The 72089-nt window shown below is 40.7% G+C and overlaps 1 protein-coding gene and 1 pseudogene across 6 annotated transcripts; both read right to left on the bottom strand.

Annotated features, from left to right (window-relative positions):
* Positions 1 to 10059: 10059 nt before the first annotated feature.
* Positions 10060 to 18486, bottom strand: LOC102996525 (60S ribosomal protein L31-like; annotated as a pseudogene).
* A 6221-nt stretch (positions 18487 to 24707) lies between these two features.
* Positions 24708 to 60788, bottom strand: DDX6 (DEAD-box helicase 6). 6 transcript variants are annotated; one of them, XM_024131201.3, is made up of 14 exons: positions 60693 to 60788; positions 56934 to 57408; positions 53992 to 54055; positions 52930 to 53034; positions 42838 to 42967; positions 41771 to 41917; positions 40539 to 40633; positions 38975 to 39097; positions 38355 to 38483; positions 36799 to 36915; positions 33452 to 33515; positions 30915 to 31016; positions 30229 to 30435; positions 24708 to 28999 (listed from the first exon to the last, which is right to left on the bottom strand). In XM_024131201.3, exons 2-13 carry the CDS (start codon positions 57131 to 57133, stop codon positions 30260 to 30262), a joined length of 1452 nt encoding a protein of 483 aa, XP_023986969.1. In that variant the 5' UTR covers positions 57134 to 57408; positions 60693 to 60788; the 3' UTR covers positions 24708 to 28999; positions 30229 to 30259. The 6 variants fall into 6 exon arrangements, with proteins under 6 accessions (XP_023986969.1, XP_023986970.1, XP_023986975.1 ...); XM_024131202.2 differs by lacking the exon at positions 60693 to 60788 and adding an exon at positions 60197 to 60276; XM_024131207.1 differs by lacking the exon at positions 60693 to 60788 and adding an exon at positions 60197 to 60276 and having other exon boundaries at positions 30253 to 30435.
* Positions 60789 to 72089: the final 11301 nt, after the last annotated feature.

Here is a 72089-nt window from a genome sequence, read left to right as displayed (position 1 = left end):
TTTATATGTGGAATCTAAAAACAAAAACAAAAACCTCACTGTGAGATCATGGAAAATTTATATATTGATCTCTGCCCCCAGTTCTTGGCACATGGCTCCTAAAACCTTTGTAATTTCCTAAGTGATAGAAGCACTAGAAGCATCTTTTGTTCTATTGAAGTGCCTCTGAATGGGTTCCTGGAGGCTCCTCAATGGGGGTTGGTCATCAGAAAGACCAATCAGTGATTAGAAGCTTGGAATTTTCAGCCCCACCATCATGCTCCAGAAAGAAGACAGGGGCTGGAAATGAAGTTAATAGTTGATCATTCCTACATGAGTATTCCTCCATAAAATCCCAATAGTAGGGGACTTGGAGAGCTTCCAGTTGGTGAACACACTGGGAGGTTCTTTAGCAAATTAATTAAACCCAAGGGGGGGGGTTATTGGAACCTCATATCTATAGCCAGTTGGTTGGAAGCACTTGCCTCTGAAGTGTGTGTGTATGTTTGTGTGTGTGTGTGTGTGTGTGTGTATGTGTGTGTGTGGGGGGCAGTCTTGTGGGACTGAGGCCTTAACATGCGGGATCTGATGAGGGGCAGTGAGCAGAATGAGTGAAAGGTATAAAAAAGTACGAACTTCCAGTTATAAAATAAATAAGTCATGGGGATGTAATGTATAGCACAGTGACTATAGTTAATAATACTGTATATCTGAAAGTTGCTAAGAGTGTAAATCTTAAAAGTTCTCATCACAAGAAAAAGAAATTGTAACTATGAGTGGTGATGAGCATTAACTAGACTTATTGTGATGATCATTTCCCAATATATACATATATTGATTCATTATGTTGTATACCTGAAATTAATATAAGGCTATAGGTCAGTTATATCTCAGTGGGAAAAAAACAGGATCCTTGTTACATTTTATCCAAAGCTTTAGGCAATTGTTGTAGGAGTGTTTTTGGTATTTTCAGAAACAGAAGTCTAAATTTTTTTTTTACTCCATTGTCTATCATTCCATTTTTAAAAAGTAATGAAAAATATTAATTTCATTTACTGATATTCTTCTTCTCTTTAAAAATAACTCCTTACATGTTCATTGTAGGAAATTTAGAAACATGTAAATAAACAAAATGAAAATATGCTATAATACTTCCATCTTGAGGCAATGTTTTGGCATTTGTTCTTTCAGGCTTTTTTCTAAGCAGATATCAAGATCTCATTACTTTATAGTCTGCTTTTTTTTTTCATGTAACAACACGTGACGTGTGTTAGTTTTCTACTGCTATGTAATAAATCACCACAAAGTTCGTGGCTTAAAACAACACACATTATCTCATAGTTTCTGTAAGTCATAAGTTTGGACACAGCTTACCCGGGTTCTCTGTTTCAGGTGTTGGCTGGGGCTGTGGTCTCATCAGAGGCTCAACTGGAGAAACATTCCCTTCTAAGCTTCCTCAGGTTGTTGGCTTATGGTTGTAGGGTCCCCATTTTTTGCTGGTTGTCAGCCGGGTGGCACTCAGCTCCTCGAGAGTCCTGGTAGTCCTTGCCACATAGCCCTTTCACAACATGGAAGCTTCAAAACCAGCACTAGAGAGAGAGTCTCCAACCCTGAGATGGCCTAGACCCTCTTTTGAAGGCTTTCAACTGGTTTGGTCAGGCCCATCCATCCACGATAACTTCCCTTTGGACTACTTCAAAATCAACTGATTTGGGACCTTAATTACATCTGCAAAATCCCTTCACCTTTGTCACATTCTATTGGCTACAAGCAAGTCACAGGACCTACTCAAGGGGAGCGGATTACACAGGGTGCGAGCATCAGGGGGTAGGAATCATGAGGCCCACCCTAGGGTCTGTCCACCACAATGTGTTTATCTTTCCATGTCATTATGTATTCTACTTCCAAGTAATGTTAACAGCCTCGCCACATTCTATTATATGGATGTACCATAACTTATTCAACCAATGCTTTATCACCAGACACTTAATAAGCATAAACATTTAAGTTCATTCTTTTTTTTTTTTAATAACAAACAATGCTAGAGAGAACGCCTTTGTACTGATATCATTATAAACAGTAGTATTATTTCCTCAGAATAAATTCCTCGACATGGAATCGGAGGGTCAAAGAATTCACAAAAGGTTAGGCTTTTGATACAAATGAACTCACCTTCTGTATAGCAGAGGACAATTCCCATGCTGTAAAGTGAAGCAGCAGTGGTTAGTGGTGGTAATGGCCTTGGTGAGGTACTCGTTCTCACTTGAAAGTCAAATAATGCCCATGCTCTGGAAAGTGTGTGCTTGTGGTTGCACGACCTGCCCCGTAGAAGCTGGGGAAGGGTTTGGGTCTACGGTCTCACACTTTCTTGTGTCTTGATTGTGGGCAAAGCTGAGACTGAGAGCTCTTGGTGGCAACAGCTGCAGCTGCGCCACTGTCCCCAGCACAGTTCACATCTGCCCGAGGCCCCTGGTTTGTCTGTATTCATCCAGAACGCATGTGACTTCCAGTGGTGTGAGCTGACCTGTAAGGTGCCCCAAAGAGCATTCCACCTGTTCCAGAGAGGAGCCCAAATATAATACCTTCCCAGCAGGCTGGGTCCCCAGGTTTTGTGGGGCCTGAAGCTTAAACAATTTGTAGTCCTTTAAGAAAAAGAATCAAATTATGAATACAAAGCTAAGTGCAGAGCTGTTGAGGGGCCTTGGGGTAACATGTCATTGACTTGGCAGGAAATCCACCGGTGCTCACCACGACTAGGTTTGCCCTGCCTAGAGTCCAGTTTTGTTTATTTCCAAACATCTTAAATGAGATATGTTTCTTTCTTGCCTTTTGTAGGTGTATTAAAATTTAAGAATTGAGCAGGACTTCAATAAAATAGTCATTTGGAGCAAAATTTCTCTAGTTTAACCCTTCTCTACTCAAATCACTAACATGCATGGCAGGAACACAAAAGTTTTTCAAACCCCACTAGCCTTGTTTGCAGTGTGGAGTCTGGTGTGATGGGGAGGGTGATGGGGCAGTGGGAGGGGAGAGGGATTCTTCTAGCATTTATTGAGCCTGTACCAATCACTGTTCTAGGTGATTACATTGTCTCATTTCACCCTTTTTCTGCCATGGTGCAGACACTCCTACGGGGCTCAGAGCAGCTCCTATTTAAAGGGAAGAGATGCCAGGACACCACAAGTTGAAGTTCAACCATGAAGCTGTTAGCAGAGAAATTTTGGCATAAAACCCACTGCACCAGTCAGTCTCCCAACAGGAAACAGATGGCACCTTCAAAATAGGATAATTTGAGGAGGATTTATTTACAAAAAAAGACATGGGTGTCAGGGAACCACAAGGATAGGGCAGTAACCCAAGTTTAGCAGCAGCCAAGAATTGCCATCATGAGGCTGGAAGGAAGATTGGGGAGAATAGCTGCTGGCATCCACAGGGAGAGAGTTGTGCCTCAAGGCCACGGGGAGAGAAGACATGGTCATTGGTTGAGGAACACAGCCAGCTCACAGAGAGGAAATAAATAACCTGACCTCAGCTCCTCTCTCTCTCTCTCTCTGATCTCCTGTGGGGCTCCACCAGGACACTCAAGACACAGGATGTGGACCACACAGATCAGCCTCCTGGGCCAGAGGCAATGTCAGGGGGTGGGTAGGGGGTTCTGGATGAGCAAACAAAAGGTAAATGTCACAGGCCACCCTTTTGGCCCTTAGCATCCACTCTAGACCTTTGTTCATGGGAAACGCTTGTCTCTCCAACACAAGGGACTCATAAAGTCCCACCAGCTACTGTATCATCATGGATGATGCCAGCTAGTCATGCTCTAGCTGAAATCACTGGTGTTCTTCAGATAAGGTAAGAAAAAGAAACAGTTGAGGTTCATCAAATGTCGCTGTTACATCCTCATCTCTATAGCTGACCCCAAGGCCAAGGTAATCTTAGCTGCCTTCTTACACCTTCCATTCTCTGTTTTCCTTAACCTCTGCTGGCACCTTTCTGGACAGGGTTCTTTACCTGATGTGATGACTGAAATCATCTTCATTCTTGCAGATTCTGAGTCCCTGGCTACCTTATTTTGGGGGTTGCCACAGTTTTCCATTGACTAGGACTATTGGATGAAGGGGTGCTTCAGTGGTGCCCCTCATTCCAGACACTGTCTTCCCTGCCCCGATTCAGTAGCAGCCACTCCATTTCACCCCGGTAGCCAGGATCAATCACCCCACCCTGTACTGTGACCCCTTTCTTTGCCTGTTGGTTCAGTGGCATGTGGAGCCCCAGATGAGATGAGGTGGTTTCAGTCTCTGATTCATCAGAATCATGACTGTGTTCCCTGGTAATGGCTTTTCTTCTCTGGGTACCAGGCTCACCAATCTCAAGGTTGTGAGGAGACAGGAAGCAAACATTTTTCTAGTGGGTTATTAGGAATAATAGTGAAAGGGAAAAAAAAAGGGAGGAATTCCCTGGTGGTCCAGCGGTTAAGACTCCATGCTCCCAATGCAGGGGGCACGGGTTCGACCCCTGGTAGGGGAACTAAGATCCTGCATGCCACATGGTGAGGCCAAAAAAAAGTATAGTGGAAGGGACCATTCTCACCTCTACCCTTGGTTCTTGGACCCACTCATCTTGCCTACAGGGAAATGGCCCCATATATTGGCCACAAGTTTAAGGCATATACTGTATCTTGCAGGATGGCACCCTAATCTTGGAGGATGCTGTCTCTCAGCAGATAATTCCACCATCTCATCAAGGCAGACCCTTCCAGGGTGCTCAATGAGACCAGGTGCAAATCATAAATCTCACTGTAATCAATAAACAAGGCTGGCAGTCAGTGCAAACCTCCCTGAAAGTCATCATCAGAACCATGGTCATAAAGCAACATAATTAATCATGTCAAGGAAGAAAAATGCACAACCTAAAAGTTGCAAGATATGTTTTATTCGGGGACCTTATTGAGGGCTATAGCCTTTCAAATAGCTTGGAGGAACTGCTCTGAAGAGATGAGGGAGATATAGGCGTTTTTGCTGAAAAGACAACAACAACAACAGCATGTAGTTGAACATAAAAATATTACTGTTAATTACAGAAAACAGCCATCTCAAGTTAATGATTTTAGTGCTTTTCTCTATATGGGAAGATGCAAGAGTCTGGGCTCATGGAAATGATTCCTTACTTATGCATCTTAACTATCTAAGGTCATGTATGGTCAGGCCATTCATGTATGGCTCTTCTCTTGCTCTCTGTACATCTCCTGCTCGACCAGTCCCCGTTTCACTCACATGACTATCCAATCCTATTAATTATAGGGCTTAATCAGTAAGTATCTACATGCTTGCCCCCTGCCCCAGCCTCTGGTTTCCCTGGTAACTGACGAGCCAACCTTACGTCAATTCCCCTTATAAATGGTAGCCTCCCTCTCCCCCGAGTGTTGAGGATTACAGCTGTGGTCTCCCTGCCTGCCTGCCTGCCTGCCTGCCTGCCTGCCTGCCTGCCTGCCTGCCTGCCTGCCTGCCTCCCTCCCTCCCTGCCTGCCTGCCTGCCTGCCTCCCTGCCTGCCTGCCTCCCTGCCTGCCTCCCTGCCTGCCTGCCTCCCTGCCTGCCTGCCTCCCTGCCTGCCTCCCTGCCTGCCTGCCTGCCTCCCTGCCTCCCTGCCCGCCTGCCCGCCTGCCCGCCTGCCCGCCTGCCTCCCTGCCTCCCTGCCTCCCTGCCTCCCTGCCTCCCTGCCTCCCTGCCCGCCTGCCCGCCTGCCTCCCTGCCTCCCTGCCTGCCTGCCTGCCTCCCTGCCTGCCTGCCTGCCTCCCTGCCTGCCTGCCTGCCTGCCTGCCTGCCGTACACAGCAGAGTGTCACTCCAGGACTTTTGCTTCAAACGTGTAAGATCCCCTATCCAATAAACCATTGATGTCTCTGTCACTGTCTCCGGGTTCTTTCTTCGGTCTCCAAGCTGGGTGACTACAAGGCTTGCAAGCCTGCAGTGTGGAGCCCAACAATTGGCAAGTCAGCCTGGAGACCGAGGAAACTCCCTTGAGCACTGAGATATCAGGAAATAGGGACGGGGAACGGAAAGTTGCGGGGACAATCCCATCCACTAGTACATGGTGCCCTGTGGCAGCTGACTACCATGGGAGATGTCTTTCTCTTCCATTATATTGATGATATCCTGTCAAGCTCAGAGTCTAGTTTTGTTTGTTTGTTTGTTTGTTTGTTTTGTGGTACACGGGCCTCTCACTGTTGTGGCCTCTCCAGTTGCGGAGCACAGGCTCCGGACGCGCAGGCCCAGCGGCCATGGCTCACGGGCCCAGCCGCTCCGCGGCATGTGGGATCTTCCCGGACCAGGGCACGAACCCGCGTCCCCTGCATTGGCAGGCGGACTCTCAACCACTGTGCCACCAGGGAAGCCCCAGAGTCTAGTTTTAAAGTAGCAGCCCCATACTGGTGGTTCATCTGACTGCATGTGGATGGCTAGCAAGGACCTGGATTATCTACAGAATACAAGCATACTCCCAAGCCACCACCCCTAAACAATTACAGACACAGGCTTTAGTGATATTAGCTCAGGTACAGGTTTGTAAGTTGGACATGGCCAGAAGGGTTTGGCTGGGGCCTGTTGCAATGGCAAAATAATAAGAGTACCCTTGGGCTTCTGGTCCCAGCTATGGAAGGGGGCAGAGCAATGATACAGTGATGGGACAACAGCTATTGCTGCCTACAACGCAGCACAACAGGTAGAAGATCTTACAAAAGGTCTACCCGAGTTGTTGAGCAATGCGGAAAACCACTATTCTGGTCTAGAACGGCTGTGTGCGACATACAGGACCCCCATGGACATCGATCACGACCAAGGAATCCACTTTACTGGCCACGAGGTTCAGGAATGGGCTGATTAAAAATGCCGAACACTGGCTTTTCCCCCTGCCCTCCAACCCCACTGCTGCCGGGCTAATTGAAAGGACGAATGGACTACTTAGCCAACAACTGAGATGGAAACTCTCAACAGGTGGACCAGAGGTTAACTCAAGCCCTACAGACTACAACTGAACACCCCAGTGCTTACTCTATGTTAACCTGGAGGCAACTAGTCAGCACAACCCAGGTTCATCTGCTGACCACCGAAGAAGGGCTATTGTCAAACATGGATCAGGACAGTAACTCCCTCTTGTCCTCGCTACAGGATCTCCCCCCAGGAGAATACATTATAAAATGGCCCTGGAACTGGCAGGTAAGTCCCCAGGAGTTTCGACTTGCTGCCCTGCGGGGACTAGGATTAGAAAGGGACTTACACCTGTCTTCTTCCTGGCCCCACCTAAGGCTGCAAAGGTAATTAACCTGGGCCCCCTACGGGAGAAAGGCACCATTACAGTAACCCTGGGGTCTGTTGTTATAGCGCCTCTCCACCTGGCACTGGCCGTGGGGACTGAGGGTGGACAGGCGGTGTGGTACTGCAGGCCAGGACGAAAACCACAGGCAGGGATGGTGTTATCTCAGGGTGCTGTTACTGCTTGGATTTTGCTTAATGGTCCTGATCATCCCTGTATTGTGCCTGTTAAACATCTTACATTTTGTCCCTCGTCTGAGCGGAGGGAATCTGTTCATGGACTGGGTGACAGTGGCTTCACTGAGAAATGAGTCCGGTTGCTGGGTCTACAGCAAGATGCCATTGTCATCTGCTTTTGGACTTCCAAGAAAAATTAACCCAATAAGTGCCTGGCTTCCTCTTTGTACTCTTTAGCTGCTGGTGTCTGTACTGCCTTTGTGGTATCTGGTTGCAGTGCCCCCTACATACCTGACCCCAGGAATATCGCAGGAGAGGGGGAACCAAGATCGTAAGGGTCAGCCATGGTGTGTAGGGGTGGAGTGTACGGTCAGGCCATTCAGGGTGGCTGTTCTCTTGCTCTCTGTACATCCCCTGCTCAACCAGGCCCTGCTTCACTCACATGACTATCCAATCCTCTTAATCATAGGGCTTAATCAGTAACTACCTACATGCTTGCCCCCTGCCCCAGGTGCTGGTTTCCCTGGTAACTGACGAGCCAGCATTGCGTCAATTCCCCTTATAAATGGTAGCCTCCTTTCCGCCCTCTGCCTCCCGTATGCAGTGGAGTGTTGCTCCAGGACCTGTTGCTTCAGACGTGTAAGAGCCCCCATCCCATAAACCACTGATGTCTCTGTCATTGTCTCCAGGTTCTTTCTTTGGTTTCGAGGCTGGACAACTACAAGCCTTGCAGGCCTGTGGGGTGCAGCCCAGCAGGCCAGTATCCTGTCTTTCTCCACCCTGAATTCCCTTCAGGGCACATGGTCAGGCCAGCTATAGTGGCTGATGGCTTGTGGGTGGGCAACATTCATTGTTTATTGAAATGGCAGGCAAAATATTTTTGTCTGCAGTCATTGTTCCATAGTTTGACCAAAGGTCAGTGCCATGCAAAGGACACTAAACACCTCGGGCCGATTCCGGCCTATTGGAATTGACCTTTATGACACAGGCACAGTCCTCCATTACCCGGTCATGAGGAACTCCCTGAGGCCATAGGTCTATGTAGGCAGCACTTTAAAAGGTTACAGTATCTTAGTAGAGACTCTGTGATCATCTAGCTGTGGCCATAGATCCACATGGTTCAAAACACTGGATGACATTTTAGGCTCTGTGGCTCACTGTGGTAACTGCACTTACCTGTCTCTGAAGGTTAAACACCTGTCCTTTGCCACTCAGTCTCCATTATTGCCACTGAATTTAGGGAACCCAATTCCAACACCCCCGCTGTCTTCTCCAGCAGCTGTGATGGAGTTCTTCAAGGAAGCTCGTTTCATCTCACCAATTCATTTCTTTTTTTTTTTTTTTTGAAGATGTTGGGGGTAGGAGTTTATTAATTAATTTATTTATTTTTGCTGTGTTGGGTCTTCGTTTCTGTGCGAGGGCTTTCTCTAGTTGTGGCAAGCGGGGGCCACTCACTCTCGCGGCCTCTCTTGTTGCAGAGCACAGACTCCAGACGCGCAGGCTCAGTAGTTGTGGCTCACGGGCCTAGCTGCTCCGCGGCATGTGGGATCCTCCCAGACCAGAGCTCGAACCCGTGTCCCCTGCATTAGCAGGCAGATTCTCAACCACTGCACCACCAGGGAAGCCCTCACCAATTCATTTCTTAATACCTTAGTGAAGGGCGCGTCTTTTATCCTTCACAGGTGGTACAGGTAGGGAAGGCTGAGCGGGTTGCATCTAACAGATCCATTCTAATTCATTGATTTCCTGGATCCTTAGGACTCCTTTATTGATGACCTTATGCTGGGGGAAGACCTGGCATTTCGACCTCATTAATTGTAGGCAGGTGGTTCTCACAATCAACTGAAGGGCTTGTAAAACACAAATTGCTGGGCCCTTGCCCCCATAGTTTCTGATTCAGGAGGTCTGGGTTGGGGTTTGAGAATCTTCAGTTCTAAGAACTTCCAGGGTGCTGCTGATACTGTTAGTACAGGGACCACACTTCAAAGTTCTTAAGAACCCCTGCTGTAGGTCATCAATAAGTCCAGGCTTTAATTAGGCAATTTAACAAACGATAAGTGCTCCTCGAGTTTGTTTCAGCTAAAATATTAGGTGACCGCACCCACGTGGCGAAGTTTGACTCGATCAAGCCTTCTATTCCATCCCTTCTAGTCCTACATGTTGGTAATTCACTCCCATGTGTATCCCCCTAGGTTCTTGCTAATATAGATTAGCAAGATCTTGTAACTCTTTGATGTATATAGGGCTGTTCCTCTCTGAATGGATTAATTTAGGGTCTCATCTTGGGCCTGGAGGCGAAGAGAGGTGGAGCCTGAAGAGACAGCTTGTGAGACAATCTGCTATTGCAGATACAGCCATCTTACAGACTTTATGTAGAGAAAAGTTTACTCCTTGGTAGATGGGATTGAGCACGGTTGGGAAAGTGATGTATTGAAGGGAATTTGGAGCCTTCAGAGGTTTACTTCAGACACTAAGAAACTTTATTCGCCCTACAACATTAGAATCTGCAAATGTCCCCAGCCCAACCTAATTCCAAGAGAAACATTAGTTTCAATAAATGAAACTAATGTTTTTACCATTCTATAACTTTATTGGAAAATCAGCAGTTAGTACTCATCCACATTAACTGTAGATTTTTGAAAGTGGTGACAGGTACATAGGTACCAATGTATAGAGCTTGTTTGAATCTTCATTACATTTTCTCGACAACCGCACACGGATAAGGTATGGGACATTCCTTATTCCTTTGGTCCAGACAGCTTTGAGCCTGATGTCAATGCGTACATCTGGAGTTCCCATCTCCTTCCAGATTTCTTTCAGTGCTGGAGGGGCATCCTTCTTGAAACCCACTCCGTGGATGTGCTTGTGAATGTTGCTAGTGTATTCTCTGGTTACCACCTTGTTGATGGCGGACCGGCACTTCTTCTTGTCACCCTTCTTTGCAGGAGCCAACCTACCGGGCCATAAAACAAACTTTTAACTTTAGAATAGATGGAGTTAGTTCTTTAGTTAGTTCTTTACCTATGCTGCGCGGCATGCAGGATCTTAGTTCCCAGACCAGGGACCGAACCCAGGCCCTCTGCAGTGGAAGCATAGAGTCCTAACCACTGGACTGCCAGGGAATTCCCTAGAATAGTTTTAGATTTACAGAAAAGTTGCAAAGGTAGTACAGAGAGTTTTCATGTACCCCACACCTAGTTTCCCCTATAATTAATAGCTTATTGTGTTGGCCAAAAAGTTCATTCGGGTTTTTCCATTGCAGAAAAACCAAATCGAACTTTTTGGCCAACCCAATACATTCGTAAGGCACATTGGTTGCAATTGATGAACCAACATTGATACATTGTTAGTAACTAAAGTCCACCCTTTAGTTACTAAAAGATTTGCTCAGTTTTTCAATTATGCCCTTCTTTGTTCCACGAGCCCACGTTGCATTTAGTTGTAACACCTCCTTAGGCTCCTCTTGGCTGTGACAATTTCTCAGACTTTTCTTGTTTTTGAGGCCCTTGATAGTTTTGAGGAGTATTGGCCAGACATTTTTAGAATGTCCCTCAATTTGGGGTGTCTGATGTTCTTCTCATGGTTATATTGGAGTTGTGGATTTGGGGGAGGAAGACCACAGAGGTAAAGTGCTGTTCTCATTATAGCATATCAAGGATACATACTGTCATCATGGCTTTTTACTGTTGATCTTGACCAGGATCATGAGGCTGAGTCATATTTCTCAGGTTTCTCTGCCATCGAGTGATTCTTTTCCTCTTCCCTTTCCATACCATACTCTTTGGAAGGAAGTCACTGTGTACAGCCCACACTTAGAAGAGTGGAGAAGGTTCAAGGTTTTTAGCCTGGTTTATGTATGTCCAAATGCCCCATCCCATATCTCAGGGGCTCCTCCCTCCCTACCAGTTTTCTGTAATGTGAGAGACCTGGTAGGTTGTGCATTCCAACTGGTGCTGTGGTTCTATAATCCTTACCATCAGACCCAGGTCTTGGTCTTCAGCTGTCTGTGCCCTATGGCTACATATGACTCCTTCAAAGCTTCCCTTAAGGCCTTCTGGTTCTCTCTGAATGCTCTCTTTTTTCTTAAGAGCTTTACTTAGGTATAACTGACCTATAATAAATTGCACATATTTAGAGTGCATATTTTAATATTTTAACATGTATACACCTGTGAAACCATCATCGCAATCAAGATAATGAACACATCTATCACTCCCAGAAGTTTCCTCATGTAACTTTATAACCTTCCCCTCCTTCCCACCTCTTCCCCAATAGGCAACCACTGACCTGCTTCTTGTCCCTGTAAGAGTGCATTTCCCAGAATTTTATTTTTTATTTTATTATTTTTAAAAAATTAAAATATAGTTGATGTACAATATTGTTAGTCTCATGTGTACTACATGATTATCTGACATTTGCATACATTAGGAAATGATCACCATTGTAAGTCTAGTAACCATCTGTCCCCATATAATGTAATTACAATATTATTGACCATATTCCTTATGCTGTATATTCCATCCCATGGCTTATTTATTTTATAAGTAAAGATTTGTATCACTTACTTCCCTTCACCTATTTCACCCTCACCACCTTCCCCTCTGGCAACCACCAGTTTATTCTCTGTACCTATGAGTCTGTTTCCATTTTGTTTTGTTTCGTTTTTTTTAGATTCCACACATAAGTGAGATCGTACAGTATTTGTCTTTCTCTGTCTGACTTATTTCAGTTAGCACAATACCCTCTAGATCCATCCATGTTGTCACAAATGGCAAGATGTTTTTCTGGTTGAGTAATATCCCATTCACCACATGTTTATCCATTCATCTATTGACGGACACTTAAGTTGCTTCCGTATCTTGGTTATTGTAAATAATGTTGCAATGAACATTGGTGTGCATATATTGTTTTGAATTAGTGTTTTTTTTTCTTTGGGTAAATTACCCAGAAGTGAAATTGCTGGATCATGTGGTAGTTCTAGTTTTAAATTTTGGGGGGAAACGCCATACTGTTTTCCACAGAGGCTGCACCAATTTAAAATCCCACCAACAGTGCACAAAAGTTCCCTTTTCTCCACATCCTTGCCAACAATTGTTATTCGTTGTCTTTTTGATGATAGCCATTCTGGCAGGTGTGAGGTGGTGTCTTATTGTGGTTTTGATTTGCATTTCCCTGGTGATTATTGATGTTGAGCATCTTTTCGTGTGTCTCTTCTGGTCATCTGTGTCTTCTTTGGAGAAGTGTCTATTCAGGTCCTCTGCTCATTAAAAAAATTTTTTTTAATTTTTTATTTTTGGCTGCATCAGGTCTTAGTTGCGGCACGTGGGATCCTCACTGAGGTGTGAGGGATGTTTTGTTGCAGCACGTGGGCTCTTCATGGTGGCACACGGGGTTCTCTCTAGTTGTGGCGTGCGGGTTTTCTCTCTAGTTGTGGCGTGCAGGCTCCAAAGTGCGAGGGCTCTAGTTTGCGGCATGCAGGCTCTCTAGTTGAGGCGCGCAAGCTCAGTAGTTGTGGCTCGTGGGCTTAGCTGCCCTGCGGCATGTGGGATCTTAGTTCCCTGACCAGGGATGGAACCCACACCCTTTGCATTGTAAGGCGGATTCTTTACCACTGGACCACCAGGGAAGTCCATGCCCATTTTTTAATCAGGTTGTTTGTTTGTTTTTTGATGTTGTCTGAGTTCTTTGTATGATTTGGATATTAACCCCTTATTAGCTATATTATTTGCAAATATCTTCTCCCATTCAGTAGGTGACCTTTTCGTTTTGTTGATAGTTTCCTTCGTTATGCGAAACCCTAGTTTGATGTAGTGTCATTTGTTTATTTTTGTTTTTGTTTCCCTTGCCTGAGGAGACAGATCCAAAAAAATGTTAAGACCTACATCAGAAAGCATACTACCTGTGTTTCCTTTTAGGATTTTTATGGTTTCAGATCTTACATTTAAATCTTTAATCCATTTTGAGTTTATTTTTGTATATGGCTTAAGAACGTAGTCCAGTTTGATTCTTTTGCATATAGCTGTCCAGTTTTCCCCAAACCATTGATTAAAGAGGCTTTTTCCCCACTCTATATTCTTACCTCCTTTGTCATAGATTAATTGACCATATAATCGTGGGTTTATTTCTGGGCTCTATTCTGTTCCATTGATCTGCTTTTGTGCCAGTACCATACTGTTTTGATTACTGTAGCTTTGTAGTATAGTTTGAAATCAGAGCGACAATACCTCTAGCTTTGTTCTTCTTTCTCAAGATTAATTTGGATATTAGGGATCTTTTGTGTTTCCATACAAATTTTAGAATTATTTGTTCTACTTCTGTGAAAAATGTCTTTGGCAATTTGATAGGGATTGCATTGAATCTGTAGATTGCCTTGGGTAGTATGGTCATTTTAACAGATTAAATCTTCCAATCCATGAGCACAGTATATTTTTCCCTCTGTTTGTATCCTCTTCACTTTCTTTCATCAACATCTTATAGTTTTCATAGTTAGATTTATTCCTAGGTACTTCATTCTTTTTGATGCAACTATAAATGAGGCTGTTTTCTTAATTTCTCTTTCTTTTTTTTCTTTTTTTTGGCTGCACTGGGTCTTCATTGTGGCGTGCCGTCTTCTCCCTAGTTGCGGCACGAGGGCTGCTTTCTAGTTGTGGTGGATGAGCTTCTCTAGTTGTGGTGTGTGGACTTCTTGTTGCAGCACGTGGACTTAATATCCCACATGCTGTGGGGCAACTAGTTCCCCCACTAGGGATTGAACCCTCAACCCCTGCGTTGGAAGGAGAATTCTTAACCACTGGACCATGGGGGAAGTCCCTTAATTTCTCTTTCTGATAGTATATTATTAGTGTATAGAAATACAACAGCTTTCTGTATAATTTTGTATCCTGCAACTTTACTGAATTCATTTTTGTTCTAATAGTTTTTTGATAGCATCCTGAGGATTTTCTATGTCTTGTCACCTGCAAACAGTGACAGTTTTACTTCTTCCTTTCTAACTTGGATTCCTTTTATTTCTTGTGTGATTGCTGTGGCTATGACTTCCAATGCTATGTTGAATAAAATTGGCGAGAGTGGGCATCTTTGTCTTGTTACTGATTTTAGAGGAAATGACCATTAAGTATGATGTTGGATGTGGGTTTGTCATATATGGCATTTATTATGTTGAGATGTATTCCTTCTATACCCACTTTGTTGAGGGTTTTTATCATAAATAGATGTTGAATTTTGTCAAAAGCTTTCTCTGCTCTATTGAGATGATAATATGATTTTTATTCTTCAGTTTCTTAATGTGGTGTATCACATGGACTGATTTGCAGATTTGGGGTTTTTTTAAATTGAAGTATAGTTGATTTACAATGTTGCATTAGTTTCAGGTGTTCAGCAAAGTGATTCAGTTATACATATATATGTATGTCTATTCTTTTTCAGATTCTTTTCTCTTATAGGTTATTACAAAATATTGAGTATAGTTCCCTGTGCTATACAGTAGGACCTTGTTGGTTATCTATTTTATGTATAATAGTGTGTATATGTTAATCCCAAACTCCTAATTTATCCCTCCCCCTGATTTGCAGATTTTGAACCGTCCTTGCATCCTGGGATAAATCCCACTTGATCATGGTGTTTGATCCTTTTAATGTATTGTTGAATTTGATTTGCTAATATTTCATGGAGAATTTTTGAATCTATGTTCATCAGTGATATTGGCCTGTAATTTTCTTTATTGTGGTATCTTCAGAATTTTATTTTTTATATGGATCATACAGTATGTACTCTTTTTGTCTAGCTACTTTTACTCATCACTGCTATTTTGAGATTTGTTCAGGTTGTTTTGTGTATCAATAATTCATTCTTTTTTATTGCTGAAAAGTATTCCATTGTTTGGGTATATCACAATTTATTTATCTATTTACCCATCTATGAATATTTAGGTTGTTCCCACCTTTTGGCTATTACCAATAAAGCTGCTGTGAACATTCATATACAAGATTTCATATGGACAAACACTTTTGTTTTCCTTGTGTAAACATGTAAGATTAAAATGGCTGGATCATATGGTAGGTGTATGTTTAACTATTTTTGAAAACAGACTGGCAATTTCTTAAATTGTTGTACAACTATACATTCCCACAAGCAGTGTATGAGAGTTCCAACTGTCTTTTAGATATTAATATTAGTCATTCTAATAGATGTGTAGTAGTAACACATTTAATGTGATTAATGAAAATGTTAGGTTTACATCTGTCATTTTGCTACATATTTTCTATTGTTCCATCTGTACTTTTGTACATTTTAAAATTTTTCAGCCTTCTTTTGAATGAACTGAGTCTTATTTATGATTCCATTTTATTTTTTTGGCTTATTAGCTATAACTCTTTGGTTATTTTAGTGGCTGCTTTAGTGTTTACAGCATGCATCATTAAAATGATCACAGTCTACTTTCAAGTGATATTATACCACTGTAAGTATTGAATAAGAATCTTACAATAGTATGCCTCCATTTCTTCTGTTCTGACTTTCTGCTATCATTAGCATATATTTTCCTTTTACATGTGTTATAAATCCCGCACTACATTTTTATTATCTTTGTTTAACAATCAATTACCTTTTACAAGTATTAAAATAATAATTAAAATATCTTATATGTTTACCCATGTAATTACCCTTTTCAGTGCTTTTTATTTCCTTTGTGTAGATCCATATTTCCACATGATATCATTTCATTTTGGCTTTTCCCTTTAACATTTCCTACAATGTGGGTCTGATGATGATGAATTCTTTCAGTATTTTATGTATAAAAATTTCTTAAGCCATTATTTTTGAAATGTATTTTAATGGGTATAGAATTCTAGATTGACATTTATTTTCTTTCAGTTCTTTAAAGGTGTTCCCCTACTGTCTTCTGTCAACAATTCTTTCTACTAAGAAATCTACATCATTTTTATCTTTGTTCCCCTGTACATAATGTGTCTTTTTTTCTGGTTGCTTTTAAGATTTTCTCTTTATCATCTGTTTTGAGCAATTTGATTATGATATACCCTATAGTTTTCTTCATATTTCCTGTGCTCAGAGTTCATTAAGCTTCTTGAATCTGTGGGTTTATAGTTTTAATCAAATTAAAGGTTTGGGGACCATTATTTCTTCAAAAAAATTTTCCATCCCTCCCTCCTCATCTCCTTTGGAGACACCTATTACACAGATATTAGGTCACTTGAAATTGTCCTATAGCTCACTGAAACTCTGTTCATTAAAATATTTTTGCATTTTGGATAGTTTCTATTGCTGTATCTTCAAGTTCATTAATCTTTCAAATCTGCCATCAATCCCCCTCCAGTATGTTTTTCATCTCAGTCATTGTAGTTTTCATCTCTAGAAGTTTAATTTGATTTTTAAAAAATGTTCTTGTCTAGCTAATTCTAATATCTGGGTCCGTTCTGACTTATTGATTATTCTCTATATTATGGGTCCTATTTTCCCTGCTTCTTTGTGTGCTTTCTTGTTATTAATCAGCTGCCAGACATTATGAATTTTACTTTGAGTGCTGGATTTTTTATATTTTTATAAATATTATTGAACTTTTTTTCTGGGAAGCAGTTAAGTTATTTGGAAAAAGTTTGATCCTTTTGGGTCTTGTTTTTTAAGGTGTGTTAGTTGGGAGCATATCAGTACTCTTTCTAAGTCTAATTATTCCCCATTACTGAGGCAAGACCTTTCTGAGTACTCGACCCAATGCCTCATGAATCATGAGGTATTCCAGTCTGCCTGGTGGGCACAGGCAGTATTCCCAACCCTGTGTGAGCTCTGGGCACTTTTCCCACTAATCCTTTGGGGTGGTTCTTTCCCTGGTCTCAAGTAGTTTCTGCACATGTTTGGGCAAATTAATACTCGGCTAAATACTCAAGGGGGACCCTCTGCACATCTCTGGAGTTCTTTCTGTGCAGCTCTCTCCTCTCTGGCACTCTGTCCTGTGGTCTCCAACCTCTTGCTCTTCTCAGAATCTCAGCTCTGTTTCCTCAACTCAGGTAGTTTGCTGGGCTCCACTTGGGACCCCTTCCCTGCATCGTGGCTGGAAAACTCTCTCAAGGCAGTAAGTTGGGTGATCGTAATCATAGGGCTCATCTTGTCTTAACTTCAGGTTTTACTGTCTTTCATTGCCTGGTGTCTAGTGTCTTAAACTGTTGCTTCATATATTGTCCATTGTTGGCTGCTTTAGGAAAGGGAGCAGATTTGGTCACCATTACTCTGTCTTGGCAGGAAGTGAAAGGCAGAAGTCCTCTTCTCCCACCCCCACTGGCAAGTTCCTAATTGCATGTTTATAGCTTTTAATTTTTCTTCCCCTATATGGTCTATGGCCCTATATTAGCCAGAGTTAAATCAAGGAAGCAGAACTACAATGGATATTACAGAATGAGGAATTATTAGAGGAATTAGGCTTTACTCCAGTGGTTCCCAGTGTATGCTCCCTGGACCAACAGCATCAAGCGTCAGCATTACCTGGGGATTTGTTAGAAATGCAAATATCTAGGCCCCACCACAGACCTAGAAGCTCTGGGGGTAAGACTCAGAAAGTTGGTTTTAGTAAACCCTCTAGGTAATCCAGATGCCTGTTGAAGTTTGAGAGCCACTGCTTTACATAATTGGAGGAGAGACTGGGGAAGTAATGGTCCAAATGAGGGTGTTAAAAAACCAGGGGGAAAATCACTAATTGGCTTTCTTAATCACTAGTTTGGGTGAACTAGTTAGTACTTGCCGGGAAGTCTGGAAGTGAGGAACATCAGCTGCTGGAACGGGATCACACAGGGAACTGGGATAGAAGACCATGGAAGGCTGTTGTCTCTTCATAGCTACACTCTGTGAATTCACAGCCAAGTGGTCTGGCAATAGGCCTGGGTTGCCATTGGTCAGCAGAGCTAGCAATAAAGAAAAAGAGCTGGACATAGAGCAAGAACAAGGATGTGCAGCCAAAAAAAAGAGCAAGGGAAAACTGGAACTTTCTGGCACTTCTCTGTCTCTCCTCACCTCTGACCATGATGACCTTCAGATTGTAATGCCTGCTGCTTCAGTTTCACCTCCCAAATCTTGTGTAAATTTTCTTTTGGCCAACTCTGATCCCGAGCCAAACAGGGAAGGGGGTTGTGGGAAATTTAATTTTAGCTTAGTCATGTTAATACACTACAAATCTACCAAAGTCAACTTAACAAGACAGGAGATTCTAGGAAATGTAGCTCCAGATTAGCTAAACGGACAATTAAAAAACCCACAACATTCCATCCCATGTTAATATGACATTCAGTCACACCTCTTTTATACCATATTTAACTTCCAAAGTAAAAAATCTGCAAAATCATGCATCTGATTAACATACTCCTGTCCATCAAAAAATCAAAAGCATGCTAACCATCTCCCAAAAGAGGATACAAATTCCTATATGTCACTTTATTTTCAGGTGGTGTTCAAGCCTTTTCTAGTGGGTCAAAACCCACTTTGATATCTATAATACATCTTATCTTAGACGGTAGGAGAATGAGATGAGAAAAAAGAACTAGTTGATACATACCTGACAGATTTATAATAAAATAAGGAAGAAATAATCATAACTATTATAGTCCTCATTTCTACCACTAGTCATGTGGCCATAAATGTTATCTATAAATTCCTTCTTCCTTCTTCCACTACCCATTCCATATTTCCTTTACCCTCTGCAAGTACCTTGGATAGTCCTGATTCCTTGCCTGATGGAATGACCCAAACCTTCATTCCTGAAGAGTCTGGACTATTACTAATCCAGCCTGCGCTAAATTGTTGTAGTTTTCCATTAACTTTTTTCACTTTATATGGTAGTATTAAGAGCAGCCCCAGGAGATCTACTGCACTCCAGACAAAGTCTTACTTACCTCTTTGTGTAATCACAACCCAGTTTCCCCTTTCAAATTAGGATCAATAGTCACAAAGCAGCCCAATGGTTGGTTAGCATGAGAAGCCCAAAGTAGGCAGAAGCCTGGTGTGGCAGGCTCAGTTTCGAGTTTAATAGAACTTCTGCTGAGTTCTCTGGAGGAAGCATTTCTCTCTTGGGAATTAAGACCTCTGGGCCAGCAGAACCCAAAGTTGCCTTATGACTTGATGAGTCAGGCAACGTCCAATTCATCAGGAGTAACTCAGGTTGCATGGTGACTTGGTAATACCTGGTGGTCAAGAGTTCAGTCTCTACTAAGGCCCAAGAGCAAGCCAGAAGCTTTTTTTCTTTTTTTTTTTTTTTAATATAAATTTATTTATTTATTTTTGGCTGCATTGGGTCTTCGTTGCTGAGTGCGGGCTTTCTCTAGTTGCGGTGAGCGGGGGCTACTCTTCGTTGCGGTGCACTGGCTTCTCATTGCAGTGGCTTCTCTTGTTGCAGAGCATGGGCTCTAGGCATGAGGGCTTAGTTGCTCCGCGGCATGCGGGATCTTCCCGGTCCAGGGATTGAACCTGTGTCCCCTGCATTGGCAGGTGGATTCTTAACCACTGTGCCACCAGGGAAGTCCACAGAAGCTGTTTTTCAAAAGGGGAATAGTTTTCTGCAGAGGATAGCATAGCTTTTTTCAAAATCCTGAATGTCTGTGCTGTCATTCACCTACAGGAGCCTGCCAAAAGCTCTATACAAGCATCACTATCTGCCACAGACATTTTGAGATCATTGGATCTGCTGGATCATAAGGCCTAAGTGGCAGAGCAAACTGTACTGTAGCTTGGACCTGCTGCAGAGCCTTCTCTTGTTCTGGGCCATTGTTAAAAAAGACAAAAGTTCCAATTTCTCAGCAAACGACTTGAAGTAATACACCCAAATAAAGTATATATTGCCTTCAAAATGCAAAGAGGCCCACTAGGCATTGTATCTCTTTCTTAGTGGTAGAAGGAGCCAGATGTGGCAATCTGCCCTTTACCTAGAAAGGGATATTGCAACATGCCCCAGTTTATTGGACCTGTAGGATTTCGGGCAGGTCCATGATTTTTTGGTGGAATCTATTTCCTATCCTCTGGCATGCTTGAATTTTACCAAAGTATCCAAGGTAGATGCCACATCCTGCTATAATGTAGTGGGCCAGCGTGATGATAGCCTGTAGAATTCAGTGATGATCCGTCTCTGTAGGCCAGCTAGAGAGGTAATAGAACCCCGACACAGACCAATAAAGTGTGTTGCTGGTCCTGCCTGCTGAAAACCAACTATTTCATACAGTCTTTACTATCAAGTCTAGAGAAAGAAAGTGTTCACTCTATCAGTAGCTGTATACCAGGTGGCAGGGAATGTGTTGATTTGTTCCAGCAAAAAACACACACACATCTGGAACAGCAGTTGCAACTGGTATCATCACTTAAGTTTATGATAATCCACTGTCATTTCCCACCATCCATTTGTCTCCTGCACAAACGAGATATGTGTGTTGAAGGAAGATGTAGTAGAAACCACCAATCTTTTTATTTTTTTAAATATTTATTGATTTATTTTGGCTGCGCCGGGTCTTAGTTGCAGCGTGCGAACTTAGTTGCGGCATGCATGTGGGATCTAGTTCCCCAACTAGATGCAGGATCGACCCTGGGCCCCCTGCATTGGGAGTGCGGAGTCTCACCCACTGGACCACCAGGGAAGGCCTATAAACCACCAATCTTGCATCTTTTAAATCTTCAGTGGTGGAACTAATCTCTGCAGTCTCTTCAGGAACGTGTTATTGGTTTTGGTTCACTACTTTGGTAGTTAGAGGCAGTTCTAGTGGCTTCTACATAGCATTTTCTACCATAATATTTATTATTCCATGGGTCAGGGAACTAATTTGGTGATTTTGCCTGTTGCTGAGGATGTCAATTCCCACTACGCAATCTAGACCTGGGTTTGGGGACCCAATATGTCAACTGTGAGATGGACCCAAGCCAAAACTCCATGGATCACTTGACTTCCATAAGCCTTTACTCTGACCTGTAGCATTTTGGGCCCCCAGTAGTCCTCAAAAGTCTAGTTATTCCCTCTTTCCCAATATATAGTCACGCTAGCAAATGGTCACAGGTCCTTTTGAGGAAGGCTTTGCTTTTATTCAAGAGGCTCTGTGTCAGCTAACTGTCTCGCACCTGGAAACTTCACAGATCAACAGACTGGCTCAAGTCAGAATTCTGTTCATCAGATCCAGAGATTTTCTGTGTATACAAATAAAGTAAAACTTTAGAAGGCTGCCATCAACTTCAGTCCTATGGACACAGTAACCAACTAGCTAAGGACAAAGCTATCTGCAGATAAGGGACCCTCTTCAAAACTCCCAGGGAGGCCTTCTTGTTCTGTTTGTATGTTAATTGCATGTTCATATTTTTAATCTTATGTATGCAATTGAGGCCTTTTCTTTTTTTTTTACCCTGTGCCAAAGAACAAGTTTTAAAAGGCCTACCACTTTTATGTGTGTGTGTGTGGTTGGTGGAGGAAAGGTACAAGGAAGTTATTTTTTTTATTGAAGTATAGTTGATTTACGATGTTGTGTTTCAGGTATACAGCACAGTGATTCAATGATATATATATCTATAGATATAGATATATAGATAGATATACTTTTCCAGACTCTTTTCCCTTATAGGTTATTACAGAATATTGAGTATAGTTCCTTGTGCTATACAGTAGGTCCTTGTTGGTTATCTATTTTATATATAGTAGTGAGTATATGTTAATCCCATCCTCCTAATTTATCCCTCCCCACCTTTCCCCTTTGGTAACCATAAATTTGTTTTCTATGTCTGTGGGTCTATTTCTGTTTTGTAAATAAGTTCATTTTTATCTCTTTTTTTTAGATTCCACATATAAGCATATCATATGATATGTGTCTTTGGATTACTTCACTTAGTATGATAATCTCTAGGTCCTTCCATGTTGCTGCAAATGGCAGTATTTCATTCTTTTTTATGGCTGAGTAATATTCCATTGTATATATGTATCGCATCTTCTTTATGCATTCATCTGTTGATGGACATTTAGGTTGATTCCGTGTCTTGGCTATCATAAATAGTGCTGCTATGAACATAGGGGTGCATGTAACTTTTCTAATTATAGTTTTCTCCAGATATATGCCCAGGAGTGGGGTTGCAGGATCATATGGTAACTCTATTTTTAATTTTTAAAGGAAACTCCATACTGTTCTCCATAGTGGCTGCACCAATTTACACTCGCACCAACAGTGTAGGAGGGTTCCTCTTTCTCCACACCTTCTCCAGCATTTATTATTATTATTTGTGTGTGTGTGTGTGTGTGGTATGCGGGCCTCTCACTGTTGTGGCCTCTCCCGTTGCGGAGCACAGGCTCCGGACGCGCAGGCTCAGCGGCCATGGCTCACGGGCCTAGCTACTTTTATTATTTGTAGACTTTTTGATGGTGGCCATTCTGACCGGAGCGAGGTGATACCCCATTGTAATTTTGATTTGCATTTCTCTAATAATTAGTGATATTGAGCATTTTTTCATGTGCCTTTTGGCCATCTGTATGTCTTCTTTGGAGAAATATTTAGATCATCTGCCCACTTTTTGGTTGGGTTGTTTTTCTGTTGTTGAGTTGTATGAGCTGTTTGTATATTTTGGAAATTAATCCCTTGTCGGTCATATCATTTGCAAATATTTTTTCCCAGTCCGTAGGTTGTATTATTGCTGATTGTCATAGCCCCTTGATTTCCTTATGCCTCGTCCTTTGCCTGCACTTAACCCCATGGTACTACCAGTGAAAATTTGAATTGTGATGCCACTGTATACCATGAATTATTCATGTTCCATCCCATCCACCAACCCCCATAAGGAGGTTATCATTGAGCTCATCAAATATAACTAACCCAATCCCAGAATCTCATTTTAAGAGTCTGTTTCCTGGGGCCACTTCTGATACCAATTACTCTGTCTGGGTCCCAACGAGAAACAGATGGCATAGGAAAATTTGAGGAGAGTTTATTTACATCTGGCCTATTTACGAAAGCATGGGTGTAGGGAAAATCTACCAAGGGGAGAGGATGGTTACCAGAAAATGGAGGGAGAGAGTGAGACTCAGCTGCAGAGATCTCCAGTTGAGAAACAAAGCAGCTAGAGGCATCTTACGGGAAGGGAATGAAAGGAATACAAACTCCTACCTCACTCTTTTTCTAATTTCCTGAGGGGGAATCCTTGGTGAGCAAACCCAAATTTGGGAGCCGGAGAGCAGAGGAAATATTTACGTGGTTCATACAGGTCAATCTCTGGAGACAGTAAACTGAGGGAGGGTGGGACAAATCCAGAGGCAGAAAGAGCCATACGCTGTTCCGCGATTAGATTAACAGGCTAATGGAAATGCACCTAATGAACTAGGAACAAACTGCCCACACAGCATCTACAAGAAAAATTGATCTTTGGCCAGACTGTACACATCCATTCTTTGCTCCTTAGATGAAAAGGTTGATGGCATGTCTCCGTACATTTCTTCCGTGTATTGTAGTGAAAGAACTGAATTTACAAATTTCTTGACTGCTGTAGCTTCCTATATTTTGAAATCAGGTAATGAGTCCTCCAATTTTGTTCTCTTCCAAAACTGTTATGGCGGTTTGCCTTTCCATATGAATTTTAGAATTATCTTGTGGCTATCTTGTCAAAAAGCTTGCTGGGACTGACTGGAAGGAAATACTCTGAACCTACAGATGAAACTGGGGAACTGACAAAAATAGAGGTGTCATGTTCATGCACTGGAAGACTATGTCTTCAGGCCTGATTTCTCTCATCAGTACATTTTGCAGTTTTCAGCATACATGTCTGGAACATTATTTTGTTATGCTGAAGTATTTCTTTTGGGGTGGGGGGCAAGGATGCTGGGTCCAGCTTTGTGTCTGGATTTCTCCAATTATTTAGGTCTTTTGATATCTTTCATTAGTATTTCTTGGTCTCAGAATACAAATTCCATTCATATCATTAATTCCTAAGTAATTTTTGTTCAACTTTCTAAAATATCTAAACAATTCTAGGAGGTGACTAATGGCGGTCCCCCGGACATACATCTCTCTCCTTTCCAACTGATTATCTGTTCTGTGTTTAGGCTATGAACACAGTGAAATGCAAACGGTGGGACAATGAATAAGGCTGGACAAAGGTGCTCACATATTATTTTATTCAGAGGAGTAGTGCTGAGAATCTTGCTGCTTTACCAGAATGTGAGTTATTTAAGTAAAAATAATTTCAAAGGCAAGTATTCCTAAACCGCACAGCCTGCTGCTAAAGACACACGACACACACATCCGAAGTTCCAGTGGGCTTTTATTGAGATAAAGTAACAAAAATCAAGATTTTATCAACCAGCTTTTAACTTTATAAACTCAGCAGACACTCTGGTCCATATATGTGTACATACAACATAACACATTCCAACAAAAACAGAGCCCCACTGGAACATTTGCCAATTAACAGAAAGCCAATTTTCCTTTTCCCCAAATGTTTTCAAAATAGAGTTCACTTCTCAGTGGAACTGGTCCCTTGTGGCTAGGGACATTAAATTCTATCCCATTTTGTACTAAACAAAAAATTTTTTTCAAGTTTTAATTTTGTTTCAAAAAAGGGACTAGCGACTTGGTTTTCTCCAGGGACCCTCCCTCACAACCACTGGGTAAAGTACAGCAGCCTGTACCTTAGCAACCCAACCCTATCCCCCCTCCAAGCCCCCCCTCCCCCCCCGCCCAGTATTGTCTACTGGAGAATTTAAACACACTTCTGTTGGAATCTGTCAGCTACGGAGGGGCAGAATCCAGGTGCCAGGCTAGCGCCCTCTTACCTCATGAACTGTTAACAACCTTTGGACACTGAACTCTTTACCCCAAAGATGAGTTTTTAGATCAGAGAGTGGGTTTTCTTTGGAAGTTTTAAAAAACTACCTTTAAGGATATAAAGTACAACTATAAGCTCACCAAAGTCCACTTAAATTCACCAAAGTTGACTGACGTCAGATCCCACGAGGCCAATAATTTTGCTTGACAAAGGTATTTTGCCAGAAAATGATTCCACAATAACAGCTCAAGAGACACAGGACGTTGAAAAAGGAGCAAATTAAAATAACATGGCTTAGTTCCCAAGAACTTATTTCATCTTTTTGTTACTCATCTATAAGGTCAGGAGTGTGACTAAAGGCAGTTTCTGATGAGGTTATGAGCTTCCAAAGTGTTTCTAAATCCTTAGTGCAGATACCCTCCCTTTTGGGGCAAAGTAACCTCCCTCCCACCCCTATTAAAAAAAAATCAAGTGATCAGAATGAGATGTTTTGATTCCAACAATTTACACTCAAGGCTTTGTGCTGGGTTGTCTGGTTCTAACCCAAGCATGATGGTCTCTAACACAAAGCACATGGCAAAGGAAAGATGCTCCCATCTCATTCTGAAAACAATTATTGATAACCAATTGCCTCCCCCCTCCCCCCAGTCTTTGGGGCCAACCCACATTATAATGCTGGGACCAACTTGAAAATAATTTAGAGATTATATTTAGGTTTCTCTCTCCCTTCTTCCCATGGAAGATCATTTTAGAATAAATTTATTCCATTCCATTACTAAGGGAAAAGGTAAGAAAGTTTCTCCATCGGAATGTAAGGAAAAGGACAGAGGCAAGCTGTGCAACAGTCCACGACCCATTACACAACTATATAACCACTGGTTAAGCCAGGTGCTGAATCTAATTTAAATATTAAAAATAGGGCAAATAGTTTTCATCCAAATGAACCAGTGGAAAAATATTACCATTACTTCAACACCCAATACGGCAAGGAACACAAAAACAACTTCCAATAGTAACAATGCTCCTTATTTTAAGGGCGATTAAAAAAAAAAAAAAAAAAAGACTAGGCTTTGACCTAGTCCTTTGAGCATCTTTCCATTTAACAATTCCTATTCAAGAGACAAGCACCAAAACTGGACAGCTGCCTCTACAAGACTGTGTCCAATAGTGGTGTCCCAGACAGTTTTAAGTGCCACTCCTCATCAGAGGCTGTACTTCAGTAATACTTTCAATTTAAAGTCTGTGCTTTTAGAGGGACCCACAAGCATGTGGCACCAGGCAGAGCACAGTCTGAGGATGGCAAAAAAGACTGTGCTGCTTAGTCACCCACACACTCTCTAGCGAGACGCAAAATTGCATTTATGAGCATTCCTTGCTTTTCTTCTATAATGAATGATCCCTCTTATCTCGCCAGAGGTGGGGGAGAGAGAGCTGCATCAGTACAAGGGCAAGATTTTTGGTCAAAAGTTGATGCCTTTTAAATTCCCTCCCCCCACCCCTCCCCGGAAAAAGGTTACTTACTTAAGTAGGCTTTGTATTTAGTAACCAACATTGGCTGGATAGACACATGTGGCTTGGCTACCAGATAAATGAGTTATTCTTTTTGGGGTTTTGTACTGTGCAGCTCTTGCTACAGTTTTTAAGGAGTTGGGGCTATGTCTGATCAGGAGGCATCTGCAGGATTTTGATCCTCAAGGAATTTTGGGTGAGTCACAATTTTGCTTAGAACTAGGCAGAGTCAAAAAGCAACTTTGAATAACTGATTTCTTTTTCCAGATGAGTTAAGCATGAAAGTTTATGCAGGACACATCTTGCAATATTTTAGGGTTTTGGAAAACAATGGAATATGGAAATCAAATTTTTTTAATTTTATTTTTTCCTTTTTTAAAAAAAAAATCCTAGATGCCTCCTAATTGACCTAGTATACTGGGTTAAAAGGGAATTAAAAACATTAAAAAAAAAGTTCACTGGTTTTGCTTCATCTCACTCCTTTTGCCTGGAGATCAGGCCAAACATCAAGCATGTTGGGAGGGGCACAATTTAAAGCAACACTATTGACTGTAACGCATTTGCCAGCAATTTACAATGCAAAATGACAGATAATTCTTGTCACAAAGCAAGAGGATGGCAAGCAGCTTTCTGTAGCATCAAAGTTAACAGCTCTCAGGGGTTGCCCATTCCTGCAAGTTTATGTATCAAGGTGGGCAGAGGGCAACACACTTACACAGCACAGGAGAAGATCCACAGAAAGTAAGCCCCAGAACTGCTAATGTTACCACAGCTGGTACTGGCTAACACTCTGAAACGCAAATACATGCTTTATACATATACTGCTCAAAGAAACTGCCACTCAATCAAACTGCCACACTGCAAATTATTCTTTGTCCCTTTTTGCTGAGCTTGAAAAGTTTCTCAAACTTTTAAAAAGGAGGGAAGAAACATGATCAGAGAGAGCATCTCAAAAATATCTTGAATTACAGGTTTCTGAAGCTTCCTTGCTCTCTGTCAGGCCTCCTCCAAAGGTACTATATAAGACAAAGTGTGGCAGCAGTGAATCCCAGACTTCTGGGTCCCTCTTCCAACAGAGGTTGTCCCTGTAGAGGTCTGCTCTCTACAGTTAAGAAGCCAAAGTACTTTTTTAGAATTTAGTGTTGCGGAAAACTGAGCCCCTCTCATCTTTAGCTGCTCCCATAATCACTCTAATCCCCTTAATCCCAGCAACCTTCATCCAAAAAAAAAAAAATATATATATATGTATATATATATATGAACCCAGAAAAAAACCTATTTACAAAGTTTATACAAGTATACACACCCAATTTTCTATGGGACACGCTCTGCCACAGAGGAAAGAGGGTCAAAGGCTCTGACATGTCTACACATCAAGTGCCATAACTGCTAATGGAGGCGTATGTAAACCAGTCTTTAGTGTTCTGCTATAGAGCACAAAAGGCTTGTCATATGGCTCCTGCAATGATAGACTGCTCTTTCCTTTGGGAGCGATGATGTTGCATCTACTCAGCCCAGAAGAAATTTTTACTTGGGATTGTTTTTTTTTTAAATACATGTATTTACAGTACGGATGAACTGCAGTTGCATATCAACTCCTCCACATAAAGAAAAAGAAAATGGTGTTTAACATTACTAATACGTTTCATCTTCCAGCCCTGGGCTTGAGTATCGGGTGGAAAGGGAAGAGAGAGACTTCAACTTGAAACCAAAACGGAAAGACAAAAATTTTAAGAAGAAAAAAACAATACTACTGTTGATTCCTTGGGCTGTGTCTAAAAGATGATATTCTGAATGGTCTCATAGCATAAGGCACTTTGCACAAATAAGTAATAAGCTCTTCAGGCTTAAAAAACGGATGAGTAACCAGGGAGAAGTTGAAATGCACTCAAGAGTCAGCTGTTGGAGAATTTTGAAATCGCAGACAAGCTTGTGTTCATCAAGATTCTTCTCTTTTTAGGGTTTCTCCCCTTCTCTTCTTTCTCCTCCTTCCTTGTCCCCCTTCCCCAGAAAACATTTTTAAAAAACCAGCAGTTAGTGCAACTAATGTTCAGTCAGCACACAGTGCAAACAAGTGGAACAAAAAAGGTAAATTCCTTTTCAGCTTTTTTCTCTTCACCAATTAAAAAAAAAATGTCTGAGCTCTTTTAAGTCTTCATAGTTCCAAAATAAAAGAAGATGAAAAACCCACAAAGAGAAGAGCATCCCCCCAAAATCGATGTGTCACAGATCCAAACGAGCCTTCTGTAGTTTGTCAAAACCTAGAGAAAAAAGAAGCCTAAAATTAATGCCATGAAAGCAATAAGAAATAGGATACATAGGCGTTCACAATCCCCATCCCACTACTCTCTATAACAGCTTCTACTGAGCCTGTCTGCCTACTGTAGAATCGACTCAGGATTAAGGAATTTCTGCTATGTATCCCAGAGACAGAATGAAACCCTGGAAGTTCTGGTAACAGGCAGCAGTCTCTATGACAATTTAAAAAAAAAATTTTTTTTTTAAACCGTACATGAACTCAACAGCCTGCCAATGTATTAGCAAACATGGGCTAGGGCTTCCCTGGTGGCGCAGTGGTTGAGAGTCCGCCTGCCGATGCAGGGGACACGGGTTCGTGCCCTGGTCCTGGAGGATCCCGCGTGCCACAGAGCGGCTGGGCCCGTGAGCCATGGCCGCTGAGCCTGCGCGTCCGGAGCCTGTGCTCCGCAACGGGAGAGCCCACAACAGTGAGAGGCCCCCATACCGCAAACAAAACAAAACAAAACATGGGCTAGTTTTATATTTGTCCAAGGGTTTTGTGTTTGACATTTAAATTAGGATAAAAAGGTTAAAGTGAAGAGAGTAATTTGAAAAATCTAAAAATAGTAACAGGTAGAATGTTCACTGTTGATTTGGAAACGATCAGCTCTCAAATTAAATCAGATTTTCCTTAGAGGAATGTAGGCTGTTTTAGAGGTTTTTCCCTATGTCAAGCCTTTTTTTTTAAGCATTTCTACCAGAGCCCAACAGTCACCAAAAGATGAGAAACCATCTGCAGGAAACCAGAGTGGGCACTTAAAATAAGACAGTTATCATCATAACCTGATTACACCTTTAGCAATAAAATTTTACAGGTAATTTAACATAATTTATTAAGGTACCCATTAGAAATTAAGAGTGAACACTAACAGAGATGACCGAGTGATAAAGGAAAAGAGCAAAAATATTTTCATATTCAAAATCGCTGATTCTTTTTTGCTTCCATTATTTTAGAAGTCTGAATTTGTCTTAAGTACTGCTCACATACTACATTACTTAGGAAGACTGTATTCAAGTGAACTGCATTTATGGATTTGCCAATAAGATCACAACTTCAACAGAGATACTTCCTGTTTACTGTCATTTATGCCAAGAGGTATTTCATCCTTTATTGCTAACTATATACCGTGGAACATCAAATTTCCCCCAAGAAAGAGGACCTTGATTTCCTTTCTTTAAACATTATGCTCACTTTGCTATTTTGCTGGGTACACACATGCTTGTTAAGGTTTCTCATCTTCTACAGGCTCGCTGTGGTATTCTGCCACATACAGGCTCTTGTCAATGTTACTTGGGATAGGTTTGATTTCTGTTCCCAGCTGCTCCTCAATACTTTTCAGGTTGAAGCGATCATCATATGTGATCAAGTTGATGGCTAAGCCAAGATGACCAAAGCGACCTAACAAAAACCAATTTTAATTAATAAAACAGTTAAATATGGGAATCAATGTGCAAGCACTAGTCTGTAAGTGGCAAATCCATACAAGATTTATGTTTTTGTTCAGTGCCATTCTGAGTATATGAACCCATACACACGTTACAACTTCACGTTTCACAGCCTAAAGTAGTACTTCTATTTTACCTTTTTCAAATGAAAAAACGGGTGGCTCATTTCTGTCAAAAGTTGCCAGAATATACATACTAAACAGTACCATTAGAGAAGTGAGGGTCTCATTTGTGAATCTTAAATTAAGCATAAAATTATTTTAACTTTTAAAAATAAATGTTCTGGAAGAATTGGAAATTAATTTGATATATCAAACAACTAAATTAGTTTTAATTCACTGTTCTAACTGCTACCACACTCTACAAAGGAACAAAATTTAGTGATTAAACTTCTCAAACAACTTCCACGAAGAACATCTTCCTTTTCCTCACCTGATCTTCCAATACGATGGAGATAGGTCTCTGCCAGCTTTGGGAAGTCAAAGTTTATTACCACATTCACAGCTTGTATATCAATACCTCGGGTAAACAAATCTTAAAAAAAAAACAACAACTCCATTATATCCTTCAATTTGGTGCCATGATACTCTTTAACATATATTTCTAATGTAACCTAAGCTTCATTCACTTCATCAGTAATTCAAAAGCATTTGCAAATTACTGGCATTATCTGTCATGCACATTACCATAAGCAGCTTTCTGCTCAACAAGTTACCTTTTCCCAGTCCTGTAACAAAGTGTTAAAAAATGGTCTAAGGTGACTGTGCAAATCAAGGATGACTGATAAGCTACACACTTATAAATGAGTCTCAGGAGTATAATTTTCTTCAGTCTATTTTTGAGTATTTAATCCAAGGTTAACAGAGAAAATTATTTTTAAAAATTTTGTTGTGTAACATAGAATACTTCTAAAAAGACATAATACTCTAGCAGTAATTATTTATGCTTTGTTTAGAATTCATTCATCCCCTTCTGATAAATGATTTATAACAGGTCTGAGGTAAGCTAATATGCAAGGCTATCCCTTCAAATTCGTTTGTTTGTTTTTTTGTGGTACGCGGGCCTCTCACTGTTGTGGCCTCTCCCGTTGCGGAGCACAGGCTCTGGACGCACAGGCCCAGCAGCCATGGCTCACGGGCCCAGCCGCTCCGCGGCATGTGGGATCCTCCCGGACCGGGGCACGAACCCGCGTCCCCTGCATCGGCAGACGGACTCTCAACCACTGCGCCACCAGGGAAGCCCCCTTCTAATTCTTTTCTAGTCCCACAATTATTATGCTAATTTAGGCTTTGAAAAATACAGGTAGAAATTAACTATTATAGGCTAATAACTAGGTTTCCCTGCATCTATCAGCTCCACACTTCAAAATAATCCATGGTCAAATATTTCTAAAATACTGCTTTGAATTTGTAACTCGTTATTTTAAATTGCCTCCAGATAAAATTTAAAACTGATATTCAAGGTCCTCTACTCTATACTGTGGTCCTAACATACTTCTCTAACACATCTCAAACTTTCCTCTCCACCAAACTTCTTTAAACGTATCTTCTTAGCCGTCTATGGATTACTTTTTATACCAGCCCCCTAACTTAAAATTCCTTCTTCTGCAAGTCTGAAACTCACCTATAGCTTAAATTACAATTTCATCTCTTCTCAGATCACCTCAGCTAGTCACCTTCCCTCTCTCTTACGATAATTTAGGATTATTTACTGTACATACCTCACACTTGCAAATTACCTTTACTCCCCAGCCCAATGCCTGTTTTTGTAAATAAAGTTTTACTGCCATGTGGCCATGCCCATTTGTTTATATACTGCCACAAATTTGTAACTTGTAACAGAGACCATATGGTGTGCAAAGTCTAAGGTATTTACTATATGACACTTCACAGAGAAAGTCTGAAGGCCCTGCCTTAGGTTCTTAATGTTATCTTTTTATCTCTGATTAAACAACTACTCCTTGAAGAGGAGTGGTACTTTGCATATATTTATTTATACATTTTATACATAAATGTTATTCAGTACTTATTTAACAACATATTACCCACTGTTCTGAAAAATCAGAAAGAAGTAAGCATCGGCACTTCAAAAACTTATCTGAAGGCAGCCTTGCAAGTAATGCTTAAAAATAAAACCATGTAACCACAGCAGTAATTCATATCAACGTGTGAGTTCTATAAGTACTAAGAACTCTTTCTAGAAAACAAAAACGTATTTTTCATTCTCAAATAAGGAAATGGTTAATGGTAAATGGCACCTTCTGTTTGTCTATACAGCTGACCCTTGAACAACTCAGGGGTTACGGTCTCACAGTTGAAAATCTGCATATAACTTTACAGTCGGCCTTCAGAACCCAAGCAGTTCTTTATTTATCTGTGTGTATACCTCAAAAATTAAAAAAAAAAAAAAAAAAAAATCCAGGTTCTTCCCTCTATCCAGAAGCCTAGTTTAGATTATTAATCTAGTATTAATACTAAGACTATATTTCCAGTGTAGAGATGGGAGGCTACTGAATCCATTTGTTTTGTCTGCTCTGTCCACCTGCCCCGCCCCAGTTTGTTTTTCTTCACAGTGAAATATACCAAAACATAAACTGGTCTGATTCTGACAAAAAAAAAAACCCCAAAAAGGCCATGATAAACACTTCTAAAACATAGTTTCTTAACATAATTCATTTTGTGTATGCTATACATAATTCATTCCTGTATGCTAAAACTATTCAGAAAATATACAAACCCCAAAACTGGTTTAAAAGGCAGAGATGAGGTATGAGTGCCAGAACAAGTCGTCTGCAGTTTCAGGTATGGAATCTAATTTCAAAAGTTAACTACAGCTCATTCACAACTTCAGAAATTCTAGAAATGATAGTAGAACGAGCTGGACTATATCACAGGCCTCACTGCGTGATACGATAGAGAAAGAGCAAAACTAAGAAGAAAAACTATGTGTAAACGAAACAAAATACTTACCAGTGCAAACAAGATTGCGGCATAAGCCATTGCGGAAATCATGAAATACACGATTCCGATGTTCCTAGGAACAAAGTAATGCATTTGATTTGATTAAAATTCACACAAGCCCCCAAACTGCCATGATTTTTTTCTCCTACCCAAAGTTCCTTATACCCAAATTATTTTTTACATGAATGAGGAGCCAAATTCAATACACATAAATTAAAAACAAAAGATGAAAATAATTAACCATAAATTAGTTTCCCATGGGAATATGAATCCATAAATTAGTTTCCCATGGGAATTAATATGAATATGTGTGTATATGTTGCTTATTATCTCAATTCTTTTTTTTTTTTTTTTTTTTGTGGTATGCGGGCCTCCCTCTGCTGCGGCCTCTCCCGTTGCGGAGCACAGGCTCCGGACGCGCAGGCTCAGCGGCCATGGCTCACGGGCCCAGCCGCTCCGCGGCATGTGGGATCTTCCCGGACCGGGGCGCAAACCCGATTCCCCTGCATCGGCAGGCGGACGCGCAACCACTGCGCCACCAGGGAAGCCCTATCTCAATTCTTAAAGGTATTTTTTTTTTTTTTTTGCTGGAGTGAATTTTTAGTGATAATTTTAACCATACTTCTAAAATATTTCAAACAAAAGATGCCAAAAGTTTGGCTTGACCAAAACATCTAATTTACCTTTTCAGTTATTATATACAAAAGCTAAATATAACTACTTTCCAATTAAAAAACCAAAATGAAAACATACGCTGACTCTAGCAAAAGCAATAAATCTAGCATCTGGCAAACTGGTCTTTCAACACAATGTTCTTCCATTCTGAAATATTCTCTTCAATTTAATACATTCATTTCCTGTGATAATTTTAATATTAGGGGCCTACATGAAGGTATCTGATCCATGACACTAAGCTTCTTTGAAAACCATATGTGAGTTGATTAAGTTCTTAACCCATTAGCCTACAGAAACTGCTTTCTTATGAAATTTCACGTCAGCACAAACACAAAATGTTGTCTTGTGATAGTTTTGAATTTATTTTCCGTTGAATTAAGTTCTGAAATATAGATTGCATCCTTTTCTAAAGGCAAATAGTAAAAACAGGTGTACTTGAGGAGGTACACAGAAAAATCAGAACATTCTGCAATGATGGAAATGTTCTGTATCTGCACTTTCCAAAACTGTGACTGCTAGTCACATGTAATGCGGCACTTCAAACGTGGTTAGTGTGACTGAAGAACTAAATTTTATTTTTTTAACATCTTTATTGGAATATAATTGCTTTACACTGTTGTGTTAGTTGCTGCTGTATAACAAAGTGAATCAGCTATACATATACATATATCCCCATATGCCCTCCCTCTTGCATCTCCCTCCCACCCCGCTAGGTGGTCACAAAGCAAGAGCTGATCTCCCTGTGCTAGGCGGCTGCTTCCCACTAGCTATTTTACATTTGGTAGTGCTTATATGTCAGTGCTACTCTGTCATTTCGTCTCAGCTTACCCTTAGCCCTCCCCATGTCCTAGAGTCCATTCTCTACGTCTAGGTCTTTATTCCTGTCCTGCCCCTAGGTTCTTCAGAATTTTTTTTTTTAAGATTCCATATATATGTGTTAGCATACAGTATTTGTTTTTCTCTTTCTGACTTACCTCACTGTGTATGAGACTCTAGGTCTATCCACCTCACTACAAATAACTCAACTTCGTATCTTTTTATGGGTGAGTAATATTCCATTGTATATATGTGCCACATCTTCTTTATCCATTCACCTGTTGATGGACACTTAGGGTGCTTCCATGTCCTGGCTATTGTAAATAGTGCTGCAATGAACATTGCGGTGCATGATTCTTTTTGAATTATGGTTTTCTCAGCGTATATGCCCAGTAGTAGGACTGCTGGGTCATATGGTACTTCTATTTTTAGTTTCTTAAGGAACATCTGTCTATACTGTTCTCCATAGTGCCTGTATCCATTTAAATTCCCACCAACAGTGCAAGAGGGTTCCTTTTCTCCACACCCTCTCCAGCATTTATTGTTTGTAGATTTTTTGATGATGGCCATTCTGACCGGTGTGAGGTGATACCTCACTGTGGTTTTGGTTTGCATTTCTCTAATGATTAGTGATGCTGAGCATCCTTTCATGTGTTGTTGGCCATCTGCATATCTTTGGAGAAATGTCTATTTAGGTCTTCTGCCCATTTTTGGATTGGGTTGTTTGTTTTTTTGATATTGAGCTGCATGAGCTGCTTGTATATTTTGGAGATTAATCCTTTGTCAGTTGCTTCGTTTGCAAATATTTTCTCCCATTCCGAGGTTTGTCTTTTCATCTTGTTTATGGTTCCCTTTGCTGTACAAAAGCTTTTAAGTTTCATTAGATCCCATTTGTTTATTTTTATTTCCATTTCTCTAGGAGGTAGGGGTGGATCAAAAAGGATCTTGCTGTGATTTATGTCATAGAGTGTTCTGCCTATGTTTTCCTCTAAGAGTTTGATAGTGTCTGGCCTTACATTTAGGTCTTTAACCCATTTTGAGTTTATTCTTGTGTGTGGTGTTAGGGATTGTTCTAATTTCATACTTTTACATGTAGCTGTCCAGTTTTCCCAGCACCACTTATTGAAGAGGCTGTCTTTTCTCCACTGTATATCCTTCCCTCCTTTATCAAAGATAAGGTGACCATATGTGTGTGGGTTTATCTCTGGGCTTTCTATCCTGTTCCATTGATCTATATTTCTGTTTTTGTGCCAGTACCATACTGTCTTGATTACTGTAGCTTTGTAGTATAGTCTGAAGTCAGGGAGCCTGATTCCTCCAGTTCTGTTTTTCTTTTTCAAGATCTTTGGCTATTCGGGGTCTTTTGTGTTTCCATACAAATTGTGAAATTTTCTGTTCTAGTTCTGTGAAAAACATCATTGGTAGTTTGATAGGGATTGCACTGAATCTAAATTTTAAATAGTTTAATTTTAACTTATTTATTTAAATTTTAACTCTTTTAAATTGCCACATGTGGCTAGTGATTACTGTATTAAATACTAGCCCAAATCTAAGAATATGGGGAAGGAAGGGAATAAAACCTCACATTTCTATTATGCTTGGCAACTTACAAACTATTCATTCATACATAATCTCAATCTTCCTGACAACCTTGTGAGGTTAAGAATATGTACTATTACCCCTGTTTGTAGTTAGAAAACCTAACCCCAGAGAGGTTAAAATGAATGGTCCTTTGCCTGCTAAGGAATAATTTATTCTTAAACTCAGGGCATTTGGAAGAGCATTAAAACAAAACAAAATCCAAGAAATACTAAGAAAAAGATTTTTTTTTTTAAAATCTATACAAGTTCAAGTTTTACACTCACCTGCCTCATTTTAGCATGGATATAGAAGCAAGAATAACCCAGTTGAGAAATCTTCTTGGCTAGCAATTCAACTCTCTGAGAGGAGTTACAGAAAATGATCGACTGGTTTATCTGAAGCTGAGCACAGGGGGAAAACAAAACAAAACAAAAGATGACATAAGGAAGGAAAACAAAAACCTTCATTAACTTTGCCAAATCTTGAAAATATCATCTAAAACTTAGAATCTCATGATACAAGACAGATGCAAAACTGTAAAAATTTTAAGTACTATTCATTTACATAGTAGTTGAAGATAATTTTTATTGTAGAGTAAGTTTTATTGTAGCAGAGTATTTTTCATAAGGGCCGCATAATTGCCAACAGGAGTAAAACACAGCCAATTCTCATTACTTGAGGTAGTTATGTTCTATACAGTTACTGGAAACACTGAATTACTGAATATAGGACCACTGCTTCCAGGGGAAATACAGTGTTATTTAGGTTCCTGTGAGGAACACTTAACTTCTTCATCAACGGGTCAACAGATAACCTTGTTTTATGTGTTACTGGTTTTTTTTTTTTTTGGCCCTGCCACACAGCTTGCAGGATCCTACTTCCCTGATCAGGGATCGAACCCATGCCCCCTGCAGTGGAGGCGTGGAGTCCTAACCACTGGACCACCAAGGAATTTGGTTTAAACAGTGTTAACTGTTTAAAGACACCTTATTTACTCATGGCCCACAGCTCTGTAACTCATGCCTTTATGAAGTTTATCTAATACATTATCTCTGCAAGGCACATCAGTCTTCTTGTACTTAGGAGCGCTGGACAACACTTCAGCACTATGCCTAGGGGCCTTTAAAAGAGTAAAATCAACAGAAAAGCACAGAAATGTGGGAAATGTGGCACTAAATAGACTGTGAAAAGGGTGTTCATTTATAGTATGAGCCGAAACAAGAAAGCAGGGGGAAACCGCATGAGGTCTCAAATTTTTCACGTAGGTCTGCAAATGACCTCAAGAGCACCTGAGTACTGACTTCAGGGTTACAAGGAAATTTTGGCAAGTAGGCAAATTTGCAAAAACAGAATCTGCCTACAACAGAACAATTATAATTACTGAGAATAATGAGGATTATCTGTAATTAAAGTCAAATTATTTTAGAATCAAATTAGAAGTGCCTGTGACTTGTCAATCATACAGCATCAGCTTCAGATCAACAACTCAAACTACCTTTAGGAAAAACTTAGGAATTTTTTTACACTGAAAATGCTGAGAGGGACTTCCCTGGTGGTCCAGTGGTTAAGACTCCATGCTCCCTGTGCAGGGTGCCCGGGTTCGATCCCTGGTCAGGGAACTAGATCCCGCATGCCGCAACTAAGAGCCCACATGCTGCAACTTAAAAGATCCTGCATGCCACAACTAAGACATGGAGCAGCCAAATAAATAAGTATTTAAAAAATTAAAAAAAAAGAAAGAAAAAGAAAATGGTGAGAAAACTGATACAACTGTTTGTCTTACTGAGGTTAAGTAGTAAGTAACGGACAACATTCAGCCGCTGAAGCCTAACAGACTTACCCTGGAGAAAAGTGTGTTGAGGCAGTGTACTTTTTGGCGCTCAGTTACATATGCGTAGTACTGGGTTACTCCCTTCAAAGTTAGTTCCTCCATCAGGTTAATCTCATAGGGTTTCTGCAAATGGGAATTCTGAAAAAAAAAAAAAAAAAGTCTCATATTTAAACGAAAGCAGAGTCTATTTCTTAAACTCAGAATATATCCTCATCCATGTCTGCCTGATAAACTCTTACTTTAAGGGATGGAGCCCTCTTTAAAATGTTATTATCTGTCATGGAAGAAGTAAATTACCATAAAATGGGAGATATAACATTCAGATATACAGCTAAGTTACTATTTTGTACTTTAAATATAGAATTATGCTGTAATCAATTTATCTAGCATCAATGGCTATGTCAGTCTGACACCAAAAGCTAAGTGAACAAATAAGAATCAAATTAGTTTTGTATCTTAAAAAAAAATCAGTTAATTTACGCATAACAAACCTTAACTGATCAGCTGAAAAAAAAAGCCCAAAACTTGAAATCAGTGTAATATAGACTAGTAGTAAGATGTAATTATGGATAAAGATATACTCATGGACAACAGGATAGTACTGCTTCCAAGTACAGGTTTATACTCACCATGAACTTCTGTACACTAAGAGGGAAAGTAGCAGAATATAATAAAATCTGTCTGTTTTTAGGTAGCGTGAGAATAATATCCTCCATTATCTGCACAAAATCCTGTGACAGCAACTTATCTGCCTGCAGTACAAAGAGAAGACGATCTTAAACACAATGAAATAATGTCTAAGGTCTTTGGTTAATAAGGCATCATCCAGCAAGTTCATGGAATGCTGCTGGTTGTAAACAGTAAGTCCTCTACAACACTGCATAGTCCAAAGGCACCAAGACACACTACCAGTGATTCAGAAGGGGAAAAGTCTATAATACTCATCTTCCAAGGAAAAAAAGTCCTAGACAGATATAATCCTTGTTCCCATAACAAAATTTTAATGTGACTTCCATTACAGAGACATTATGGTATAGTGGTTAAAAGTACAGGCTGCAGAGTCAAACTACCTGGGTTTAAAACTTGTCTCCTTCACTTATTAGCTATGTTGGGAGGTTTCTTAACCACTGACTATTTCAGTTTCCACGATTTAAAAATTAAGATGTCTTCTTACTATAGTAACTACTTTATAGGATACCTACATTACAGGATTCTTGCAAAAATTAAATGAAAAAACATGTAAAGCACTTAGTGCTAGCACGCAGTAACTAATAAATGTGCTCTCTCATTACTCAAAGATAAAAACCTGTTCGGAATTAGATCATGATGAAACTGCTCTAGTAATCTAAAACACAGACCAAACAGGAAAATAACTTTAAAAACATCAACACTGATTTCATACACGTATAAAACACTGCTAGGTCCCAAGGATGCAGAGCTGAATAAGTTCTTAAAAGGCACTTATAACCTGGTGAGATAACACATTATAACAGAGACGAAAAACCAAACAATACAACGTTGTATGCTAAATGAGGGGTTAGAGACATTACATGCTTCTTAAGATGAATCACAGAATGGAAAGGGACTTAGAATGAACTTGGCTTTGAGATTATTAAACAACTTCTCTTACTGAAAAATAAAAACCTGGCTTTACTAAGAAAAAGACACAAGGCTGATTTACTCCTACAAATTCCTATCATCTATTGTTTTTAAAGAGTAAACATGTTTTGTAAGCAAATTACTTTGAACCGACAATAGTCATGCATTTATTAAAAGGTCATAGGGACTTCCCTTGTGGCAGAGTGATTAAGAATTCGCCTGCCAATGCAGGGGACATGGGTTCGAGCCCTGGTCCGGGAAGATCCCACATGCCACAGAGCAACTAAGCCCATGTGCCACAACTAATGAGCCTGCGAGCCACAACTACTGAAGCCCGTGTGCCTAGAGCCTGTGTTCTGCAACGAGAAGCGACCGCAATGAGAAGCCCACCCACCGCAACGAAGAGTAGCCCCCGCTCGCCACAATTAGAGAAAGCCTGCGCGCAGCAACGAAGACCCAATGCAGCCAAAAATTAAAAAACAAAAACAAAAACAAAAGCTCATAAACACAAAGAGGTTATGCTTCATTCACTGGCAGTTATGAACAAAGCCAGAGTAGTACAGAATAGTATGTTTCCAAATGAAGAGACATTACCTCATCCAATACTATCATCTGGACATGATCAACTTTTGCTACTCCTTTCTTGATAAGATCCAGGATTCTCCCAGGGGTAGCTATCACGACATGCACTACACAAGATTAGAAAACATATTTTCGTTAATTTTAGTTGGGGCAAAAAGGACATAGTAAAGGTTTTTATCATATATGAGAAACACTGCTGTAGAGGTAGGAATAATACAAAGAGGCAAAGATGTGTTTTAGAATATGGATTTCCATTTCACCTTTGGTTGGCTAGAGAATAACGGTTAGTTTCACTGCTACGTGGGGGCGGGGCTACAACTTCCCAAATCACCTGCTCCAAATAAGGGGCATACTTCCTTGTCCTGGGGCAACCCCCAAGGAAAAACAAAAGGTATGCCAAGCTTCTGATACAGTAGCTTGCCTTTAATCTAGATCAATGGTCTTCCAAAGACTGTAATAAGGATCAAATAAAATAATCATTTTAAATAACAGGACAGCACAAAGAATATAGTAATTAATCAAATGATAATCATATTAAAAATTCTGACTAAAATTCTATGTATAATTTTATATAAGTGGATTTCATTCTTGCTGTTTTCTTTTTTCACTAAATAATGTATCATGGAGAACTCTTCATTAAAAAATGAATACAGGTCAGCTTCACTCTTTAATGGCCGTGTGGAATTCCCTTCAGACTATACCCAATGTATTTTAGCCAAACTCCCCTGACATGCAGGTTGCTCCAATTTTTTCAGTACTACAAACCATGCTGTAGTAAACAACCTTGCATTTGTCCAATTATTTCTTCAAAAAAAGATTCTTAAAAATATACATTTATAATTTTGAAATATAATGCCAAATTGCCCACCATAGAGATTATATCAATTTATACCCCCATGTTGCAAGACAGCCAATTTCTCCACAAACTCACATTACTGGTTACTAATTAGCCTTGCAATCTGAATTAGCCTTGCCAATCTGAATTAACCTTGTCAATCAGACAGGTACAATATCACTTTACTGTTTTTATGTGCAATTTAAAAAATTACTAGTAAGGCTGAATATTCTTTCAATTACTAAAACAATTTGTTTTTTTGCTTGAATAAAATGGTCATTTCCTTTATTCATTTTTCTACTGCAATGTTCCTTATTAATTTAAAAAACAATTTTAATAAGTTACTGAAAGGAAACACCTGTGTGTGGAATTACAGAGAGCCAGCCACCTTACATCAATCATTGCCTACCTGTATCATCAAGCCTCATTATGTCATCCCGTAAATTGGTTCCTCCTGTGGTTGCCATCACTTTAGCCCCTCCCATGTGTTTGCTGACCTGGATGCAAATTTGACTGACCTGTAGAGCAAGTTCTCTAGTGGGAACAATCACCATTGCTGGAAAATAACAAATAACAGAGAAAACAGAAAAAAAAAAAAAACAACAGCATATATTAAGAGTTTAAGAAGCTACAGAAATATTTCCCCTTGTAATTAAGACACTCAAATGAATAAATTTCCTAAAAAAAAAAAAAAAAAAAAGAGAACCTATTATAGTGTTCCAGATTTAGACTTTTCCCTCAGTAACAATGCTATACAATTCTTGTACTCTTCTTAGTTACAAACCCTTAAAGGGTTCTTTGAGTTGTCAATTATTAGCCCAAAGTTCATTAATATTTTAGTAAGAGATTCACTAGTCAAAATACCCAAATAAACTCTTGCCGCCCAGTTCTATTTATATCATATGAAAGTAAGCAACAGAGAGATGGCAGAAATAATAATTATAGATCAAGAAAGCTGGGGAAAAAAACAGCTGAAAATTTAAGAAAAAGCTTCAGAGATGAAAACTTAACTCTATTAGCTTACTCTGGGTACAGTTATGGAAATGTGTTTCTTCCTTACCGCCTAAGCTCTTAAAATCCCCAAACCACAAGGCTTCAAGGAGAAAAAAGTTCACGTTTCTACAAGGAACTCTGCAGACACACAGCTGTCACAAGAAACATTTCAGTTCCATAGTTTGTAAGTAATCTATGTCAGATAATTTAACTTCTCAAGATCTTAGCTTTTCCTATCTATAGGACAATAATACTTATTTTGCCTATCTCACTGGAATGTTGTCATAGCTGTATAATATGTAAAAGAACTTTGAAAACTAGAAACCTCTTTAAAAAGTTAGGAATCATTTTTACAAGACAACCAGGCCAAAAACCGTGAAAAGGATAAATACGAATTCCAGATTATTTAAGTTCTGACTAAAAAAAAGATGGTAATAGCTCCAAGATTTAAATCACCATTTACAGTTTAAACAAACAACTAACCTTGTATATTGTCCTTCTTCAGGTCTAGCCGTTCAAGTAAGGGAATGAGGTAGGCACCGCTCTTGCCTGTTCCGTTTTTTGCTCTAGCTAAAATATCCCTACCAGATAAAGCAATGGGAATGCTCTCCTCCTGGAAGAGATAAGACAATGCAAATTACTTGTGAATAAAAACAGTACATAAGCAAATTCTTCTCTAAAACACACTGAAAGTATACATAGACATAGCTCTTTGGTATTATTTTGAAGTATTTTACAAGAATAAGTAGAGACCAAATAAAATAGCAGGACCAGTCCATATCACCATCAGTATCAACTGACATTTACCAGTACTGCTTATAAAATACCTACTCAAGTAATAAAAAAACTGTATGTGTAAGTCTGCATGTGCAAATGGGTTCTCTAAGGAAGCTGAGCATCAACAACCAAGACGAGTAACTTGGGCTAACATCATGAATATATAGAGGAAAAAAAGCAAAGGACATTTCACAATTAAAAACTGGAGGAAAAGACAGCACAAACAATATTCAAAGGAAAGACTGTAATAAGATATTCTGAGACTAGTAAACCAATTTGACCACAATGAAAAATTGTAGGTTGGACAATTTATCCCTACACAAAACAGGAATCAGCTGGAAAAGTTTAACCTCAGGTCCTATTTGATTTTTAAAAAAATCGTATTACATAATGTCTAATGTCTGTCTCACAGCCAACTTCTGTCCTGAGATGTGCTCAACTGGAGTCTCAACTCTATTCCAGTTATCTTGATCCATGGTCACATTGCCAAGGCTGACTTCTCATTTTCATATTTGGCTTAGTTTGTCATATGTGTTTTGCAGAAGATAATATTTCTTATTAGGACAAATTTCCTAGACAACAGCAAAGGATTCCTAACAATTACTAAATATTAAATACACATATATGGAGAGAAATTTAAAAAGTACAACAGGTATAAACAGAGAGGAAGCAGAACATTTCGACTTCTAAAACTAAACATTTTAATTTCTAAAACTAGAAAATTAGGAAAATAAATTAGGAAAAGAGATTCACAATCACTAAAATAATTAGTTCTTTCTATGCTTGAGCTAATGACCAAAACAAGTCATCTCTAGCACTTTAAAACTGTTACTGAAGGACTTCCCTGGTGGCACTGTGGCTAGGAATCCGCCTGCCAATGCAGGGGACACGGGTTCGAGCCCTGGGCCGGGAAGATCCCACATGCCTCGGAGCAACTACCCCTGTGTGCCACACTACTGAGCCTGCGCTCTAGAGTCTGTCAGCCCCAACTACTGAGCCCTCGTGCCCCAACTACTGAGCCCTCGTGCCACAACTACTGAAGCCCACACGCCTAGAGCCCAGGCTCCGCAACAGGAGAAGCCACTGCAATGAGAAGCCTGCACACCGCAGCGAAGAGCAGCCCCCGCTTGCCCCAACTAGAGAAAGCCTGCGCACAGCAACAAAGACCCAACACAGCCAAAAACACAAAACAAAACAAAACAAATAACTGTTACTGGAGAAATATCTAAATCATAAGCACCAGAACTTTCATTTCCCACCATGACTCTTATTCTAGAACCCCAATCACAAGGGTCAGATGGGTTCCATATGGTCAGAATAACTAACATAGCTGCCAGAACAACTGCAAAAATGATCCAGTGACAACACTCTACTATCTTGTTCCTACAGCCAGCATTAAACAGTCTGCTTATTATGTATGGTAAAGCAGGTCAAAGAAGAAAACCCTGGTTTTGACCCTTTGGTCTTAATCTCTTCCCTCCTACTTTGAGTCAACTCTATTAATCTTTTATTGTCCTGAAGGCCCATTATCCCCATGGGTTCATTCTCTTCTATGGTTTTTAAACAGGCTACCTGCATACTTAGTTCTACAGCAGAAAAAAAGGCTAGGTAGTCTCCGAGTGACTTCCTGAATCAGGTTCTTTAAAAGGGTAAGACTTCTGGAAACCATAAACAAGACGAAAAGACAACCCTCAGAATGGGAGAAAATATTTGCAAAGGAAGCAACTGACAAAGATTAATCTCCAAAATATACAAGCAGCTCACACAGCTCAATATCAAAAAAACAAACAACCCAATCCAAAAATGGGCAGAAGACCTAAATAGACATTTCTCCAAAGAAGACATACACATGGCCGACAAACACATGAAAGGATGCTCAACATCACTATTAGAGAAATGCAAATCAAAACTACAATGAGGTATCACCTCACACTGGTCACAATGGCCATCATCCAAAAATCTACAAACAATAAATGCTGGAGAAGGTGTGGAGAAAAGGGAACCCTCATACACTGTTGGTGAGAATATAAATTTATACAGCCACTATGGAGAACAGTATGGAGGTTCCTTAGAAAACTAAAAATAGAACTACAATATGACCCAACAATCTCACTACTGGGCATATACCCAGAGAAAACCATAATTCAAAAAAAATGCACCCCAATGTTCACAGCAGCACTATTTACAATAGCCAGGACATGGAAGCAATCTAAATGTCCATCAACAGAGGAATGGATAAAGAAGATGTGGTACATACATACAATGGAATGTTACTCAGCCATAAGAAGGAACGAAACGAAATTGGTCATTTGTAGACACACGGATGAACTGACAGTCATACAGAGTGAAGTGAGAAAGAGAAAAGCAAATGTCGTATAATAACGTGTATATATGGAATCTAGAAAAATGGTATACATGATCTTATTTGCAAAGCAGAAAGAGATTTGGATGTAGAGAACAAATGTATGGATACCAAGGGGGAAAGGGGTGGGGAGGGAGGGACTGGGATTGACACATATACATTATTGAAATTATGTACAAAATAGACAACTGATGGGAACGTACTGTATAGCACAGGGAACTCTACCTAATGCACTGTGGTAACCTAAATGGGAGGGAAGTCCAAAAGGGAGGGGATACCTGTATGTGTATGGCTGATTCATTTTCTTGTGCAGTGGAGGCTAACAAAACATTGTAAAGCAACCATACTCCAATAAAAATTAATAATTAAAAAAAAGAAGACTTTTGAATGAAGTAAGACAGGGCAGAATTAGATTGGGGGTATTCTAATTCCTATTTGGGGTTTATCTTTTGACTTAAAGGCCATTCATTGACTTCTATTCCTCTACTCTGACAGGACTTATGCTCTACAGAAACTGTTTAAGGATAGGACTTTAACAAAGTAAGCTAGTCTGTAAGTTAAGATGCACTGTATTTCATCTCATATGGTGATCATTATGATTAGCAGTCAGGAAATCCAGTATATCCACACCATCTCTTACCACTGTTTGCTAGGAAATTAAGTAATATGAATTCAGCAAGAGAATTCAAGTACGACTCAGACAGCTTTGAAACCCAAGAGGAAGTCATGGGGAGCTGCCAGGGAGAAGAGAAAGGAGGAAGGAAGCTAAATAATTTTTAAAAACTTACTGTGATGGACACTATGCTTAGATACTTAACATTATTATATCCTTTCAAGTTAGGTACGTTTTGTTTTACAACTGACAAATGGATCCTCAGACATTTACCGAAGGTCACAAAGCAAGAAATGCTAGAACCAGGATTTGAACTTCGGTTTGCAAACAGAGAAATCGGTACCTCATATACCTATACCTAAGTACAATGTACAGCCATTTTGGAAAACAGTCTGGCAGTTCCTCAAAAGGTTAAAGAGTTACCATATGAACCAGCAATTCTACTCCTAGGTATATACCCAAGGGAAATGAAAATATCTCCACACAAAAATTCGTACACCAGTGTTCAAAGGAGCATTATTCATAACAGCTAACAGTGGAAACAACCCTACCAACTGAAGAATGAATAAACCAATGTGGTATAGCTATACAGTGGAATATTATTCAACAATAAAAAGGAATGGAGTACTGATACATGCTACAATATGGATGAGCCCTAAAAACATGCTAAGTCAAGAAAGCCAGTCACAAAAGAGCTTGTATGATTCCATTTACGTGAAATTGTCCAGAATAAGCCAATCCATACAGACAGAAAGTAGATTAGTGGTTGCTTAGAGCTAGGGGAAGATGAAGGGTGATTACTAAAGAAGTTTCTTTTTGGGGTGATGAAAATGTTCTAAAACTGTTTTAATTGTGTGACTGCACAACTGTGAATATACTAAAAAACAATGAATTGTATACTTAAAATGTGTGAATTGTGTGCTGTGTGATTTATACCCTAAGGCCACCAAAAACAAAACAAAGCAACCAAAAACAATACCAAAACCCACCAAAAACCAAAAAAAACAACACAAAAAACAGAAACAACCCCACGACCTTAAGGTCTGATTCTGCCACTTTAGCTCTCCGAAGTCCATGTTCCACTGTAAGGTCTAGGGACTGAGCCAGTATGTATTTATTGTGTTTTTATAACCCTACTATCCATTCCCCTTTCTTAGTAGCACCCTAACTTTCCTTTTGAGGAATTACATCCTCCCCACCCCAATGGATAGTCTAGCCAACTTCCTCAGCTAAATGGAGGACAATGACTGAAGTCAGGCTGGCTGAATGCTCCCTTCTAAGAATTGAAATTGCTATAGTGCATCCTATAACAATTTACAGCTTCCTGAGCCCTTTAGGGCTGCCTTGGTTCTTGGCCAATGCCAAGTGTGTTTTCTCCAGACTTCGACCTAATCTTGTGAATTCCTGATATTCAATAAATTTCCTTTTGCTTAAGTTAACCCAAGTTGGTTTCTGTTGCCTACAACCAAAGAATGGGATACCTTCCAATTTCCTAGTACTGAGAGGCATTTTACAAAAGTATAGTACCTAAAAGGGCTCCAAATTGCCCAGCTAGCTGCTTTTGGAGTAGCTGCTTCTTTTTACTTCCTAGGACCAGTTGAATTTAAGAACCTTAATTTCAGGGGAAAAAAATATGGGTACTGTGGAGGAGGTAAGCAATGGTTAAGACATCTATGGCTACCCAGAAAAAAAGGAGATGGAAGATGGTAATTTCAAAAAGAACATCTCCAGCTTAAGGAACACACCCCAATTTTACCATAGTAACCAATGAAGACATGCATTTAAAAACTTTGAGAATTTAGGAAAATAATTCTTTTGGCAATAAATCCATGTTAGCAGGAGGAATGAATTACAAAAGAATTAAGAATGCTCTAATTCTTAACTATAAATTTAATAAACGACCAATTAGACTTGGTTAACAAAATAATTTCTCAAAATAATTTGAGATTCCTGACTTGATATGAAATTTGGTTGCCAAAAGAAGGAACTTCCATGCTTTCCTCAATAATGAACTACTTGCCATTCCATCACCTTCTTACCTAAAAAGTCTTCAAAAGTTGTGCCTAAGGTCTGGAAGCAGCAAGCGCTGTCACCAATCACCCCCAAGTTAATATAACGTTTCTCAATGTTAAGCAGAATAAGACAGACTCTTAGGTCCTCCAAAGAAGTCTCTATTCCTGTAAAGCTAGGCTTCAGAATGGCATGGTTATGCTGCTGGGCACAGCATTCAGACCTAGAACTAGAATCACAGATGGCTGTACCAAAGAAAGATGTGTGGAAGCAATCTGTAGTATATGTGGTTCCAGCCTGTCAGTGTAAAATTATATCGTCTCAAAAGATTTTAAGTGCCTCATTTTCCAATAATCTTATAGCCAAAGTGCAACTAAGTCAGATCTCTCTTTTTTTTTTTTTTGGCGGTACGCGGGCCTCTCACTGTTGGGGCCTCTCCCGTTGCGGAGCACAGGCTCCAGACGCGCAGGCTCAGCGGCCATGGCTCACAGGCCCAGCCGCTCCACGGCATGTGGGATCTTCCCAGACCGGGGCACGAACCCGTGTCCCCTGCATCGGCAGGCGGATTCTCAACCACTGCGCCACCAGGGAAGCCCCAGATCTCTTAAAAAAGATTCAAATGCATATGACGCCCGTCTGATCAAGAGGATTTTATATCTGGAGAGAAAAAAAAAATGCCTGGATAAAACTGTAAAACTAAGTACTATAAAAACAATAGACACGTTTTAGGAAAAGAAAAAAAAATAACAAAAAAAAAAAAAGTGAGGAGAGAAGCTAGACAAGAAGAGAAGGCCAGTCACGAGGTTGGATTTTACTAGAGGACTTCTAGATTTCTTTTGGTTCTAAAGTCCTAGTATTTATGGTTTGTTACACTGAATGATTCTAAGAAGCATGTTATCTTGTGTTTTCCGTGGATTCTCAGGCAAAACAATAGTGCAGGAAAAAGCAATGTGAATCATAGTCTCAGGTATATAGAATAATACTTTATATTCACACTCTGCTTGCTATTTCAAAATACACCTTGGAGCATTGCGGATTCGGTTCTAGATCAGTGCAATCAAGTGAGTCACACAAATTTTTTTTGTTTCCCAGTGCATGTAAAAGTTATGTTTACACTATACTATAGTCTATTAAGTGTGTAGTATTGTGTAAAAAAATATACACACCTTAATTTAAAAATAATAACCATCCTCTGACAACACAGGGTTGCCACAAACCTTCGATTTGTTTAAAAAAAAAAAAAACAATAAAAACCCAAATGCAGTATCTGCAAAATACAGTAAAGCAAAGCACAGTAGGGCTTCCCTGGTGGCACAGTGGTTGAGGGTCTGCCTGCCGATGCAGGGGACGCGGGTTCATGCCCCGGTCCGGGAAGATCCCACATGCCGCGGAGTGGCTGGGCCTGTGAGCCATGGCCGCTAGGCCTGTGCGTCCGGAGCCTGTGCTCCGCCGCGGGAGAGGCCACGGCAGTGAGAGGCCCACGTACCACAAAAACAAACAAACAAACAAACAAAAAAAAACAAAGCACAGTAAAACGAGGTATGCCTGTACACGACCTTCGATCCTCACAATAAAAACCCTGTGAGGGAGATCATTTCTACTTTACAGCAAAAGCTAGATGGTAGACTGGCTAAGTGGCTGGAGAGTTAATTATCCATATGCTATACCAAACTGAGAATGCAAATAACAAAGTGAATTTTAAAATTTAATACAAAGGTGTGAAACAGGAGTCAGCAAGGGTCCGTTAAGAATTAACTCTGCTAAATGAACCAATCTCCTTTTCTGATAAAACTACTACATAAAATAAAACCCCATAACATTTATTGGGCATTTGTCACCTATTAGCCACTGCAGTAAGGATACTAACATGAATTACCTCACTTAATCTTTACAACAACCCCACGGTATACACCATTATATCAATTTTATAGGTCAGAAAGCAGAGGCTTTGAGACATTTAAATAATCTCCTTAGAAAGGAGTAGAGTTGGGATTCAACTTGCGCAGCCTCACTGCAAAGACAGTGCTCTCAAACACTTCTCTAGATGAAGTTCGCTTACAGATATCCATTAACCATAATTCCAACAAAGCAATACAACTGAGGGCCTATTTCCTGCCATGCACCTTGCTAAGTACTAGAGATACAAAGTTGAATGATACAGTAGAAGTTGAATGATACAGCAGAAAAGTGCCCATAAAATGTTTCACTCCTATAGATAAAATAGATTAACATGAACTATATTATAGAAAAGTAGATTCCTAAATATTTTTGATATCTGCACTCAAATTGCCTGATGAGGTATAACTTTATCTTGATACTTTCTCTAACCACAACAAACTCCTTTCAGTTTATCCACAAAGGCACGCTCTCATCCCCAGGCAATCACCATTCCAGTGTTCCCCACCTGGAACATGAATCACTTCTTCCAGGTTGTTCCATCTTCCCTAGTGGCTACATATATGTGCAATTTCAACTACATATATGTGCCCATTACATTACACTGAAATTACCTGAACAATAAGCTGTCCTTTCCACCAGACTCTGAGTGCAGGAACCTTATTTATCTTGTTCATCATAACACCCTCAGGGTCTAACACTTTCTTAGGTCACTTGATACATGTTTGTTCAATGAAAAAGTACTCAATGATGTCACAGAGTTTGTCCTGAGTACAGCCTGGATTCAACAGCTTCAATTTATGTGAAGACAACAAACACATTTATCAAATCTGTATATGTATAATGCATGTTTAGGTCTACAGGCATGTATGTATATACATACATATATTTCCTTGCTCTTTCCACTGAAAGAGTGCTCCTAGTGCTTAGATCTTGGTCCCTAATACTACTCCCCACTAATTGGAATCAGAGTTCCTTGGAGAAATAGCTGATTCTGAGGCTGGGGAAGGGTAGCTCTACAGATAAGCTTGACATCGTGATACACCAAAAAGGAAGTGCTCAAGAAAAACGAAGGGGGAAGGGAGGGGTGAATAGGTGGAGCACAGAGGTCAGTGAAACTACTCTGTATGATACTATAATGGTGGATACATGTCATTATACATTTGTTCAAACCCATAGAATGTACAATACCAAGAATGAACCCTAACGCAAACTATGGACTTTGGGTGATAATGTGTCAACACAGGTTCATCAGTTGTAACAAATATTGCTCTGGTGGGGAATGCTGACAATGAGGGAGGCTATGCATGAGTGTGGGCAGGGATTTATGAAAAATCTCTTTTGCTCAATTGCTATGAACTTAAAACTGCTTTATAAAATAGTCTATCAGAGGAAAAAAATGAAAGAGGCACATTACAAACACAAAGGAACCGGCCTGAAGGAGCTCACACTGGCCAAATATGGGATAATTCGAGCACAAAAATACCATTAAAGGGACTTCTCTGGTGGGACAGTGGTTAAGAGTCTGCCTGCCAATGCCGCAGGAGCAACTAAGCCCATGCGCCACAACTACTGAGCCTGCGCTCTAGAGCCCATGTGCCACAACTACTGAAGCCCGTGCGCCTAGAGCCTGTGCTTCGCAACAAGAGGCCACCGCAGTGAGAAGCCCGTGCACCGCAACGAAGAGTAGCCTCCCCTCACCACAACCAGAGAAAGCCCGCGCACAGCAACGAAGACCCAACGCAGCCAAAATAAAAAAAAATAAAAAAAATTTATATATATTAAAAAAATACCATTAAAAAAAAAAAGTTGGGCTTCCCTGGTGGCGCAGTGGTTGAGAGTCCGCCTGCCAATGCAGGGGACACGGGTTCGTGCCCCAGTCCGGGAAGATCCCACATGCCGCGGAGCACCTGGGCCCACGAGCCATGGCCGTTGAGCCTGCGCGTCCGGAGCCTGTGCTCCGCAACGCGAGAGGCCACAACGAGCCATGGCCGTTGAGCCTGCGCGTCCGGAGCCTGTGCTCCGCAACGCGAGAGGCCACAACAGTGAGAGGCCCGCGTTAAAAAAAAAAAAAAAAAAAAAAAAAAGGAATTCATGAGTCCACACTGATAATATATACATACATAAGGAGGAGTTAGGGGGAAATTTTTACGAAGAGTAGTATATCTGTATTGCCTTAAAATGCTCCCCAAAGACTGTTTATTAGTTTCAAGGTGGTGGTGGGGAGCAATAATTATACAGTAGAAAAATCAACACACCACTTCGAAAGGGTAATCAAAATTAAAATCACCCTTGAGGAATAGATGAACACTATACCCCCAAATGTGACTTCTGCAGTATTCTGGCTAAGAATGCATAACTTGAATCTAATCACATGGAAACATGAGACAAACCCAAAATGAGGAATGTTCTACTGGAGGAAAAAAAAAAAGGAAGGGGGCCATATTTTTAACATGTCATAAAAGACAAAAAAAGAATAGGGAAATGCTCACTACTAAAAGAGATGTAACCATTATATGCAATACCTGATCCTAGGATGGGTCCTGTACAGAAGAGAAAAAAAATGCTTTAAGACAAAATCTGAGGGCCAATTAAAAATAAGACTACAAATGACAGATGAGATAGAAATATTGCATTAAAGTTAAATTGACTGACCATAACTGTACTATTATTATTCAAGAGACTATCCCTATTCTTAGGAAATACACACTGAAATATTTAGAAATAAAGGGCCATGATTTTGTAACTTACCACTTAAAGGTTCAGAAAGTGTGTATGCCTGTGTGCACATATATATATATGTGTGTGTATACAAACTGGAGAGAATTGTTGTTTCACTGTATCATTCCCACAGATCAAAAAGTGTGTAACGCTTAACTCATAACATTATACATATGATAAAAAAGGGGAAACATACCTGAATAGGAGATGGCTTTTCCCAGCCCATTTCAAAAATTCCCATCAGCAACTCCCGTTTCAAACAGTAATCTTCAAACTCATTTCCTTTTGTGGAGGTCACATCCTGGTCAAACAAAAACCAACAACATCAGAAGAATGAAGTACAACTGGGTTCCTTTGGTAATTAGCATGCTTAATAAAGTGTTTGAGAGACTAATTCTTTACCCCATTTAAAATATAAATATATGCAGATTAGTTCTGTCTTGATCTATAGTTCAACTGAAAAATAACCACTCTCTTTAACACACACAAGCCATTTAAAAACTATGTTTTGGGGAAAGACCAGCCACCCTGTGGTCATTTTTCTCTAAGGACTGATGGAATACTGTTATTTCTATAGAAGTAGCAAACCACAAGATAGGAAATCAAACCCTAGCTCCACCATGCACTGCCTACAAATATCCTAGTCTAAACCAGGGTTTCTCAAGTCCAACACTATTGACATTTGGGCCAGAAAATTCTTTGCTGTAAGGGCCTGTTCTGTAGCATCCCTTCAGCTGTGATAACCAAAAATGTCTCCAGCTATTGCTAAATGCTTCCTAGGGGACAAAAATTGCCCTTGGTTGAGAACACTGGGCTAAGAGAACTAACCTCTCAACTTCAGTTTTCTCATCCACAAAATGTGGACAATACCTACCCTGAAACTTACTGTACTGCTGGAAACAAGAGAATTTTGAGAAAATGCCTTGAAAACCATAAAAGCATTCCACAAAAGAGATGACATATATATGTATAAACACAATATTTAATAAACTATATATTAAATACTGTATATATAGTAACATTGTACTGTACACTGTATATTAAATATTACATTATATATTACAATAATGTGTATACATACACATTACTAATTCCTCCAAATAGTGGAAATTTTGGGCAACTCATCATACATGAGTTATACAATTTCAACCACTTCAACTTACTTAAGAGTAAACACAGTGCCTGTTACCATTAAATAACTACTTCACTTTTAGAGTTTCCGCATCATTTTTCCACTTGAATGTTACAACCAACTTACCGAAGTTTTGATTCTTAGATCCTTTGGAGGGAGTTTTAAAGTCTTTTTCCAGTCATCACCAGGTCTAGAGAGAATACAGTAAAATTGAAGTATCAGAATTCACAGCATTAGTATTCTAAAATACAAAGGTAATTCATCTCGATTATAATTCTAAAAAGCACACTAAGTTTAACATATTGCCGTTGACTTAAGAATACAGGTAACAAAAGAGATAAACAATTTTAGAAAAACTGTTTTCTTACAAAGCACAACAATCTAGGGAGAATTTTTAAAAATCAAGAATAGAAGGGAGTAAGGTATCCATCCTCTTAAGAGAAGCAGTGTTGTATACAGTCCAACCATCTTCAAAACCAGTAACCCATATGTTTTGTTTGACCTATATAGTGTGTGTTTTAAATTAGTGGCCAACATTAAAAAATTAGGAGATTTTGTGTAAAAGTCCAGATTCTGGATTTTCTTGAAAAAACCTGGAAGCTTTAGCAACACTGGTTCCAAATTTCTGCATGGCAACAGTTTGATAGATCTTAGTAAATGGAGTTTAAAATCAAGTGGTTGATGCCTTTTAATAGGGCAAGTACCCTCTAATCTGGCAGTCCCCCATAGGCATCTGAGTTTGTAACTCTTGGTGACTAGTTAAAGCCAAGGAATCTATAAAGTTTCAGACTTGAGTTCAAGCCCTGACTCTCCTACATATTAGTTCTGTGACCTTGGAACAGTTACTTTTCTAAACCTCCATTCTCTCATATATAAAACGGGATAAAAATTACATAAAATAATTTCTATAAAGCACTCAGCACAGTGCCTGGCAAAAAAGAACTCGATACTAGCTGTTAGTAAACATCTCTCTTAATCTTTTTTACTGGGGATGCCTGAAACCATGAAAGAAAATAACAAAGAAAATGTAATAAAAAATTTTCTTTCTGGTCAGGTAAAAACTTCAAATAATATAATACCCAAAGCATCTAACAATAAAAAGACTGTCAATAAAGCAGACAATGCTTTCAACTGTGTCTTTAAAATAAATAAGCTTTCACTGATTTAACTGTAACAACTCATATAATTAGAGCACCCCAAACATCTCAACAGTCTTGATTTAGAAAGATAAGCATATTATTTTACTTAAAGCTAGGTCCCACATAATCCAAGATACTGTAACACAGGGAACTATTTGCTACCAATCCAATGGTACTAAAGCCTTTCACGCCAGTCTATACCAGAGCAAAGTGTGGTATAAACAAAAATGTCAGCTGAACATCCTAGTAAGCCAGCTTGCCACATTGCCAAATTCACTAAATAGTGGATAAAAATGCGGGAAGATACAACGCAAAATCTGCCTACAAAAAAAATTTATAATCTTAGGAGGCTAAAAAAAATTTTTAATGAGAAAATAATAGAGATAGGTATTAGAAGAGCTCTGAGCTATGGGATCTAAAAGTCTTCATAGAAGAGATGACATTTAAACTGAGATTTAAAGATTCACAGAATTGAAAAGAAACCATTAATCCTAGGAAAAGCAAAAAAAAAAAAAAAGGTAAAATCCACTGTTGTTCTCAAATCTGAGTTCAAGTAGAAAATACAAAATGAAACAATGTAGCTTTTTTTTTTTTTTTTTTTTGCAGTACGCACGCCTCTCACTGTTGTGGCCTCTCCCGTTGCGGAGCACAAGCTCTGGACACGCAGGCTCAGCGGCCATGGCTCATGGGCCTAGCCGCTCCGTGGCATGTGGGATCTTCCCGGACCGGGGCATGAACCCGTGTCCCCTGCATCAGCAGGCGGACTCTCAACCACTGTGCCATCAGGGAAGCCCAAACAATGTAGCTTTATGTTTCTATCATTAAGGATTAAAAATAGCCTAAATATTACTAGCCTATTCATATTTTTTCAAGACAAACTGCAATTTAGAAAATATTCTTGATTTCTATACTAATTAAAATATTCACCTCAAAAAGAATAGATTATGCATTAATGCCAATTCTCCCAGTGACCAAACCAATTCTGTTGGAAGTTAGGGCTATTTTTCTTTAGTAAGTACTTTTTAAGCATGGAAAAGATCTAGGTTGTAATAAAAACACAAGCTTTGGTTCCTTGAAAGAGTTTTATCATCTTATGAAGATTTCTAGAGGTTAAATCAACTTACATGGCTAGATTTTTAACAAAGACAAATCTCAAATGGGTCAAGATTCTTGAATGTTAATTTTCTATTAACTGATTCTTTGGAGTCATAGTTACCACTCAAATACTTTAAAGTGTACACTTAAAGATGATAGCCTACACACTTTCAAATTTAAAAGAAAAAGTATTCCGTAGTAAGATGAGGCTCTTACGTTTTTAAAAGTTGTCAAAGGGGTATGGGACTATTCAGAGATGTGTTTACAAAGAGTTCAAAATCCTGAGTTCCCTATGACATAAACTGCTTGTTATTTTGTGTGTGTGTGTAAAAGGAGGAGAAAGTGTATTTGAAAAGTAAATAAATAAGGCAGAAAAGCAAAGTGTCACAAACTAAAAAAAAGTTATGGATAAATTTTCTATGAGTATGTTTGAAGTTCAGAAGGCTGGGCAAGTCTTTAAATTTAAAACGTGAAATTGGCTATAACTGCCATTCAAACTAGGATAAGGTGAAGTTCTAACACTAGGGAAAAAGCCATACTGGCAAAAACAAGATGAATCTGAGCTCATTATGAAAGCCAGAAATGTTTCAAAAAATAGTCTATACAAAATTAATATATATTAATCTGTGCCTGTCTGTTACTTAATAAACCTGAATTAGTTATGAAAGAAATACATTCTTCTATTGCAAATACCTGCTGGCCATAAAACAAAGTCATCTGTCCTCTATTTGCAATCAAAATGGTTAAACTAAGGTATACACAAAGCAGTCAACAACTAACAAAATAAATCTCCTTGGTCCCCCAAGTGTGTTTATTATTTATTCTAACACTTACTTAATAGTGGTGGTCATACTCTGTGCTTGCTGCTGAGTGCCATTATTGATTGTGTTGGTGTTTTTCAGCTGGTTCATCTGTTGCTGTGTCTGTGTGCCCCCTCCTCCGGGGCCACCACTGGGCTTCACAGGGCCCCTCAGCTGACCATTTTGACTGGATAGACCCATTATAACAGGGTTCTCTGTTCTGGCCGTGCTCATGCTGTATTAATTGTAAAGATGTCTCTTTCAAACTTCAAAACTTTTGAAAGTCAGTAGAGAAACTGTAATAACAGTTTATTAGGCTCTCCAAAACGAAGAGATAAATATAAGTCTTGCTCAATATATGAGTCCTTTATTGCAATGCAGGCAAGCACCTGTAAGTCTCTGAACGGTAAGCAGCAGTAACTTGCTCTCATGCACGGAATCAACTCTTTATTTTTTAATAAAGCCCTCTAACAAGGTTGAGTTATATATCTGAATTCGCTCACTTCAGTCTGAAACAAAGAAAAAAGTTAAATTAGCAAACAGAGTAAAATTAGAAAAAAACTTTTTTGTTTCCCTTTTAAAGAACTCCTTTAGAAGCACTCTCTTCTTTTAAATTAAAGAATTAGGAGTATAGCTGCACTGAGACCAAATCACTAGCCAAGCTAGGAAAGACACAAAAAGATGAATTGCCTCAAAAACCAAACCTGCACCAAGACTGATCTCAAACATTTTAAACTGTCAGTTCAAAGCAACCCAGAGAATACCAAGTAGAAAGATACTGTGATTAAGTTAGCATTAGTTGTCAAATGACAATCTCTTCCCTTGTTTCCTCCCTGATGAATTCTCTGAAGTCCCTGCCACCTCTTAAATTCAATGAGTCATTACACTCAATTGCATTACAACTCAATGAAGTATTGCACAACTTAATGTAAATCTACAAATGAACAAGGCAAGACAATTCATTAATTTTTTTTCTATTTCTGAAAACTGAGAATCCTTGAAGAGTCGAGCTTTTGACTTCACCTTATGCTTTCAGAAGAACACATTTATGCCCTTATGAATTTCAACGACAGAAGTTAAACTTTATAAAGAAAAATACATTTTCTTTTTTCCCTTATGTTTTTGCCCTTTAAAACAGTAACCTAAGCAGTCAAGGGATATAAATGTCCACATGTCAAAATCTTTTGCTTGAAAAACAGCCAAGAAAACCTTTAGCTACCTTAATTAAATCTGAACACTAAAAAAAGGCTACGTTTTTAAATATAACACTTTTCAAAAAGTACATCCCAACTTGAAGTAGCATTTTTTTAAATTACAAAAACACAAAAAGGAAATTACCTGTGTTAAAAAAAAAAATCTGTGAAAGGCTAAAGATACTAGTAACTTTAATCAAACTTTCCAGGAAACCCAGAGTACTAATTAAGTTAATTTAAAAAATTTTAAAATTATTCCCCAAATAAAATTATTTTTAAAGGAAGTAAATGAAAACGTAATTTAAAAGCCGGGGGGAAAAAGGCAAGTAAATAAAGAGCTACTCTGTCTGCTTTGTTCTTTAACTCCTTTACATTTCTTACCAAATATGCACTAGCTTATTAATTAGCTTTTCTGCCATACACCAAGGTTTCTCAAACAATAAAATTAAGAAACTCTTTGATGTCTTTTTTAAAATTGAAAATAAAGCTGCTCACAAGCAAATCCTGATTATCACGTACACAAAGCTGTATATTTCCAAGTCTCCTAGAAGCTGAGTGACCTCTTAGGCAAAGGGTGGTTAAGAGCCACCCAATTTCAGTGCAAGGTAGTTAACTGGTTTCCTGTATTGACAGGTTTATATTATGATCAGCGTATCACCTACTTCATACCAGAAGACTTATTACTTATTTGCAAGCACGAAGAGGATGAAGGTGGCAACTTCTAAAAATTAAATTATATCATTACTGTCCATCATGCACGTAAGACCTCATACCTCCCTGCATCCAAAATGTGACTATGTGATAACTGCTCCCCTCTTAATTAAGCTAAAACCAGCACTGCAGCTCTACGTCTCAGGAAAAGAAATATTCCTCCTACCCCTTCCCAATTTAGATTTGCAAGTTATATTTCTACATTTTCAAAAATACGAACGAAACAGAGACGAGTTGGGAGGAACCCCTAGCGGAGTTAATTACAGCACTTCCCAGATTGTAGTTAGCAACTGACAGTTTCACACCCAAAACAGTATCGTCATCTCCAAAAAGACCTTTTGTGTGAGAATGCAGCGCAGTTTCTCTAAGCTTGGTCTGCAAGTTGGAGTGACCGTTCTATTTTGAAGGGGCGAGGGGACTGTGGAAGAGAAAGGGGAGTGAGCGATAAGGGAAAGAAGCCGGTGATTTGAGCCCCATAACCGTAGGCAAATAATTACTTGTTTCCCTCCCCTTCAACACCACCCCCCCCAAACCCCACACACTTAGAGTCAGGTCCCTGGGCCCATAAACACAAAAGGGTTGGGGCCCTGCAATCGTATCTGCGCAACAAGAGCAGGGAACCAGCTCCGCGGGTAGGAAACAATAGGGGCTCCCCCAAAAGGCCCCAAAGAGAAACCCTTAAGTCAGACGGCGGCCCCTCCTTTCCTCCATGACTCTGGGGCTCCATAATCATCCCCTTGTTATCGACCTGCAAGGCCTTACTCCGTCAAGCAGCCGATCCTCTTCGAAACCCAGCCTTCCGCTACTGCATATCCCTGCCGCCCCCTATAGGGCCGCCTCGTACCCTATAACCTCCACGATCTCCCTAAGTCCTTGCCTCCCCCTACGATCCCACCTTCCCATGTCTCCCACAAATCTCCTCCGAGGAATTCTCTCGCTCCTCCTCCGGACCCCGCCGGGCACAACAGTGCTCTATCCCACTCCTCCCGGGCGCCCCCGCCCCACAGCTGCTGCCCGCCTTCCTCCCCCGGGCCCGACCAGGCCTCAGGCCTCCGTCTCAGAGCGCCCCCCACGCCGGCCGGGGGAGGGGGGACTCCCCGCAGCCCCCGCTGCACCGCCGACCTCCACTCCCTCACCTCACCCCACTCCTCGCGGCTCGGGCCCGAGTCCTACCACTGAGGCCACTCCCGCTCTGTACCCTCGGTCCTTTATTGTTGACTCGAAGCTCCCAAAATGGCGGCGGCTCCTTCCTCCTCGGAAACCTCCGCCCGCCCCCACCCGGCCCCTCGCTTCGGCCGCCCCCCGCCCCGCCCCGCCCCCCGCCCGCTCCACTCCAGGGGCCGGTGGGCCAGCCTGCCAGCACTCGCCCGCTCCCCGGGCCGCCCAGCCCTACCTCCGCCGCTGCCCGCTCTCAAGGCGCCGCCGAAGCCGCCGCCCGGGCCGAGCTAACTCGGCTCCCCCGCCCCCTCCCTCGTCCGCAGCACCCCCGCCCCTTAGCTCTCCGCATGGCGGCCGCTGCGACTCCTCCTCCGCGCAAGATGGCGAGGGCCCAGCTGCAGCCGCTGAGCCTGCCGCGGCGCCTCTGCCTCTTCTGCTTCCTGGCAGGAGAAACCGGGCCGAGGAACGTCCCTGAGGCGAAAATGGAGGGTAGTGCTTTTCCACCGACTGGGGGCCCGCGGGGGCCCAAGTTGAGGGAAGTTGAAGGGAAAATACGGGTCCCTTTCTGAAGAGAAAGGAGGGCTGCTTTTTCCACAGCTGAGGAGAAATGATCGGGGAATGGTGGCTGGGAAGAGTCCCCCCAGAATGGATGTCGGGGGCTTGGGACCCGAGGAGGATCTGCGTATTCCTGACCAAGGACCGGGTAGCGACTCGGGGACGGGAGAGCTGACCTGACATCTCCCGCGGGCCGGGGAAGCTGCTGCAGGACCAAGGGGGTCGCGTCCGTTCGAGCCCCTCCGGGGCGCGCCTCCATGCAGGAACGCGCGGAACCAGTGGTCCGGAGGCGCCGGCACGCGCCCGGGTGTGGGAACCGGAAGCGGGGCCGGCCGGGACCGGTGCGGTGGGGAGAACCGGGGAGGGCGCGGGGCGGGGGACAGGGGGCGCTGTGCTCGGGCGGGCGGGGGCGGGGGTGGAGGACGCTGTAGGAGGATTGGGCGGGCGTGGGGTGCTGGGTAGTTGGGGTGCGACCCGGGCCGGAACCCGGAAAGCGAGCTTCGGGAAGGGGAGTGGGAGACTGGGGCAGCGATCCTCCTCTCTCGGCCCCAAAGGACAGTCCTCAAAGAGAGGGAACCAAGGAGGCCGAGCCTCCCCCGAAGGAAAGAAACGCTGCTAAGGAGTCAGTTGTAATGGTAATAGGAGTTGTGTACGGAAATGGGCAGAGGACCGAGGGTGATTCTTTCTCCAGCCTGACCCTCATCAGAAAGACACTTATGTATTTGTTCCCATAAATACTTTCCATATCCTAATGTCTCCGTTTATCCTTAACAGAAATAACAGGAATGCAGTCTTGTTCCAGGTAAAACAAAAATCGGAACCTAGAAAGTTATCTAGGTCAAGGGAAAATAAAAACCTGGGTCTCACCCAGTTGACAGACAATATACAGGGCAATGACGGGACCATATGTTGACAACAAACGTCGACCCACAACCTCTGCTGCAACCAACACGGGAAGCCAAACCACAACCTCTGCAGTGATCAGCTTAGAACCGGCAGGAGTCGGTCATTGACTGCCAGCTTCCCAAATTTTTGCCCCTGTTACCAACTCGGGACCAATCAGAGAAAGCCAAATATGTTTCCCCCGCCCCAACCAATCACGTTAGATGCCCGGCTTCTAGTTAGCCCGCCTCCAGCTTCCCCGAGTTAACCTCCAATCAGAGCATACCCTGAAGCCTACTCCACCCACCCCTTTTTTTTTTTTTTTTTTTTTTTTTTTTTTTTTACTGCTGTCCTGTAAGTCCCAAGCTGTAGCAAGCTTTGAATAAATAGCCTCTCCTCACTTGGCGGTCTTTGTTTATTTACACACAGCCAATGGAAAGGTGGTAGAGAAGTGTGAAAAGGCTGTTCTTGAGATTTTAAAAAAGGTTCCTTTAACAGTTTTTAAATTAAATTTGTAGCATGGGGTCTCCCACCCAGCTTTTTAAAAACCCACTCATCTAAGGGAATAACCGGCATCTTGTGCCCATCCTGGTGAGAGAATGGCTAAGTGGTTCTTTAATAAAATGTTGAGGTATGAAGCCCCACTGCCTTTCCATGTAGCAGGAATGTGGAGGGGAGGAGGGCAAGGAGTGGGAGGGAGAGGAACCTAAGGATTTAAAATAGGCTACAGCCTGCCTCGGTCTCTTTCCCTAGACCACTAAAAAGATGAGACCAGCCAAAGGAGAAAGGTTTGTGTTCACAAATAAACCTTCAAAGGGGGCCTGGTTTAAGTCATGACAAAAACCAAAAGTGAGGAGGCCACCAAAAGTAGAATATGGTATAGCTGCCTATTCTCACTTAGGAATCCTGCCAGGGCTAACACCTTTAAAGATTCTGCATAATGTTTTTATAAGATAGTCAGATATCCTTCCAACTGAGTTATTTATGTCAGCCCTTATCAGTTTTCTGGTGAGAAGTATGGATGGTATAGAATTAAACTATGAAAACTTGGATCTTGGTTCAATTTTAGTGATTGATGGATCCAGTATTCAACTATCTTAATACCTTTTTTTCTCCCTAGTTCAAACAGATTAACAAGAACGATAGAAAATATGACACTTTAGAAATACAGATGAATTATTTGATAATACACATAGTATCCTTATATTTATAAAATGTAAATTTAAAGATATTACATAAATCCAGCCCTTTGACCTTATTGAATATAATAGTTTGGGTGATTCGTGGTAAATATGGTTTCTGGAGAGCATGCTATCCCCAGTGAGGTCACCTAATAACTGTAGTAAAGTGTTTCCCAAAACATATTGGTCATTTTCATTTTGTTTTTACTCATTCCCACTTCCCCCACCCTACTTTTTTTGAACTATGAAGCTGTTAGCTAAAGTGTTAAGGCCTGGATTGTTGGCTGGCTCCTAGAGATTCTGTCTGTAGGAAAGATATCTTAAAAAAGAAAAAGATTCACAGATAGAGTTGAGGTTTTCAATATCTGTGTAAAATACAACAGGATTCGTGTGTGTGTGTAAGAATGAGATGTGACTAAAAAATACTACTTGGAATTCGATCACAATAAGGGTCCTCCCAGCGAATATTGTTTGCCAGCCTCACATCCTATCCTCCGTTATTTAGCTAAAAATAACTAGAAGAAAAAAAAAAAAATCACAGGTTAATTTACATTTGATTTCAACTTCAGTTTATAATATTTAGAATCTAGACTTCCAAGTAATTTGAACCTGGAATATATACATCTGTGATGCTATCTTAAAAACCCAAATATTTTCAACGGGCTAAAATGGATTTCACACTTTTGACGTTCTACATGTTTTTTCATTTTTTTATTTTTATTTTTTTTTGCAGTACGCGGGCCTCTCACTGTTGCGGCCTCTCCCGTTGCGGAGCGCAGGCTCCAGACGCGCAAGCTCAGCGGCCATGGCTCACGGGCCCAGCCGCCCCGCGGCATGTGGGATCTTCCCGGACCGGGGCACGAACCCGCGTCCCCTGCATCGGCAGGTGGACTCTCAACCACTGCGCCACCAGGGAAGCCCTACACGTTTTTTTAAAGGAAACATAATAGCTTTTTTTTTTTTTTTTTAACTCAAACTACAAGCAAATATGTTCATTACCTAGAAGAAAAAAAGTTCACCACACCACATCCTCAAGAAAAGGGTTATGTCACACCTGGCTAAGCTTTCTAGTACAGCATTTCCCCTCCTTCACAATTTGCGTATAATGTTCTGATTTTCCAAAAGAAAGTTCAACAGATAAAGTTCTTTTCCAAATATGCCTGAGCAACATCTGGTAATTACTAACCAAGCCTAAAGGCTAATGAGCCCAAGGAGCCAAGTACCATTTTCTTTGGACTTCAGAGCAGGTAAAATTTGCCTCTTCAGTTTATATACCTGAAGAAAATGAAGCAGCGTCAGCCTACTGAGGGCTTAGTAAGACATCCTCAGAGAGGTGCAAGTACTACATTGAAGTTAATGCCTACTAAGCAGATGTCTTTCATCACTGAGAGACCACACCGGGCACATTTTGTTGGAATAAATGTTCCACTTCCAGAGTAAACTCAAGTTGAAAAGTAGGAAAGCAATATTACAAATAAGAAGGGAAGTGAGTGGGTTAAACACATTTTCCCCAAACTACCAGGTTTGGTTCGCAGAATTTATCTTCCCTTTGACAGATAACATCTCCCCCTTCCCAGGGGGAAGCTAAGCAACAACCAGCTAGCTAAGCTCACTAGGTGTCTTTTGGCCTCATCAGGTCCCAGCATTATTTGTGCTCTGGTCATCACTCAGAGAATTCTAGCTATTCATTTTGCCTCTTCAGTTTTCCTTACTGTGCACCAGCAATTTTAATTTTCATTAATTTGAAAACAACGTGGGCTGGGAAGACACTGAAATCTGGAAACTAGTTCTTTAGGTATAAATTTAATTTGGTCTACTCAAATCAAGAAAGAACTGACACCGTCCCCATCGAAGATGGCTTGGTGCTCTTGGGTACTTTCTGAGTTAGGTCAGGGACAGTTGCTAATGAGTGATGTTGATGGGGGTCCCTGGCAATCCTCTGGAATTGTCGTGGTGTTGGTATGTGTACGGTGCCTCCTTTGTACCCAGCACCTTGTAACAATGTTATATTTTTGAATAACCTTTTCTGCAGGGGTAGCAACAATCATGACAAAGTGCCCAGCCCCGCTTTCCAGCCACTATTCAATCTGCAGAGCCTTCTACTGATCCTTGAACATAGAACTGTGATCTTAGGTACGAGCCCTGGAAAGATAGCTTAGAGCTGAGGAGTGGGCAGTCTGCGGTCCTGAGTGCCATGGGTGGGCTAAGTCACATCTGTGGCTACCAGGACAAGACAGGGAAACAAAGGAAGAAAAAAGTATTTCAGTGCAGAGGTCTCCTCAGTGACCTTCCTAGCTCTTTATCTGCTTGATAAATTTTAAGGTTACTCTTTATCAGGTCAACCACCTCGTAAATAACCCCTTAGTATCTCCCAGTTCCTTTCTACCACATGGAGTCTACATTCCATTGACAGATTGGGCCTGTCAGTGTGCCTATCCAATCTGATTTCCCACTCTCCCTCCAATGCTCAGGACCCATTCCCTCACCTTCCATTGTTTCCCTCAGAAACCCTCTCATCTCCTTTCCTCGAGGCCAATCTCAAGCCCATTCAAACCAGCAGATTCCTACAGGATCTTATCTTCCCTCCTTCCCACTCCCTTGTTCCTGCCCAACCAGAGCTCAGGTTCTAGAGTCAATCAGATCTGGGTTCAAATCCCAGTTCTGCCACTTATTAACTCCATAAACTTGGGAACCTTTCTCAACTTCTGAGCTTTGATTCCCCCGTTTATAAAATGAGGATAATAAATGAGGACCTAGAGCTCTGTGAGAGTAAATGAGAATTTGTATAAATCCCTTTATTTTTGCAGTTGGTAGATAGCACTTAAAAAAATTATGTGGTGTTGCTATTATTATTTTATCGACTTTCATCTGAACCTCTGCTTTTTCTGTCAGATTAGACAATCTGTGGTTGGTCAGTTCTTTTCCCCCAACCTCTATCACCTCTTACTTCTTCAGCCTAGTGCTTTACCAACCTCAATAAACAAGAGCCATGCTCTAATTTCACAGCTTCTGCTCCAGAAAAGTTAGTGCTGGAGAGAGCCCTGTAACCAGGCTGATTGGCTCAACAACAAATTCCTGCTCCTATACCTCAGCTGAGCCCTTTCTGAGGCCCTCGAACCTCTTTCTGGTGATTCTCAATCAGGGCTGTTCATTAACAGCAACACAGGCACTTTTGAAAACACCAGTGCCTGGGCCCCATCCCAGAGGAGTTAAATCAGAATCTTTGGGGCTGGAAGTCCAGCATCATTTTTTGTTTTAAGGCTCCCAGGAAGAGCCTAATATTCAACCAAGGGTGAGAACAGCTGTTGGACAAATTGTTTCCCACTGAAGCGTTCCAAATATTTTCTTCTATCCATAAGCCCACCTTCAAATCAACGATGTTCCATAGAAGCTTCACTGACTTTCCACCTCCCTCAACAGACTTCTGTTGATCCTGTCTTGGAGGATGAAGTATCACACCTCCTATCTAAGACTATATTCACCTTTACATCTATCCCTTTTTAAATAAAACATTCTATCGGTAACCCCCTTTCCCTTACATTTTTGATATCTCCCTCTCTACTGGTTCTTCCCCTTAACCTGAAACTGGATTCCTGCCCAGGTTTTTCTCGATTCTAAACAACAAACAGAAACAATCTTCCCTCACTCCCATTACCTGCTGAGTGAGGTGGGGGAGGAGCTAGCATTTACTGAGGGCCTCCTAGGGATTGGCACTATGCTAGGTGACATCCTAGCATAAATCCTACACGTTCTTGCTCTGGGGTATCACTTCCATGTCTATTTCTCCAATATTACTGCCATTGTCCCAATCCAGGAGTTTTTTCTCTTGCTTGGACTATTTCAGTAGCTGCCTCGATTTCCTACTTCAACCTCTTCCCCTCTCTAACCCACCCTATACACTCGTGCCCGAGTAATTTTTCCAGTCATATCATTGTTCTGTTCAAGACTCTTTAATGATTCTCTATTACCTACAGAATAAAACTGAAATCCCCTCATCTCTCTTCACACTAAGTAGAAGGCCCCTAAACCTCCTCACCCCAAACCCCATGAGTGGGAGGTTGGGCCTGCTGACCTTCAGATCACTGCTGAGATAAGACCATTCTAGTGATTTTTTTTTCTTTTTCTTTCAATTTCTTGATTCTTCTCATCATTCAAGTTTCAGCTTAAACGTTACTGCCTCTGAAATGTCTTCCCACTAAACATGCTTCTTCTTCTTCTTCTTTTTTTTTTTTTTTTTTTTTTCTTTTTTGGCCGTGCCATGCAGCTTGTGGAATCTTAGTTCCCCAAGCAGGGACTGAACGTGGCCCTCGGCAGTAAAAGCGTGGAGTCCTGACCACTGGACCACCAGGGAATTCCCCTGGCCATGCCTTTTAAAGTAGTTCCCTTCCCACCTCTCTTTACCCCCTTAAGCTACCTGAAATTATGTTGTTTACATGCTTATTGCCTGTGCCCTCCCAAGCAGCAAGCCCAAATTATCCATTTCTAGCACTGGGTTTTGCTGATTCAGCCCCCTGGCTCCTTTGTGCTTGGCCACCACTTCAAGCTCTCTCCTTGCCGAGGTGATAACAACCTGGATTGTTCAGAGCAGTCTGGGTTTAATGCCTGGGTTGTTCCACAGTAATTATTAATAGTGCTCTTGTTTATTCTCAAAAGCATCCCAATTTGGACAATAAATTATACAGTCACTGTTGTTTAAAGCCCTGTATCATAGCCATTTGTACACATGTCTTATTTCTAAGCTCAATGAGGACAGGAACAAAGTCATGTTCCTATTTCTTTCATTAATAACACCTAGTATTTTGTATAAATATAGTAAAAGCTCAGGAAGTGTTTGTTGAATACGACTGGATGATACATTAGAATGAGATCACGTATGTGAAGGGTCTAGCACGATATCTAACACATTGTAAGTGTGTTAGGCTAAAAAAAAGTCCAATAAATGTTACTTTCCTTTGCCCCCAGTTGACTCCAAATGTCATGTCTCCCAAGCTCTTTGATTATAGACTGTGCCACACCATTTAGTACCCAGGTACATACTAGCTAGTTTGCTTTAATTGAGTTTTTTGTGATCTTATTTCTTCTACTAGATTGGAAGCTCTCTGAAGGCAAGTATCATGTCTTATAATTCTCCATTCCACATAACAAAACTAGTTCATATTTATAAATTGTTTGATAACTGAGATGCTCAATACTTATTGGCTGGTAATTTGTAGGAAAGAGTGAAGTGATGACAATGGTAGGAAATATCAGGTTAGGTGCCCACAGTCAGTGGCACCAGGGTCAAAGATCACCTTTCCTATTAGTAGATGCATGCCTCTGTGTTCTTCCAGCCAGCAAAAGGAGGAGCTTCAGCTATCTCCATCCTAACAATTTCAGTAACATTTTCAGGGTGCAGGTTCAAAAGATCAAGTAATGGTTATGCAAAAGCATAGTGTCTTTTGGAAGTAGGGGAAGAGTGAAAACTATGTATAGTGTTGAGATCTAACTTTGGAATAAAAAGAGCTTGAATTCCTAAGCTATTTAACCTCCCTAAACCTGTTTTCTTATCTGTAAAATCAGGATGTTACCTCTGCCTCTGGGGTGATTATGAGAAGAGTAAATGAGAAATACATGTAAAATGCTTAGCATAGGGCCTAACTCATTGCAAGCCTCAATAAACAATAGCTATTTTCATAGTGAGTGATCTAGGCAGCTAAAGGTTTCGATGCTAAAGGTGGGGTAGCTAAAAATATAATTGCTATCAACTTTTTAGTTAAATCTTGTTTCTAGTGTCAATGACAAGCCGTAATTCTTTACTTGTTCATTCATTCAACCATTTATTCTTTTGTTCATTTATTCACCATTCATTCATTTATTCTATACCAGATACACAATAAATGCTTATTAAATGCTGTTGAGTAAGGGTGAGGGGAAGAAAGAAATAGGTGGAGAGATTAAGAGGTACAAACTGCCAGTTGCAAAATAAATGAGTCATGGGTGTGAACTGTACAGTGTGGGGAATGTCGTCGATAACGATGTTCTTTGTATGGTGACATATTGTAACTAGACTTACTGTGATCATTTTGAAATGTATAGAAATACCAAATAACTATGTTGTGTAACAGGAACTAACATAGTGTTGTAGATCAATTATACTTCAAAAACAACCAACCAACCAAACCCATAGAAAAAGAGATCAGATTTGTGGTTACCAGAGGGGCAGGTTGAGGGAGGAGGAATTGGATGAAGACAGTCAAAAGGTACAAACTCCCACTCATAAGATAAATAAGTACTAGGGATGTTGTGTACAACATGATCAATATAATGAACACAGCTGTATGGTATATATGAAAGCTGTTAAGAGAGTAAATCTTAAGAGTTCTCATCACAAGGAAAACATTTTTTTCTATTTCTTTAGTTTTGTATCTATATGAGATGATGGATGTTCACTAAACTTATTGTGATAATCATTTCATGATGTATGTAAATAAAATCATTATTCTATAATACCTTAAACTTATACAGTGCTGTATGTTATGTATGAATAAAACTGGAAGGAAAAATAAAGCGTACAATTTAAAATGTTGAATGAATAATAGAGTAATAAGTAATGTGTGGGGATGCAGACATTTTTGGAGATATGCTCTTAATGATATCTCTGGATGAGTATAAAATGCCCTGTGACTAAGGTCAGGACATCATGCTGGTTGCTGAAGGTGCAAATCCAGGTACTTCACCTACAGAGACCACAACCAAGAATATATAACATTCCTTCAAGTCTTCTAACCTATTACTGACTCACAGCAGAGGACTGCCTCCTGCTTCGTGGAAAAAATCAAGGTCACAGAGCTCAGTCTTTTTCAGTTTCCCTTCTCCACCTCTAGACTCATCTTCCAGAGAACCTGGCCTTACCTCCTTCCCTGACATCCCTTCCCTCCAGTACCCCAGGCAGAGTGAAGCACTCCCACCTCAGTGCCACCATTGTGCAAATTTCTATGACTGTGCAGAACCCTTGCTATCAGAGTTAATTTGGTTGTAGGTTTGCCTTTCACAATGACTGGATCTATCTATGCCTTATTCTTTGTATGTCACCTAACATAAGGCCTAGCATTTGGTAGGTGCTCAGTAAGTGTTTATTGAAAGGGCTCTTGGACTTCCCTGGTGGCGCAGTGGTTAAGAATCTGCCTGCCAATGTAGGGGACACGGGTTCGAGCCCTGGTCTGGAAAGATCCCACATGCTGCGGAGCAGCTAAGCCTGTGCGCCACAACTACTGAGCCTGTGCTCTAGAGCCTGTGAGCCACAACTACTGAGCCCATGTGCCACAACTACTGAAGCCTGCGCTCCACAACAAGAGAAGACACTGCGATGAGAAGCCCGCGCACCACAACGAAGAGTAGCCCCTGCTCGCCGCAACTAGAGAAAGCCCGCGCGCGGCAACAAAGACCCAACGCAGCCAAAAATAAATAAGTAAATAAATAAATAAATAAATAAATAGTCACACAGTATGGCTCCTAATGGACAGGGCAAATGTAAAACATTTCGATGATCACAGAAAGTTTTACTGAAAAAAAAAAATCCTTCCAAAAGAATTACATAGTATCTCAATTTCTACTTCCTCAGCCTAGATCTTTCCCTCATCTCTTATATCCAATCCATCACCAACCTCTAAAATATTTCCTGAATCTGTCCACTCCTTTACCCCATTGCCTCCAATCTCAACCAGACAGAATTGTCTTTCACTGGCCTGTTTACTGCTGTTGTGTCCTAACTTGGGCTCCCTACTTACTGCTTGTCTTACCCCAATCTATTTTCCACACAGCCTTAGTGATATTTTTTCATGTAAATGAGAGCATCAGTACCCTGCATTGTTAACAGCTTCCCAATATGCTGAGAATATGCTCCCAGTTCCCTGCCCTGGTCTGCAAGGACCTACATGATCCGAGTCCTACCTACCCCTCCTCCTTCAGCTCCTGCCACTCTCCTAGTTGCTCATTCTACTTGAGCCACAGTGGCCCTTGGAAGTTCTTAGATCAGCTAAACTCTTTCCCACCTCAAGACCTACTGTTTCCTCTAACTGAAGCACTCCTCTCCTCTCCCTACACAGCTGGCTTCTTATTATTCTTCAAGTAAATATCATTCCTCAAAGACCCTCCCCCACACACATACACCGTGTCCCCTATCACAGGATCTTGTTTATTTTCTTCGTACTTCTTATCATAGCTTTAATTATTTTATTTCTTCATGATGACTTGTTTATTGTTTGCCTTCCCTGTTAGAATATAGGAGAGCAGGGACGATGTATATTGTCTTCCCCCTTGTATCCCAAGTGCCTAGTACAATCCCTAGAGCAAAGAATATACCAAACAAACATTTACAAGTGAATACTGTACACGATTGAGTGCCCTCACTATTTTTGAATGCAAACTGTCTAAGCTCTTCTGATTCCTTCCTTTTAACTTGCAAATGGGTATGACTCCCCAGACAAAAGACAGACTAAAGACTGAAGACTTACCCTAGACTTTCTCTTCCCCTTGCAGCTGCAGCCCTCTTTGCTTCTTCCCTTACTTTACCAGAGTAGATTGTCTGTCTAGACCTCATCAACTCCCACTCTGTGAAACAGCTCTCACTAGTACCATGAATGACCTCTTTGTTTTGAAATCCACAGACATATGCTCCAGTTCTCAGCCTACTTGACCCTTCCACAGCCACACTTCCTCAATTTGGTTCTGCAGAACACTAGTCCCTAGAGTTGCTCTGGTAAAAAAGTGAGTTCACGTTCCTCCTTTTAGACGCTGCTGTAGTACCCTGTGCGTCAACTCTGTAGCATGTAGCTCAATTGCAGTTAATTTGTTTAATTAGTTAATATCTGACTTTTCTGAGAAATGCATGCTCTTCAGGGCAGGAACCCTTATCTGTTTTGTTACTGAATAGCCCCATAATTCCAGCACGTAAAAGATGTTTAATATTTGTCGAACTGAAAGAATGAATGAATGAATGAATACATTTCCCTCTGGGAAATTCACAGTGTGAATATGTAAATGTAAAATCCTGCAACAGAAAAACAATTGTTCAAATTTGTTTAGCACAGGATTTTCCAAACTCGATCACCGGTTGCTCTCTTTGTTCTCTCACGTTCCCGGTAGTAGAATACTGCCAAACATCCCAGGGGAGTTCATAAAACACACATGGGAACACGTTACTCTCCAGTGTTAGATATTGTTGAGTACCCACTATTTCTCCATATCTTCCTTCCTTGGCTCCTAGGATTCCACTTTTCCTGGTTCTCTTTCTTCCTTTGAAGATGATCTCACCCATCATGAGGTCACCAGGCACTTAGTGTGTTGATAACCACCAAATGCATAACCCCCAGGCTTGTGTTCCCATCTAGTGACTAGGTACATCTATTGTGGCTGCCTCACTAGCCTTTCATTCTGACTGTGTCCCAATCCCCGAACATCCCTGCCCTTCTTGTATTGTGTATCTTGGTTCATGGTATCACCAGCCATCTAAGCCAGACACCTAGAAGTCTT

The sequence above is a fragment of the Physeter macrocephalus genome, chromosome 16 (assembly GCF_002837175.3).
Source record: "Physeter macrocephalus isolate SW-GA chromosome 16, ASM283717v5, whole genome shotgun sequence".
NCBI lineage: Eukaryota > Metazoa > Chordata > Mammalia > Artiodactyla > Physeteridae > Physeter > Physeter macrocephalus.
This window is presented reverse-complemented; position numbering and strand designations above follow the sequence as displayed.

Coding starts and splice junctions, on each gene's coding strand:
- DDX6 (XM_024131201.3), bottom strand. CDS start 57,133: ATGAGCACGGCCAGAACAGAGAACCCTGTTATAATGGGTCTATCCAGT. Junction 38,484..38,974: donor TTAGTGTACAGAAGTTCATG/GTGAGTATAAAC, acceptor TTTTTTTTTCAG/AATTCCCATTTGCAGAAACC. Junction 36,916..38,354: donor TCAACACACTTTTCTCCAGG/GTAAGTCTGTTA, acceptor CCCTGTGCTCAG/CTTCAGATAAACCAGTCGAT.